Raw genomic sequence first — 71,998 nt, 5'->3', positions numbered from 1 at the left:
AGACCTCAAACCCTAACCATGTATTTATATAAACCCAAACGGGTTCGACCCGATCCGGTCCAATATTTAATTAATCCATTTAATTAAACTCGGTTCGTGAATTAATTAATCCAATTAATTAATTCGGGAATATAAATAACAAATTCAATTATCCAATTGATTAATTCGGGAATATAAATAACAAATCCAATTAATTAATTTATCCAACGATTGTTAAATTAACCAATTGGCAATTTGCAATCTTACAATTCTCTTTTGTGTGTGACCCATTAGGTTCCCGACCACGATACCTAACGACGTGAAATATTATTTTGATCTAATCAAAATTGATAAATTAAAACACCCTTTTAATTTATCGTCAATTCACACTCGCCGTCCCTGATTGATATCTAGTAATGTGTCAAGACAATACATATGACGGAAAATGTCATGTGGGTGTGACAAAATCAAACTCGTTTGTTTATCGTGAAACTATAATCCCTTCGTCAATATGATCCAATCAATTACAAGATATGGAAGTGTGTTTAATTAATTCGGGAATATAAATAACAAATCCAATTAATTAATTTATCCAACGATTGTTAAATTAACCAATTGGCAATTTGCAATCTTACAATTCTCTTTTGTGTGTGACCCATTAGGTTCCCGACCACGATACCTAACGACGTGAAATATTATTTTGATCTAATCAAAATTGATAAATTAAAACACCCTTTTAATTTATCGTCAATTCACACTCGCCGTCCCTGATTGATATCTAGTAATGTGTCAAGACAATACATATGACGGAAAATGTCATGTGGGTGTGACAAAATCAAACTCGTTTGTTTATCGTGAAACTATAATCCCTTCGTCAATATGATCCGATCAATTACAAGATATGGAAGTGTGTCAATCTCGATCATCGATCATATCTTTCACTTCACTATTAAGTCAATATAAGTCGAAAACTCCTTTTCGACTTATGAGTACACTTTGGCCAAAGATTTCGTCATCGACTTAATTGAACGAAACGCAAATCATAATCTCCTACTATCTAAGAGTGACGAATCATTTATTGATCAATCAAAACCTTCATACGATTCTTGACGTACCCGAACGATGTCGTATTAGCGGCCCTTTGCAGAGCAACATCCAACACCATCAAAGTATGACTACCTCATATAAGGTACCATGACGACCTCAAGTCAAAGGACCAATTCCACTACCGAACGTTAGAGATTAACCACTGACACTCAGATAGTTAGCCATGTGGAATCTCTCGGCGGGTCTCCAATATTTTTTTCTATAACAAAACATCCACATGTTCATTTAAGTGTCACCACACTTTAGCGTGTGAGATCAGCTACTTACTTCACAAGTAAGAAATGTCACACGTGATGGTCTATCCGTAATAACGATATCCGTATCTCGTTATTACTTACAACCACGGATGATTTTAGATTTAATCAGATGTAATTTGTTTCTGACAATCACAATTCCTTTTGATTAACAAATTACGAAGATTTGAATCTTTTGACTCTATTATTTATTTAATTGTATATTAATTAAATAATAGATCAGCCATTAAATTGTATTAAATATATATCAAAAGAATTTATATCCAAAATTGATTAGACCTAGGGCATAATACTAAAAAACTCCCACTTGCACTAGATCCAATCACTTATGTATCCAATATCATCCGTCTACATGACGATCATGTTTATGCTACGACAACTCTTTGTCAGTGGATCTGCAATATTGTTAAATGTGAGAATTTGTTCTTCTCTTTACGTCATTTCTATGTATTATCTCTCTGATGAGATTATATCACCTTAATACATGTTTGGATCATTGATGAGACCTTAGTTCCTTTGCTTTCGCAATGGCTCTATTGTTATCACAATATAATGGTATGTGATCAAAAATATCAGGAACTACTCCAAGTTCATTTATGAATATCATGATCCAGATTGCAACTCTTTGCTACTTCTGAAGTAACCATGTATTAGGTTTCTACTATTGAATCAACGATTGCTTCACGTTTGGAACCTTTCCAACATACCGCTTAAGAGTAAACCAGTTTCTCCATATGAAATCTTTTCAAGATTTCATCCATGTAAATTGGGATGAGTTAAGCAATCTTCTAGATCTACCTGTATAGATCAAGTTGCTTATCCCATATTGTTCATGAATAAATCCTTTAACAATCATTATTTCAACGATTGAAATATAGGGATATCATTTTCTATAATATTAGGAATACAACAATGCTCTTACTATCTTCTTGTAAACACATAATTCGTCTTCAAATTTGATAAAATCAAATACTTTGACTTTTTCCATCAAATCGAAGATTTCAGCTCCATAGAGACTTATCTTGACCTTTAGTTATGATATGCAACTACTGCAAATAAAACCCGAATGGACTTCAGCAAGGCCACAGGAGAAAGGTTTCACCAAGGTCAACAGTTAACCTTTGCTTCTAGCCTTGCTTTGTATATATGAATATTCACATCCACATTGACCCTTCCCTTGTAAACTATTTACAAAACCTGCGTTTTATCCCATCAGGAGGCTCGACCAAGGTCCAAACCTTGTTCACATAGCAAATTCATCTCTAGTATCATGGCCTCTTGCTGTCTCTTTTAAGTCAACATTTGACTTTATTTTTGTTGCAACTAGCAGGTTTATTATCCTAGATCACTAATACCTGATTAATCATCATGGATTCGCACCTTCTTGAAGGTCGAATGATTCTACTAGATTCACATAGAGCTATCATGTCCTCAGGAGTCTTTACTTCCTGATCCAAAGTATGTCTCATATCAAATATGGGATCAAACTCGAATTTATCTACTTGGTTAACTATATCTGTGGATTCTTGAACTCTTTCAAATTCTATTTTACTCCCACTGTCCTCTCTTAGAGTAAACATTTTCGATAAGAAGACGACATGTCGTGAGACGAAGACTTTCTTCATGATAATAGAATTAATATTCAAATGTCTGCTTTGAATATCCCCACAAATACGTATTTATCAGATTTAGCATCAAACTTATCCGATTCAAGGCGCTTCAAATAAGCGTAATGGCCCCAAGCTTTTACATAAGATAAATTGGGACTATTGTCTTTCCATAACTCGTATAGAGTCTGTTAACCAATTTAAATGGGACATGATTTAGTGTGTTGCACACTGCAATCAATGCATGACTCCAAAACAATTTTGGGAGATCTACATGGCTTGTTATTAATCGCATTATACCTATAATTTTGGTATAAAGCGACGTTTCTTTAATTCCAATACTAAACCAAAAGGCAATGGCAAGAAGTATATTCATACAGGCAATGCAGCAACATTTGCTCATCTCCAACATGTATGTCAACTTCTCCCTTTCGCAGTGGTCTACTTCTTTTTAGTTTCTCCATATTTGTATAAATATGAGATTTACATCTGGTATCAAATACCTAAGAAACTAATGAAGTCGACGTAAGCCACGCAATATTCCTTCCAATGACCTTTCATTCTATAATGAAACCAATAGTCATTAGAATTTCATCTAAATGACAAAGTCTGTCATGCCAGATTTTGGTAATAATTAGATTATCGCATTTATGCCTTTTAATTTCTATACTTATTATAGAATCCTTAGTATTAAAGAATATAAATGTCGTTTTGTAATTTACCATAGTCATTAGGATCTTTATCAAGATAAACAAAAACAAATAACTATATTGGACGCTTTCACAATACCCCTTTAGACTTCCTCTTATATCTTTAGAGGAATCAATGGCTTGCCCACTACTAACTTTGATGTTGGGTTTAATAGTTTTTGCTTGTTAAGCAACTCAATAATTGTGCATTCGAGCTTATTCACGTTAAATTCACAATTAGTTGTGAATAGTTTTCTCTGACGGGGATTGCAAAACCAAGTCACTACTTAGTTCATGGTTTATGATTGAACTTAATTGAGACATTTCTCAACGTCAATCATCGTCAGTGTCTACGCATCGATTGAAGATTACTCTGTCATTTTGCACCGGTATAGTTGTTTGGAAGTCTCATATCCTTCCACACATGATTATTTTCATACAACTCTTTGTAATGAAGAATTATGTGTTAACATCTATACTCTCAAGTTGTTTTTGTAACTCGGTGACATAGTTGCAAGTATCACATACGTTGCAATACTATTGTCATCACGCATTTATTATAGCAGTCACTTCTTCCTTAATCGAGTCATCACCAGGTGTCTCTGAAAAATGTCTACTTAAGGACAACCAACTTTCTCATGCTTGAGAACAATTCTCAAATTGCAATGCCAATCAAAAGATTTAATTTGGTTGTTGGCATTCAGTATGTCATTCAAAACATATGGTTACTCATGATTCAATAAATATAAACGACGAAAAGAAAAAGAATAATATATAAAAATATATCAATTAATTTAACATGGACTTTTATTAAATTAATTATGCTCCCACTGTTTAAATAAAATTTATGACCCTCTCACATAAATTTATGGAGTCCATATTCGACTCCCAGTAGGCTGGGATCCCATCTGTTATACTAAGATCTTGAGTGTACTCAACAAGCCTTAATATAATATTTGGGTAGATACTACTATCAATTGTATCTTCATACAACTCACAGATCATTAAACTGACAACTCTTTCTCTTCACACATCTTATGTGTTATCTTAACATGCCTCTAAAATTGTATCTCCTTAAGTGTACTCAACAAAAGATAAATTTTAGTTAAGTAGAATCCATCATTCAGAAATATCTAATATTTCATAGTGTCAAACATATCTCTAATAGACCAGCGTTGCGTGTACTCAACAAGCTGAAACGATTTGGGACTCTGATTTTTCACTATAATGATGGAAGGCAATTATAAATGTGACTTAATATTTTGTGGAAGGATTTTGCATTCAAAAATCTCATCAAAACAATAATATATATATATATAATATAATAGTGTGGACGATTATGGACTTTACTATCTAGTCTTCCCGAATCATAAGGAATACTAGTCGGTCAATTCCTAGGGGATATTACATTGATCAGTATTAATGCACTATCTCCATGATCTCCTCCTCTTCTTGTTTCTTCAATTAGTCTAATTGCAACATGCATCCTATACTAGTTGGCTCGCATGCCTAAATGAATTGGACTCGCGGGCCCATAGCAACAATAATAATAATAATAATGGACTCGCAGGTCCAAAATGATCAAGAGCTCGCAGGCCCAAAATAATAACAATAATAACGGGCTCGCAGGCCCAAAACAATTAAGAGCTCGCAGCCCAGAAAAATGACAAGAATAAAATTAACCATTCAATAGATCCATATGGTCGAGTCCATGATCGCCCACTAATAATACATTCATCACATAAATGTATATCTATATAATATCTAATATTATATGCAAATTAGTTTCAAGTTTCTAGCAATTAAGTCGTCTAAACTCTTTTAGACAAATGGATCGGAATAATTAATTAATTAATTAATCACATTAATTGATTATTTAATTAGCAGCATGTTTAATTAAAATCAAATTTTAATTAAATACCGTAATAGAGTCCAACTCTAAGTCAACAATTATAGGGCAGGATAATTTAATTAAAATCAAATTTTAATTAAATATTAAATTAGAATCCAATTTCATAACTTAAGGCGGTTGAATTTAATTAAAATCAAATTTTAATTAAATAGTAGAATTAGAGTCCAACTCTAAATCTAAGATTTTTAGGAAAATCAAATTTTAATCAAACACCAAATTAGAGTTTAACTCTAATCTAAAGAAAAGTTTAGGGCGAAACAATTTAATTAAAATCAAATTTTAATTAAATGTCAAATTAAACGTCAAATTAGAATCCAATTTTAATTTCTAAAATATCTTTGGGTGAAAAATTAATTAAATCGAATTTTAATTAAGTCCTAAATTAGAGTCCAACTCTAATTCAAATTGAATCAATATTTTAAATTAGGATAACTCTCCTAATAAAATAAAATTCAATTGGGGTCAAAGTTTAATATTTAAGTTAAAATCCAATTTTAACGAAAATATAAAATGTCGTCAAATTTAAATAAAATCTTTAATTTGGGTCAAAATTAAAATTATGAGTCAAACCCATTTGAAAATCAAATGTAAAACACCTTCAAATTTAAAATTCTGAAAATTCAAAATTTGACCCATTTTAAAAATACCAAAAAGGCCCTCCGATCTCTGAAATTATGAAAAAGGCCCTTATTTCAATATTTACACATTTACCACCAAAGTGAAATTACAAGGGTCCTCAATATCAAATAATGCAAAACTATTTCTTACTTAAATAACTTACAAATTGACCCCAAAATGGATATTGCAAATGGGGGCTTGCAATTTTATAAATTGCCTCAGAAGCCCCCGCCTCCAATGCATCTCACCCGAAACCGACTGAAACCCTAACAGTTTTTTTTTCTTTTACTTCTTCTGGCGGTGCCACAGCCCACAGCAGGAGCCGCTTGGCGCGACGGCTCCTGCAGCATCAGCAGTGCAAAAGAGCTGCTATAGAAGCAACGCTTTCGAGCTGCTATAGCAGCGGCAGACGCCGCTGCCACATCGACACCCAGCAGCCGCGTTGCCGTCACCAGGAGCAACTGTTGCTATCGGCATCCCACCCCCTTTTTTTGTTTCGATTATATATATTCCAATCCAAAAATATTATTTTCTTTCTCAAAACCAATTTTGAATAGGAAAATTAATTTTCTTAATTGCTAGAAACATGAAAAACAATAACAATCAAAGATCAATTCCTAACAAATACAAAGTAGGCTCTGATACCACTGTTGGGAATCTACTTATACATGCACAGCGAAAAATTAAAATCATTTCGATTCCACCGAGAATCCCTTTGTGTTTAGATAGAAATCGTGATAAAAATTGTACCTTTGACGAATTCTGCAAACCTTTTGCTTTTCTTTTCGTTCCAGCAATCTTGATTCTCCATCCATAACTGTTCAATTGTCCAGCCTCCAACGGTGATCCACACAGAGAATAAGATTATAGCTACCAGGGTTTTTCCTCTTGTGCCAGCAAGAATAATGAAAACCATATGGATCTCAAACCCTAACCATGTATTTATATAAACCCAAACGGGCTCGACCCGATCCGGTCCATATTTAATTAATCCATTTAATTAAACCCGGTCCGTAAATTAATTCATCCAATTAATTAATTCGGGAATATAAATAACAAATCCAATTAATTAATTTATCCAACGATTGTTAAATTAACCAATTGGCAATTTGAAATCTTCCAATTCTCTTTTGTGTGTGACCCATTAGGTTCCCGACCACGATACCTAACAACGTGAAATATTATTTTGATCTAATCAAAATTGATAAATTAAAACACCCTTTTAATTTATCGTCAATTCACACTCGCCGTCCCTGATTGACATCTAACAATGTGTTAGGGCAATACATGTGACGGGAAATGTCATGTGGTGTGACAAAACCAAACTCGTTTGTTTACCGTGAAACTATAATCCCTTCGTCAATATGATCCGATCAATTATGAGATATGGAAGTGTGTCAATTTCGATCATCGATCATAGCTTTCACTCCACTATTAAGTCAATATAAGTCGAAAATTCCTTTTCGACTTATAAGTACACCTTGGCCAAGGATTTCATCATCGACTTAATTGAATGAAACGCAAATCATAATCTCCTACTATCTAAGAGTGACGAATCATTTATTGATCAATCACAACCTTCATACGATTCTTGACGTACCCGAACGATGTCGTATTAGCGGCCCTTTGCAAAGCAACATCCAACACCGTCAAAGTATGACTATCCTCATATAAGGTACCATGACGACCTCAAGTCAAAGGACCAATTCCACTATCAAACGTTAGAGATTAACCACTGACACTCAGATAGCTATCCATGGAGAATCTCTCGACGGGTATCCAATGTTTTGTTCTATAACAAAACATCCACATGTTCATTTAAGTGTCACCACACTTTAACTTGTGAGATCAGCTACTTACTTTACGAGTAAGAAATGCCACACGTGATGGTCTATCCATAACAACGATATCCGTATCTAGTTATCACTTACGACCACGGACGATTTAAGATTTAATCAGATGTAATTTGTATCTGACAATCACAACTCCTTGTGATTAACAAATTACGAAAATTTGAATTTTCGGACTCTATTATTTATATAATTGTCTATTAATTAAATAATAGATCTGTCATTAAATTGCATTAAATATATATCAATAGTATTTATGTCCAAAATTGATTGGACCTAGTACATAATATTTACACTAGCCACTTCAAAGAACCATTGTACAGATGTTATATTTACGAAACTTCTCACATCACGAAGTCTAAGTTTTTCAGTGATTTGAATCCTGAAATATTCCTTGACGACTTTCCCGCATCCCAATCATGTAATAAACTAGGAATACCACTCTAGTCACACCAATCACTTTCGAAGTCTAGTTGTATTAATCATCCTCTTTAAGAAGAAAATGAAGTTTTTTATTGTTGAACATATTGACAATTCTGATGGCGAGAATGAGAGTTTTGAGACTTATCTCCTATCCTTTCTCACATCAATTTGGGACATAATTGACAATGATACAGTTGTGGAATTTCCTATAACATTGCCACCTCAGCCAAACATTCCATGCATCCTCAATCCCATGTCAAATGTGTTATCGCCTACCCCTTTACGTGACTTTAAGGTTGACTTGGTTGTGGCTTTACCTCAAACGATTGATACTCTTCGGCTTACCATATTTTTTTGCAATTATCCGCTTACACACTCTTTCTATTGATATTCGGATGTTGCCTACTAATTATTGACATATTTGTTAGCTCTTCTCTTTGTTGTCAACATTCCTAAGTTTCATGCCAAGATAAAAGGTCAACTTGTTTTCAATCATTAAACTTTCGAACATACTTTTGATGTCCAATATAGGCTTGAAGACTTTGATGGTAATTATTATATTTTATTACATTTCTCCATGACCTAGTTTCCTAAATATGTTAAGAAAAAGTCTTTAGATCATTAGTATAAAGATAATCTCTATTTAACTAGCCATCACTCTTGAATGAAATTTATATTTTTAATACAATATAATTGTTTCCTTATTCGAGTCCATTTGAGCCTTAATTTTGCAATCATTTATTTTTGGAGGCTACTCTATAGCTATCCCCTGTTCTCCTCATTGTATGCTCCCAATTGAAGTTTTTGTGGATGAAGTATATAAGTTTTTGCTTTTTGGTCTTCCCTTTCACTATTCGGTTAGAAGGAGAGGTCGTCCCCTTGGTGAGATTATATTTTTTGGGATGATTAACAGTTTTATTGTTACTAAAAATTGTTCATTTCATTATCTGGTTTATAAGAAAGATCGTCTCCTTTGAAGTATGAAGTTCTTATCTAACTCACCGGAGTCAAGTTCTATCAGTTGGAGAAAAATAATATAGATACAAAATTATAATTTATATGTGATTTTAAAATAGTGTTTGTTTCGAATTACAAATAATTATATTATTTTTGATATTTTGATAAAATTCTAATTTATGAGAAGTTCTTTTGATTTTAACTTAATTAATTTATATGCAGACACTTGGTTAAGACAACTGATCTTCCTTATTGGAATATGAAGTTCTAGTCCATCTTGTAGGAGTTGACTTCTCTCAATTGGAGAGAAATGATGGAGATAGAGATATAATTTAGATATGATTTTAAAATAGAGTTTATTTTAAATTATGAATAATTAAATTAATTTGTGTATCATGATAAGGTTCTAACTTATTACTTCTTTTAATTTTAGCTTAGTTACTTTATATATAAAGACTTGATCATAGTAAGCTTAAAAAGGTGGTTAAAGGGTAGCTTTCCATCTTGACAATGACTACCTACCTTCCATTTGGGATTTCATTTAACTTCTTGACTTTTCTACTTCACGCTCTACTTTAGACTCTTCTTGAAGAGAGCTCTAACCAACCAATGAGATTGGAGTGCAAATTGTTCAAAGTCATTTTCACCTTTTATTTTCATTTTCCAAATAAATTGATTAGGGATATTTGTGTCATTTGTGCTATATATTCTATAATACAATGAATTTTTATTATCATCATCATCATCATCATCATCATCATCATCATCATCTACATTTAAAATAAATTTTACATGTAAAGAATAAAAATTAATGAATTAATTAAAATAAGAATACAAAAAAATTAAAATATAACAAACACGATTATTTAAAGGTAACATGAAATATATTAAACAATAAGATACATACATTAATCTAATTTTAGTTTTTATTAAAAAAAATGATTCATAAAAACAAGTGCATAGTTTAGTATTCTGGAAGATCATTTCCAGATTCTCTGATATCCTCAAAACAATTTCCAAACAAATCAGATGAATTTTCAGATCCTTTATTTTGTTGTTGAGCTCTCTTTTTTAAAATTCTTGCTTGCTCATTTTGAAAGAACAAACATAGGTTTAGATTTGTTATTGAACTCAAATAGTTCAACAAAAATTTGATTCTCCTCACAATATTTTGTCATTGCCAATTTCCCTTTTTTGATTTCATAATTCTGATAATCGCATTTGAGGCTGGATAAAACTCCCAAATCAAATTGAACCGAGCGTTTCTTCTTAAGTTAAATACTCGAACGGATATTTGAATCGAAAACCGACGAGTTTGATTCGATTCTCGATTCTAGATCACATACCAAATAACCGAATCTCCCTAATTTTTTAATTAATTTATTTTAAGTAAGCCAAATTATTTTATTTTTTTCTAAATAAATTTGCTAACTAATTAATTTAGCTCAAACCCAAAAATATGATTTTCTCATTTCTAATTTTCAATTTAAAGACAACTTAATCAGATTGATCTAAGTTTTATCTAAATTTATTACTCTACCGTAGTGCCGTTTCTATCATTATGGCAAAATCAATTTGAAGCTTGACAACACTTCTCTTACTTATTTTGAACTCCATATTTCCTCTTCCTGTGATTTTAACAATCAAATCTACGAAAAACTCAGCAAAGAGAAACGCAAAACATATAAGATTGAATTTTTGTAAGAGCTAAGATTTAACATATCATTAGTTGAATTAATATAATTTTGTAAATATTAAAAAATTTAATTATAACACGGAACTTGGGAATCGAATGGAATCGAATCCGAACGGTTCCATAATTAAATTTGGATCCAACGGTTCCACCTACTAAATACTTGAAAATTTCGAGTCCGGTTCGAGTCTTGTTAGAATCAAATCGAATCGGACCATGTCCAATCCTAATCGCATTGTTGTCTTAGAGCATGAATTATCTATACTAAGAAATACATGGATCTGAATTAAGGGAAAAAAATGATTCTATCAGTACTTCAAACTCTTCAGCCAATATACACAATACAAAGAACAAGAATAGGGTGATGTCAAAAGCTTATAGCCTGTTAGTAAAATACATGATCCTAAGCATGTTGTTATGCACACACTCCCTGCAGGTGATAAAGAGGGATTATGCCCATGTTTGGTTCCGCTAAAAATCTAAACCAAACTGGGGCTACAAAATGATCATTCGACTAGTGTTGCTGCCCTCATACTTTGTGGCTTCATGTGATAATAAGAAGGTTATTTGCATAGCCATTATTGTGGACGATGGGACGTAGATAATCAACTTTCCATATGCCATCAACAATAAACTTGATCTGTCAAATATTATAGGAGGCATTTAAAAGTACATAATTCAATGGACACGTGCAAAATATTGTTGGTGTTTGGAAATCAACTTACCTCGTATCTACCTGGATAGAGCTTGAGGCACACTGAGAAGATGCCTGTCCTTGATTTCTCCATCTTTCTCTGCAATTTAAAGAAGCATATCGCACTACTAATCAAGAATAGTTATAATCAAATCATGGTTATGAAAGAAATCGATTTGTTGGCAAAATTTTACGTGGTTAGTTTAGCTGAATTGAAATGTCTCAATAATCAGAACAGGGTAAAAATGCAATTTTTGGTCACTACAGCATGCTTGGGAATTGTTTATAAACCATTTAGATTATATATATAATGAGTGGTGGATAAATGGGTAATACTTGTACGTCACTCTAAATCTGTGGACAAAAAGTGTCTTGAATGTTTATAAATAGTTTATAAACATGAGCCAAACATAGGCTGCCCATCATACAAAATCAAAGAACAAGCTACGCCTGGTTCCCAATAAATACAAGTTGCTGCATGAATCCTTTCCTGCACTTCTTTAAACCTAACACTAATGTATAGATAGAATGCGACCTTCCAAAATACGTCCATAATATTGGTAAAGATTCGAGCAAGTGATGTGCGTGCAAGCACAAGGATTACTTTTGAAATTCTATTGCATTAAATAAAAATAAAAATATAGAAAATAATAAAGAGGAGAAACAGGGACAAAGAAAGCTGGAACAACCTAAAGCACAGCTAGGACTTGATCAAACAGTTCAATTAAATATGGAAACAAATTTGAATTCAGATGTTTGCATAACAATTTGCTAAAATGTTCGCTCAGACAAATTCAAGATATTGGCTACAAGTTATGCTGAAATATACTGTTGTACCAAAAAGTGCAAGAAATAACATGATATTCAATCTGTTTCATTATTGGACAATATTGGAAAAATTTGCAGATAATTTACATTAAGTTGTCCCCACCTCATCCATCAAATGTTATTTTTTCAGGAGGAATGTCATAACATCTAAATTTAAATTGGGAGGCAACTCAATGGTGGCCTGATCTTTTTAGGCGTACCCCCGACATGCCATCATTCACTTATTTTGCCCCTGTTTGATTTTCATTAAATTACATTACATTACATTCTATTTTTCTCTCTCCTATTTTCAACCACACAATTTTCCATAAAATAATATTATACGTAAATCGAAAATTTTTCTTTCTTTTTTAACCACTCATTTTTCAAAAAACACTATTCTATACATTAAATTTTCCCCGTAATGGGGGCCAAACAGGGGCTTTATCCTATCTTATAAATTCTACTATCCTTATTTCCTCTACATTCATTTTATGCATATTGTCATTTAACGACTCAATCACTCAAGTCTCATTAAAACACAGCAGGTCTTATAACCGCTTCATATAGCCTTTTGACCTTATAAGTGTTTTCCGATCACATAATATGCCGGTCTTGTAACCACTAAATACATAGAGCTTGCCTTTCGAAGTATTTTCATATCACTGCTCAATATGCATGAACCTTAGCATTTCAACTTGTGAAGACTTGATAATCAAACCTAAATACCTAAAACATCCATCGGACAACGTGATTCTCTATAAGGACTCTACTATCATTGTTATTTCTTTTCTTACTACATGGCAATCCATGTACTCCGTCTTGGTTCTACTTGACCGAAGACCTTCAGATTCTAAAGTTCAAAATTCGGATTTACACCTTTCCCAGTATCTTCCACTAAACTATGTTATCAACAAATAATATGCACCAAGAAACCTTATCTTTGATGTGTCTTGTAAACTCATCTATGATTATCGCAAAAAGATAAGGTTTTAGGTATCTCTTGGCACAAGCCTACAGTTATAGAACCACCAACTCTTACATCATACATAGCCTTAATGACGTTGTCCAGTTGAAATTCTTTCTCACTTAGCACCTGCTACACATCTAATTGAAAGTTATCATAGTTTTTTTTTTTTTTTGCAAATCATTTCTTTTATCAATATTCTCCATCAATTCAAGTCGGAAAATGACTTCAATGGCACATCTCCTGGTCATTTAACCAAATTGTTTAAACCGAAGACCTTTGATGTTCACCTTAATCTATGTCCAATCACTCTCTCCCATAATTCCATAGTATGAACTGTGAGCTTTGAACCTCCATAATTCAAATCTCGAATATCTCCTTTATTCTTAAAAACAAGCTCTGCAGTTTTTTTGCCATTTTATCAGGGAATTTTAACGAGTTCATATCCAATCACCCATGAAAGCATCTAATGAAGGAAAACCTAAGCTTCCGTTTGGATACTAATTTATAAATGGTTTATAAATTCAGTCAAAGTCAAACATTAATTTCAACCACACATTCATAACTACTACTCATTATTATCCACACATTTATTGGGAAGACCCACAATTATTCCTCTTTAGAAACCATTTATAAATTTGCCCAACAAAGGCTTAATTAATATCACATACAGTAAGTATAATAAAAGAGAAAGATAACTTCCTATCTCCCACTAAACATTGTAGAAGAAGCTATGACCTGACTTGTCCAACCATCAAAAGAACCCGCTAAGAGAACCTCTGAAGCTGAATTAGGCCAAACTATGTAGGCAGTACGAAGAAGTTGCAATGCTTTATGTGCAACATCAATACTCTTCTGCTTCTCTTCCACAATCCTCTGTGCATCACTGCAGAATTGTGTCAGGGATGTGATAAGAGCCAATTATAAAAACTAGGAACTAGAAATCAACTGAATTAGATAAGTACATTATTGCTAATGCCATTTTCCCCTCTAATACAGCAAGCTTCGCTCGGATCGATCGCAATCTCTGCTGGGCATTCATGTACTCATTCTCTTTGAGCTCCCATGCATCAGAAAGCATTTGCAAATCACTGGAGGAGCTTCCACAAACCTGATTAAGTCATCAGTTATTGATTGAACAACGGCCCACATAAACATTTTCCAGATGCATGAAAGAAGGTCATAGGAATGAATAAGGTAACCATTCTTGTTTAATTGTAAAATGCATGTTACCATGTATAACAGTTTATCTTCTTCCAGGTGAAATATGTAAACTCACCCTACCGCAATTAGCTCAACATTCATTTCATTTTTTATTCTAGATCAAATATAATAATTTACGACTCGTACACAACAAGCTTTGTCTGTAGTATTTTTATTTGTTCCCACTGATTGTAATGTATGTATAAAACCTATGGAATCCACTGCAACAGGGTAAAAAGAATTATGCATGAATAATATGCATACCTCGTCAAATATGCACTCTCTTTTAGACCTCAAGGAGTGAAGAGCTGTGTTAAGCTCACATTCCAGGTGCCGAAGACGAGTTCGTATCTGATTGTGATTGATCACATATCCATCCAGAGCTTCAGGGTTATTCTCAGTACTCGCAGTTATTCCAGTTTTCACAGCTTCTTTATTTTGTTCCACCTGATTTTTGCTGTATGAAATCTCAGCGGCTGCACATTTCGGGGACTTGAAGATGTTGGCAAAACCAGAGTAAAGCACTGTAAAACCTCCTATAAAACTAAAATATAAATCAGGTACCTTCAAATTCGGTATATTGGAAGCCTTCCCGCTGAATGCTCCAAGTTCTCCATGTTTCTGGCTGAATATTGGGGGTAATCTTGCCTCCTGAGTTATGAACTACACCTTTGGTGGGAATACTTGACGTGAATCTGGTGCTTTCCCCAGCATCAGTGCTGTCTTTTATGATTATAGTAAACATTACGTCTCAAGCTTTAATATGCAGGAATACAAACTAAATCAAGATCATTTGATCTTCAACATCAACAATAACAGTGACACTTGTAAATGTATAAGCATGTAAAATATGTCCTCTTTTTTGAGGTAGAAAAGCCACATGGTCCAATTAGCAAACAAAATATACAATAAATTCATTACCAATTCATCAAACCAACTTACCTTCATCTATAGGTATTCGGAAATACCAATCATTCCTTTCATCTGTACTTGAGGATTGAGTTTGATATCCATATTTGCCTAAATTAATTCCAAAATCTGTATTCCTCTGCTTCTCCAATCTACTCAATATTCCCTTAATTCCAGTATCTTCCTCTGCCCCAATTTCTCTGAGCCAAAAAAATAAAAATTCTCAATAAGCAGGCTTCCCAAAACAGTCACCTAGTGTTTCACTACGATTTCAAATAGGACCAAAAAAGGGCTAAGCACCAAATAGTGGTGGCGTCAAGATTCAAAAGACGGGTTTTAGCCCCCGTTTGATCCCTATTAAATTCAATTACATTACATTTCATTTTTCTTTCTCCTATTTTCAACCACACAATCTTTCATAAAATAATATTACACGTAAATCGAAAATTTTTCCTTCTTTTTCAAAAATGAAAATGGGGGTCAAACAGGGGCTTAATATAGTAAAAAAATAATCAAAGGACAACAGAAGTCAAATCAACAACTGGAAACACACAAAGATAAGTCAAGAACCTAGTGTTTCACTAAGATTTCAAATAGGACTTGTTTTCAAGCTTTCCCAGCTCGTACTTGAGACAGCCCGAGTCAGAGGGAAATCATAAATGAAGCATACTTCAAGAAAGTTTGAAGGCGAAAAATCTCACAGTGATCTACCCGATGATGAAGTCAGCTGCAAAGAATTTGGATTTCCAGAAGATAATCTCTCTTCGTTTTCGACCAAAGAATCCCCAGAAAAAGAATTAACATCATTTTCTCCCACAGCAGCAATCTCTTTACAACTCTCAACTCTCTTATGAAACTCTCCAACGTCAAAATCTATATCCTCTTCTACATTCTCCCCCACATTTTTCTCATTATCATCCTCCCAACCAAGTGAATACCACCCACCTCTCTTCTTTATAGCCTCCATCAAATCCACTCTTCCGGCTCTTACCAAATCTTTCTTTGTCGGAAACATCGTTGGCTTCTCAGATTTCTCCATAAACTCCATTATTTCAGCCTCCAATTCTGCGTCACTTTCAATCTGTTTACACCAAGAGCTACAATTACCGTCCTCGAAGTTCCTCGTCCTTTTCATTTCAAGAAACCCATAAGAACGGCTAAAGATTGCAAAGTTTTTATTACTTCGAGTCCCTTTTTTGGCATTAAGTACAAAAATCAGAGAAGGGATCATTCGATTATTCAAATGCAATAAAGGGTTGTAGAATTTGGTTATGTTAGTTTGGGTTGTAATGAGAATAACCATCGTTCAGGCATTTCGTCGAACACTTGGAGGTGGGTTTTCTGCACTTAATTATTTTTTGGGCATTATATGGCCGTTAAAGATGAACACACAGGTGCACGAAAGGGGAGGAGGGAACTGAAAATTGAAGCAACGAACAATACGGTACAGAAAAGTGTAGCCAGCATTTAAAATAGGCTTGTTTTGTGCAATTATTTTGCTTAAACTGTACTACTTACGAGGTTTCCAAGAGTACGGATTAGGAAACTGGACAAAGCTTAAAAGGTACTTTATGTCCGTAGAATCGAGGATAAAACGAAATTAGTCTGCATTTGACAAGAAGCCATTAGTCCAAGTACATAAAAGATTCTACCAATACCTACGCTACGGGCCTTAAAGTTTTGTGGGCAAGGCAAGAAACTAAATTTTTTTTTTTTTTTTTTTATATTCAGGTATCCCAGTTTACACTAGACTAAATTCTGGACCCCCAAAATCTTTGCCCCTAGAACCTTAGAGGAGGTAAATCGCGAGTTATGCTTCAACTGGATCATAGGTTCCCCTCACCACCTGTACACTTATGCGCACAAGAAATCCTCCTCCAAAGTGATTGCTCCATACTAAATAAATCTGGCCGTAGGTTCCCACCAGGAATCGAACCTCCACCCTACCGCTAGAAACAAAATAAATATTGATTGATCCACCAGTTGAGCTGTGTCCCGAGGGGCAAGAAACTAAATTTTGTTGAGAGGCAAGTATAGGGTGGGCTCAAACTAGAGATGCTAGTAAGAAATTTCTCACATATCAAACCATTAAATGTCGTTTTATAGTTATAAGTGCAATTAATCGAAAGTCAACATTTAATTGAGATGAGATTACTTCAAAATCTATTAAAAATAATAATACGAATAATAATAATAATAATAATAATAATAATAATAATAATAATAATAATAACAGAGATCAATGACTCGAAATCCAAAATAATTGTCAATAAGAAATAAGAAAAGATTGCTAAAGCATTGATCGCCTATTGGTAAAAAGACTTTCTTATAATGGGCAAACACGTGTTGAATTGGTTCTCGTCCTACAATACAAGGAGACAAATCCCCCTTCATGCCCATCAATAAGATAAGCTCCAATATTTTTGAGAGATTTTTCTATTTGGCTTATCACTATTCCTTTTTGTTGAAAGATCTATATTACCTTTAATGAAATGATTCTTTCTATATTGTAATATATATTCTAATTTTTTAAACATTTTATCTTCTACTTTGAATATTTGAATATAAATCCATTGTATGATCTAATAAATCTGTAACATATATTTCATATTTTCTAAAAAATGCTATATTCTTCAAATGGTAAATTTATATTTTCTAATTGAGAGATAATATTCTTTATCTTTTCTAACATTTTTTCTAATAAATTATCTAATCATTCAATTGTATATCCCGGCATTATCATAATCATCAATTAATCTTTACGATTCTTTAAGATCTTAAAAAGGTTCATTTTAATTTTAGCAAAAATTTAATAGTTTTACCTTAGGTTTGATCTGGACTTTTATTCATAGAACCAAGTGACCTTCGAGCTTTGAAAATGTAAACTGATTCCTTTAACGGCTTCTTGCCTTCACGAAATTGTTACTATTTCAGCTATTTGCTCTCACTGTATCAACTTCTAAAAAATAAAATTCTAGATTTCTGTTAAAGAAAAACTTTCTTTTTATTAAAATAAGAATGAAACTTTTTATCAAATCTTTCAAGAATTTATGGGAATAAAGATTTAGAAACTCGTATTCATATCAAAATATTGGAGTTTTATTTCTATCAGAATTTATACAAGACTTCTATTTGGTACAAAGAGATTTTCAGAAAAACTGATTTTTTAAACTGGGAATAGTTTTTTGAATAACTATTACTTACAACTCGAGATTTCAATAGCAGATGATCTTTCTCTATGGCAATGTCTCTATTTATACAAGTTTATGAGACTCTATTACATCATTGAGTACATTAACAAGGCACACTTGCCTCTCTATTATTTTCCTTCTTGGGCCTACATCTTCACATGTTGTTTCAACTTTTTATCCAAATAGCATATTTTTCTATTATTGCTCTTTATCTTCAATGTCTTCACATGCAGCTGTATTATTGTTTTTCATACATCTTTGTCAAAGGTGCTCTATTATTGTCCTCTTCCTTCATTTCTTCACATGCAGTTGGGGCACTCCCTTAACTGGTAGGATTCTTTTATAGTGGTAGGATATCCTGGAAATTTATGTATATCAAATCTTGTAATATAGTCTTCTAAAATTTCTGATTTTTCATATCCTCCATTGGATACCAACATCCAATTTTCATATTGGCACAAGTATGAGAATTTTTTATCAAACAAATTTTTGGCAATGTTATAAATGGCTTTAATTCCAAGTGCTCTTCTATGTTTGATCCATGATTTGGTCACCATCGGAACTTCTCTATTATTTTCTGTAACATCAATTTGAAAATTGGATGCAACATATCTAATTGAGATTATGTGTTCAACTGGATAATAAACAACTCCATCATATTATAGACTGATTGAATATAATTTCAAATATATTTTCCTTCTCTTGACAAATCTGGATACTTCTTTAATGAATATGTCATCAAATTTCGAAATTCAATCAAATCTTTTCCTAGATGTATCAGATTCATGAATCCATAGTCTGCCATAATTTTTATAAATGAAGGGTCTCCTCCTTCCATGACTGTTATTATGGGATAACCATTATTTCCTGAAAAAATAAAATATGAATCACTTATTTTTATTTCATAAGTAATTTTGACTATTTCATCATACTTTTCTTCTTTTGGATCTAAAGGGATTTTATCTTCTTGGTCTATGATGCTGATTATTTTGATATTTCTTTTATCTCCATGTATCATAACTTTTTTGGTTGAAATGGAATCTCCTTTATTATCAGTTGGTATGTTTTCACGTCTAGGTTCACTGCTGCTTCCAACTGTCTCTGTTTGGTATTGATTTGAAAAACTCATTTCTGAGCTATTTGGTATATCTGTCTCAAACGGTATATCTTTTAGCTGTGCTGCAATAGCGTCAACTTGATCTTTGAGTTCTATGGCATATTTATGATGCTCAATAGTGATATTCAACAGTATTTTTATATTTGAGTTGAACATCTCTGAGATCTGGGTTGCTCCAGAGTTTATATCTTTGAATTCTTCTTTAAGAAAATCTGTCTTTTTTTGTATAGGATAGATTGGTATAATGTCATGGCCTTGGCTTTATCCATAAGCAAATTCTATATTTTTGTTGAGAAAATCTGCAAGAAAATTATTAACTCCTTTAATATGGACTATATCGAAATTATAAAATGCTAAATAAGCTTGCCATTTATTGAGCATTCTGTATTGAGGTTCTGATGGTAATTTATTCCTAACTAATCCTGCAACTTGAGAATTATCAGTTATGACAATAAATTTTTTGGACAATAAAAATAATGAGAACTTTTTTATTCCTCTAATAATTGCTACTAATTCTTTCTTATGAGTAGTATAATTTATTTCTACTTGGTTGAAGATTTCACTTGAATATCTACAAATTTCACTTAGATCTGCTTTTAATATTGCTGTCTAATATTTATCCGAGGCATCAGTATTAATATCTTTTTCATCCGATAATCTTAATTTTGGTAAATTTTTACATTTTTCTTTTAACGATTTAACTATTTCTGTATGTTCTTCATTCTATCCTTTAGTATTTGTTTTTTTAAGTAAAACTTTGATTTTTATGTCTTTTCTTAGAAAGATTTTTAATAAATCCTTCTACATAGTTTAAACATTCTAAAAAATTTTGAATTTATTCTTTGGATTCTAATTTATCTGAAAAAATTTCTATTTTTTTGGATATATGAGCCTGTAATTTTATCCATCTCTTATCTATTGATAATCCAAGAAAGTTTATCTCTTATTTTTCTATTATATATTTCTTTTTAGATAGTACAATTCCTTCTTTTTTACATTCTTTAATAAATTGGATTAAATGATTTCTATGTTCTTATTTACTATTAGAACATATTAATTTATCATCTATATAAACAATTAGAAATTCATTAAACTTTTTAAATATATTGTCCATCTTTCTTTGATATATTTGTGGTGCATTTTTTAGGCTGAATGACATAACTAACCATTCATATTTTCCTTGAGGTGTGCTAAAATGCAGTATATTGTATACTATCTTCTTCCATCTTTATCTGCCAAAATCCTGATTTACAATCAAATTTAAAATAATATTGTTTTTCTCTTACAAGATTTATTAACACTTCTTCATTTGGTAGAAAGTAACCATCAAATTTAGTATATTTGTTTAAGAATATTTCAAATCTAGCTTTTCTTCTAACTTGTTCAGAATATTTAATAACATAAAGGTTGGACTACTATGAGATCCACTACTAGGTCTAATAAGTTTTTGTTCTAACAATTCCTTTATTTGATTTTTTAAATACATGTGTATCTTCTATAATATATATCATTGGTCTAACTTTTATTATAACATTTTCTGTTAATTCTATTTTGGCTTTTGAGTAATATGGTTTCCAAAATAATAATGAATTTTCTCCACAAACTTTTTCTAGTTGTTCGATAATTTTTTCTATATTTATTTCTATTCCTATTTTTAGGACATTTTTATATAATATTATTTTTATTTTTTTATTTCATTAAATATAATTGATTTTTTCTCCCATTTATTATCACACTGGGCTGGCTGAACTCTATAAGGTTTAAATTCTCTATGAATTTTTAATAAGTGTACACAAGGTGTTTGTAGCATTATCATATAATTATTTTGCTTATAATATTGAAATTGTTGTATGAAATCATTTCATAATAATATATCACATTCTAATTTATAATATTTATAAATTTTATTTATTGTTACTTGTTTATTGCCAAGAATTATATTAACTTTATCAACACTATTAATTATTTGAGTACTTTCTCCTATAACTCTAATTATTTTTATATTACTATTATTATTCCATGATTTTATTAAAAAAACTTTTAAATATTGTTATATTTCTTCCTGTATCTATTAAAGCACAAGTTGTTATATTTGTTTTTACAATAGTAATTTGTATATACACAACTAATGGAAAACTTATTTGATTATTCATCTAATTTTTTTTACATAATGTAGTTTGTCCATTATGAACAATATATAATCATTTTCTTTTTATACTATAATCTTCTAATCCATTTAGAAAACTCATTCCTAAAAGTATATGGAGATTTATATCCATACTCTTATCTATGTAATATGGTACTAAAAGATCTATTCCTCATATTTTTATTGGTACCTTAATTCCTAAATCTGTAATATGAACTTGTCCATCAAAATTTACATAAGACATTTATTTCTAATCGAAACTATATGACATTCACTAACTCATGTATCTATTAATATATTTGGTTCATTTATACTTTCTCTTCCATTATAATATTCGCTTTTTATTTTCATATTTTCAGCATTCCTATATAGTTTTACTTCTTTTATTTTGTTGATTTCTTCTAGCTGGTTTTTATTAGGCATTTTAAAATTTTTTGATCTTCTAATTAATTTTTTATCCTTAAATATAATATTATTAGAACATTCCCCTTCATTTAATTATGTTATTTCAGGTTTATTTTTTGTTATACTAAATTCATAATTTTCTCAAATTAAACTTATTTGTTTATTTGGTTATATTATTTTACTAATATCTTTACATTCTTTATGAACTTCAATATATGGTTTATTGAAATAAATATTCTCATAATTAGAATTAGAAAAAGTATATAAAACTCTATATTCTATAGTCATAATTTGATCACCTGGTTGCATGATATCATCTCTATGAAATTTAAAATGTAGTCTTACTTCATGAAAATTTATATCTTTTAATGATACACAATATTTTGGATAACATGTAAATATAATTTTTTGATATGCTAAATTTCCTTCTATCGTTCCTAAATGACTATCTTTTAAATTTATTATTCTTCCATCATGTAAAGTTATAGTTAAGGGTGAATCTATCTATTCTCTAAATAGTGATTTAAACATTATTTGTATTCTAGCTAAATAAACATGTTGAATTTTTTTTCACTTTGTTTTTTACTAATCTTTGTTAATAGTTCTTCAACTGTATTTTTTGTTAAAAGATTTAATTTATATTGTCAATAAGTTGTTCTTACATCTATGATTTTTTCTATTTTGTGATATTCATTTATTGCTATTTTTTTTCTTTTCCAAATTTTATCAAAAGTTTCCAATTTTCCTATTTCTAAGTCTAACGATAATTTTTACAATTTTCTAAACTCGTTGTTATCAAAAGTGACTTTTAATACACATTCTTCTATTCGTTCATATTCTTGTATATTTATGTTATTACTTTCAATTTCTTCAATTTCTCTATTCAGGTCTTGACCCATCTTCTGTTTTACTTATATATACTTCTTGATTATAGTATTTTTTAATATATGATATTTCACGTAATTCATCTTTTGTTTCTAAATATTCTATTTGTAATATTCTAACTTTCTTTTTATCACAATCAGGGTTTATATGACCTATTTCTCCACAATTTCAACATTTTCATTGGCTTTTATTTTTCTTTTTATTATTCTGTTGATTATATGGGTTATTTTTCATTTTGTAATATCTTCTTCTAAGTTTTATATATTTGTTATTAAAATTCCCCAATTTTTTAAACTTTTTATTTTTATATTTTTTTATTAATTCTTTTTTTAGGATTACATCCCTATTGTACAGGGATTTCCATATCTTCATAACATATTTTAGTTAATTTTTCTAATTTTTTTCATTAATTGTCTTTGGTGACATATATATACAAGTGTTTCAAATAAAAATTTTATTCTTGAATTTAAAGTCCTAGGTATTCCAGTATTATCTCTAATTCTATTTTAAAATATATTCTCCATAAATCTGATAACTTATTATAGTACATGTCTTGGTATACTTCTTGATTTGCATTACTATAAAATTGAACATAATAGTAATTTTTAAATTCACACGTATATTCTTTAATTTTACACATCACATATTGTTAAATTTATTAATTTTATTCTAGCATTATCTTTTTCTCTTATTGATTCTCCTTTAGCATTTATTATCCAATTCATCTGAAATATATTCTACTAATTTTTCTATACCTTGTCTATCTGACTTTATTATTTCTGTTTGTACATTTCTTTTTATTAATATTTTTGTATTATAACTTATTCCTTCTCACCAATTTCTAACATCTCCTTCAAAGGATGATATTAAAAAATCTATTCTTCTTTTAGGATTTTCTCATGTGTCATCTTTATTATATAAAAAGTATAATATTATTAAATCTGCCCAAGTCAATAAGGCTTTTTTAGTATCTATTTTACAATCCAAATCTAGTTTGTTTCTCCATGATTAATTGGTTTATCATAATTATCATTTAATTCAAACTTATATTTATATTTATTTCATTTAGGTGAGTGTCTATCTCTTACTTTATAATAGAATTGTCTATATGATTTATTAAATATATGTGTATAACTTTCATCTGTATTATGTGATTCCTGTCTAGAGGTTCCTGCTAGATTAGATTCTCCTCTAGTGTTCATTAAAACTTGATATTCACTCATATCAATTAAGCTTAATTGATCAAAATTTTCTATTAGTAAATCTAATTCTTCACTTATCTTATTTTTCTTCTACTTTTAATTTTTCTAATGATTTTTATCTAGATTTTTCTTCCTCATCTAATATTTTTGGTAATATATTTTTTCTAAATTCATCATCCATACTTCCTGTTTCTATTACTATATTCTATTTTTCTATATGTTTCTTTCCTGATCGAGTCATTTCTTTTTGTATAGTTTTTTTTCTTTATCTTTATTATTTTCTTTTAATTCTCCAATTTTAATTTTTAATATATTTATATCATTTCTTATTTCTTTTACTTCATTTCTCAAATCTTGTACATTATTTATTAATATTTTTATTAATGACTTTAATTCTTCCATATATTCACTTATTGACATCTTCATTTTTCCTTATTTCTAACTCATAGGTTAATTTGCATATTTTATCTTCCCTTTTAACTATTATTTTTTCAAATCTTCTCTCAACTGTATCTGGATCTACTAATTTTTCTTTTATTATAGTAAAATATTTGCTTTCAAGTTTTAATTTTTCACATCTTAATTTTATTAATTGTCTATTATTTGATATTCTCATTCCTTCTGGTATTAACATTATATTTTGTATTTCCTCTTGTATTTTTTTTCATTTTTATAAGTAATTTATTTAATTTTAAATGTGTATTATTACTTGTACTCATACTTTTCTTTATAATATAAATTATTTTCTTCATCTTCATATATATTAATAATTTTTTTATATGTATATATATCTTCTATTTTTTCTATTATTAATTTTTCAAATATTTATTCCTTTATTTCTTTAGGCAATTCTTTAATTATTGTTAGTATCATTATTTTTAATTTATTATGAATATGTTTTAAAAATATATAACAACCTCTTTCTTCTTCTAAACGCCAATAATTATTATTTTAATTTTCATGATCTATATGGTTCTGATACCAATAAATGGGGTGCTACTTAGAGGGAACAAAAATCAAATAAATTGGTAATCAATTAAAATTCAAGCACTATTTAATTTTTTAAGGACTAAAATGAAATATTTCTATATTTTATTAACTTGTTATGTAATATTATAAAGGGGATATTTTGGGTATCAAAATTAGTCAAAGGCTATTTTGAAAAAATGGCCTCTTTATCTGGGTCATTTTCATGTATTTCCCAATATTTTTGGCTCATGATATGGGAGGTCATGGGTCGTGTATGCTTGTCACCAATTATAACATGGGATGCACAATCGCAACCAAAGCATTTATTAAGTATTTCTATAAGTTTAATACTTTTTGAGTATCAGAAACACGATTGCAACTAAAGCATTTATTGAGTTACTTTTAGTACGTATTTGTATAAAATACTTTTGAGCATCAAAAACTTCCTTAGGGATAAGACTCTTGTTCCGTTTTTTTCGTTTGGTTGAAACAAAATAATTTTCTCGAACACCATATAGTAATATTATAATTTTATGAACAACATCAAAATTAAACATGTCTTTACAATTTCATGAATGGTGTTTATTGTGTGATAGTTTAGAGTGTACAATGTCAATTAAACATGTAGTAAAGTCAACCTATGGAATTCAAACTAATTATTGAAGACTCCAATTTGAATAAAGTCAACGTTGGTGACAATGTTTTGATTAAAATGAACACTAACACACACCATTAAAAGCAATTAAGATCCCGTTTGGTACGGATTAAAATCTAATTTTAATCTAAATTAAGGTAAAACAATCAATTTTAATCACGTCTTTTATTGATCCCACAACTTTTCAATCACATATTTCAAATTTTTTTTTATCACAATTTACTAAATAATTTAATTTTAATTCCTATCAAATACCCTCTAAATAAAAAGTGTTTTCTATGGATCGAGAATAAACTATTCAAATATAATTGTTTAAGTGCTGCGATTCCTGATTTGAGCATAGTTACCCCTTTAATTATTCATTTCAAGTTCAATCCCTTAAAGTTGCACTCGATCGAATTCAATAATTAAATCAATTTATCCAAATTGATCATAAATAAGCCTCGATTAAATGTAATAATCGTCTAGAAATTTAATCAATAAAAAAAATGTGTATCTCTACATTTTACCCAATTGTTGGATTTTACATATCACAAAACATGAATTAGTCCCCCCAAACTTTGTAACTCTTGTTTTTCTGTCCTTCATTGGTCGGTTTTCACTTATTTTTCGTTAAAAACCTTCACACTTTAGTTTATCCTACGATAGATAATTAAGCAAATTAAATAATAATCTTATCAAATTGAACCTAAATATTCACTTTGATGGATGGAATGCACGTAAAAATCACACCTATTATCTAGCTCCTATATGATGACCGTGGATGCGAGTATTAAATACACTTTATTGAATCGTTTTATTTTATTTTTAGTAAATATTTCAATTAGGAGTCATTTTGCTTTTTCGTCATTAGGGGTTTCTCTTACGATTTTGTTATTTAAGTTTGTTTTTGGGTTTCATTGTAACTTGCTTGATTTTTTAGTTTTAATATCAATAAAAACATTGAAGAATTTCTTTAATTCTCAATTTTAATCGGTATTCATGCGCGAATCAATATTTAGTGATCACGTGTTATTGTTTTGCTCGTTTTCTGTCTGTGTTACCTTTGTAAATGGAGAATAGAGTGAAAGGGATGAAAAAATATTATTGAGTGTTGAGCTCTCCCTTAAATTAAAATCTTCACAAGTCAATACGATCATTTTAATATGAGTTATTTTCTACAAAAAGCGTTGGATTGGATAAATGTAATTGCCGTCTTGTATAATTTGACGCATCAAATATGTTTTTTATTCTAACTTAGACTTATATCGAATGTAGCAAACATCTTCATGGTGTAACTCGATTTATATTGAATTTGAAATTCACTTGCAATTTATAACTTTATATGGTTGCAACTAGCACCTCATCGTACCCAAATTTGTAAATGGGTGCAAGGTTCATTGTGGTAATGGATGCTATTTGTAAATAGAACGAGGTGCTATGATTTGTGGGGATTAGTGGAACAGGACAATGAAAACAGATTTTTAGTTGGCTTCAAATGTGCCACCACTNGAACGAGGTGCTATGATTTGTGGGGATTAGTGGAACAGGACAATGAAAACAGATTTTTAGTTGGCTTCAAATGTGCCACCACTTCGAAGATGTATATAAGGTCCTTTTGGCCACATTTTTTATACCACATTTAATTACATTTAAAGTTCTCAATCTTTATTCACTATAACGTTTAAGTTCCTAATGATTTCTCATTGCATTCTTATCCTCAAACTTTTCATTATTTAGTACATTTTATATTTGATAGTAGGGTCGTTTTCGGGGAGAACCTAAAGGAAGTTCGATTTCCATTCCCAAAACTGTTAAAAAAAGTGCCAGTTTATGTCCAAAATATCATATTTTAAAAACAAATAAATAAATACAAAAATAAAAAAAATAAATTTTTTTTTCCTTATTTTAAAGTATGAAAACAAAATATTTTGATATAAATCACCATCATGAACGATATAGACTAATTAATAAAATGTTGACAAGAATTTGATGAAAAAAATTAAGAAATACTTGTTACAATGAGTAAAGATGCAAAAACTTAACTGGAATTGAATTATGATATGACAAATAAAAATTGTTGTACTAATAATAACCACCTTAATTGGTGCCCAAACAGATCAATGGGCCTAATCACTGTGCTATAACACAGATGACAACGTGAAATTACTAAAATCTCCCTCAAATCACGTGTATATATGCTGCGCAACTGCAAGCCCGACGTTTCGTACTCGGTGGCTCGTACAAACTACACACGGTGACTAGGAAATGGACTCACCACCACCATTTTCATCATCAGTATCGCCAGTGCAGCTGGCGGTTGCGGCGTTGTTTGGCGCTTCAGTAATGGCAATCTCCGCCTTCTACATCCACAAGCGCAGCGTCGACCAAGTCCTCGATCGCCTCCTCAATCTCCGCCGCCACCAATACGTTTCCGATTCTGATGCTGAGGATTCTGATTGTGCGGAGCGAAAGATGAACGTAAATATCTGGAGGCGTAAAAATAAATTATTAAATTCATTTGATAAAAATGATTGTGATAATAATGAAGAGGAAGATGTGGGGAATTATACAGTGTCATGTTCGATGCCTAATGTGATGGTTACGAAGAATGAGTTGAATAATGAGGATTCTTTTGATAAAATTGATTTGATTCCATCTAATCTACCACCACTTCAGACTGATCGAAGGGATGGTACGTTTTTCTTCTTCGAAAATCTCAATTATTAATATGCGTTATTGTCATGAAATACTCGATTGGATTGCAGTTAATTAAATTTCACTTAACGAGGCTAATATATGGGCATCTGTTACCTTTAGGGCTTTGAGAAGTGTCACTGTGTTGAATTTATCTAAGAAAAGAATAAAAAATAATGAATTTCGAGAATATGGACATAATAAGAAGATTCAAGTTGCGATAGAATTGGTTGGAAAAGCATGGAGTGGTCTTCGTTTTTTGCTATTCTTACTAAAATTTGTGATTTTGAAGGTTTACTTGAAATTTCTCATGGTTGTAGTTTTGATGGGCTGTTACAAAACGTGGAGATACTTGGTACAAATAATCTGTATTTTGTCTCGTTTATTTTACAGGTGAAGATCGATACATGAGCAGTGGTGATCCAAAAATGCGAGTTGGATCGGCTGGTAGGCTAGTGACTCCTCACTCCTCAAGAGGTTATGCGTTTGAGAGTGCAGGAGATTCTGATGAGGAAGAGGTTAAGCTTGCAACTGAAGAGGACGGTGTTACATCCTACGAAAATGTAAAAATGATCTTCTAGTTCTTTTCTATTTTTATTCCTAGCTCCCGGTTTTGCTTGCTTGTACTTTTCTAAAGCTTTCTTATTTTTATATTGTGGTAAATTTTTATGGCATTCTCTTTTGGGCTTAATTGCTATATAAACATGCTTGTGCCACCATGATGTATCCTTATTAGTGCTCTAATACCCTTAAACTCTCCTAATACCTTATACATCCTCTGGTGGGTTTCGAATGCAATTATCTATCTAATTCGACATCATGTTACTATATTTCTATTTCCTTGTTTCATGAATTAAAAACTTTATCCTGCAAAGCCATTTGTTTTTCATCCTGCATGTTGTACCACCTTGTTCAATGAATTTGAAACTCTTTGGAGTTCTTTCTCATTTCTTGATAATCAGATCAAGAATCATCAACCTGAAGTCCTATCTGCGTCTACATGACATTGTCTTGGAATGTGATGTCTATTTCAGTATATGTCACCGGTTCCTTGGAGACCGACTACACATGGTTTTAATTTTTAATTTTTAAGCTATCAAATTTCGAGCTTTGATGCCATTGTATTTCTCAACTTGGGAAAATGAATTAAATGTCTTCCACTTGTAAGCTAAGAGATATGTATTGGTTTTCTTAGTTTCTTTTCTTTCTTTTGGTCTTTCATTTATCAGCCTCTTACGCCGTTAATGTATTGTCCTTTCGAACAATATAGAAAATATTATTAGAAATAATCGCATTTGGATTAACTATTGCTGTTTTGTAACTTCGCAGGACATGAAATCAACAATTCAAATTCTACCGATCATTCCAACAACAGCAGAAAGTGAGAATTATGTTCAAATTCAGCAACCTGAAGTAAAGCCTAATGTAGATCAAGATGTCAGAAAGGTACATACGGCTTCTGTGCGCACTGTGGGAAATGATCCCATTTTTGCCAACAACATTTTGCCGCTGCCAACTGTGCTACATGGTATTCTTACCTTCCTGATCCTAAAGAATTTTGCTAGATATGTTTGTCTGACTTTGCTTCTACAATTTTCTACTTTTGCCTCCTTCCACTCAAATCATAAATTTGATGGCATATAGATGACCTTCCCTATTAACACCACAACATTAATTATGAGAACTACAAAATCAATTTTGAATTTGATCTGTAAGGGCTTTCCTTGTCTGCTGCTGATATGGTATGTAAATCTACTTTCCCTCTCTAATAATTGTCAAAAATTTTGAACTCAGACTCAATGAATGTTGAAGAACAAGAAGTCCTGAAGATGATTTGTGAATGTTTAGATTTGAGGGAAAAGTATGTTTTCAGGGAAAACGTTGCACCATGGACTAAAAGCGTGGGAGAATCTAGCAAATCAAATGTTGCTGATGATCCATTTCGCTTTGTCCCTGTTGAAGCATCTTCTGTGAGTTGTCCTTTCTCATTTAACTGCCTAGAGAAGTTGTCAAGCCATTTATTTTTTCATAGGCAGTCTTATCTAATATCATTTACATGAGCTGCAAGCAGCACAATTTCAGAATGGAAGACGGCGTGGTGCGTGTTTATGCAAGTGAAAAAGGTAAGCAGTGAGGAGCAGTAGCATTACATGCATTACCATTTTCAATGTATCTTTTTCATTCATGACAATAATGAAGAATAGATGAATTGATTTTTCCTTAAAATTCTAGACACTGAAGAACTTTTTCCCGTTGCGAGTTCAACAAGATTTTTTACTGATATGCATCATCTTCTGAAAGTTATGTCCATTGGAAATGTTCGTTCTGCTTGCCACAACCGATTACGATTTCTTGAGGAGGTACCGTTCTTTTGTGCCCCCTCCATGTGGTCATTTATTGTCTCTTCATTTATGTAGTCCAGTTATAACTTATATGTGATTACTATGCAGAAGTTCCGCCTTCATTTGCTGGTGAATGCAGATAGGGAGTTTGTGGCTCAAAAGAGCGCACCCCATCGTGATTTTTATAATATTCGGAAAGTTGACACTCATGTCCATCATTCGGCTTGCATGAAGCAAAAGCATCTTCTCAAGTTCATCAAGTCAAAATTAAGAAAAGAACCTGATGAGGTATTCAGCATGATACTTATACTTTAATTCAAAGCATTCCACTCTCTTTGATTGCAGCATATATCTCTAGGTCACAGTTACCGTATTTTTAGTAAGCCTATGTTTGGCCCTATTTTTTCAAAAACTCGTCTTTTCAATACTCATTTTCAACCACACATTCTCTCATAAAAATAATATTAAACGCAAACCGAAAACTTTTCTTTATTTTTTAACCACACATTCTCTAAAAAATAACTATTCCAAAACTCATTTTCCCCCCAAATTTTCATTAAAATGGAGCCCAAACGAGGGCTAGTCTCTTCTTACTGATTTTATGGAATTATGCGATGCTCATTATGCTGCAGGTTGTTATATACCGTGATGGCCAGTATCTTACGCTGAAAGAAGTCTTTGACAGTTTAGACTTAACTGGGTTTGCACTGATTATCAACTTTTGTATTTTTCACTGAGGGTCACTCCATTTTTCATACTTCTTAAAAAAGCATATTAGTAAATATTTCTATTGCAGGTATGATCTTAACGTGGATTTGTTGGATGTGCATGCTGATAAGAGTACCTTCCATCGATTTGACAAATTCAATCTCAAGTATAATCCTTGTGGACAGAGTAGGCTTAGAGAGATCTTTCTAAAGCAAGATAACCTCATCCAAGGTCTGTTTACAGGGAAGGAACACGTACACACAGACATTTAATTGCTTATCTTGCGAGCGAGTGCTTGATGGCATCAGGAACTATCCAAAACCATATTAAATTTACTAATACGGACTAAAAACTCCAAGACCCCTCCGGTCCTGCCCGTTCCACTAAAAGTTACCTCTTTACTAACAGAACCTATACTCCTGGAAAGTAAGTTGTAATCTAGCAAAATCTTATCTTACTTTCTATGAAAATAATTTTTAAGCTTAGCTAAACATTAATAAGCTTAGCTGAACATTAAGGATAATGTTTTATTTGCTTGTTTAGCTTGGATGATTTTTGTGGGAGGGAGAACTGCATGATCCTTGCTAATTCCATTAAGATTTCTCATTCTGAAATTCTTAAGCAGTATCAGATGATTTACTTAACATTGAGAAATAGGATTCGGTTCAAATGAACAGCTGAAAGTTTGTTCTGCATAGTTGTTGAATTTATCATCTAGATGGTCTTTCAAAGCTTTCCCTTTATATGTATCTAACATCTTTATGCTAGAGAATAGTTGCAGCCCAACTTCAATGAAATAAGAGAATTAAGCTTCTATAACATTCAACAAGAATTTGGCTACTAGCAATTTGAAATCAAAATCATACAATTGTTTTTTGTCCTTTTTGTATTCTGCTCAGCTATAAGCATCATGTGCATTTACTTATTTGTCACAAGTTCATCTTCCTATCAACTAGGTCGTAGAATATGTATCTTATTCTCATTGTAACTTTTTATTAATTTAGGACGTTTCCTAGCTGAAGTGACTAAGCAGGTTCTGTCAGATCTTGAAGCAAGTAAATACCAGGTTTGCCATGTTTTTATGAGACTTGTATTCCTTTAGGCTTTTCCTATATTTGAAGTTTCACTCAATTTTTGGTTTCTTTGGGAATCATAATACGTTACTAGTTATTTTATACTTTCAAATGATCTCCAACTGACGATATTAACCAAAATAGATGTTCCATCCTTAAAGCTTTGTAGGCACGAAGTTTTCTTTTACACTAGGTGCTTATACCTCTTTGAAGCCTTTGGTTGGTCCATCCGGAGAAGATATTTGTTCTATACGGTTAAGTGACAAATTATCACCATTTTTTGTGGACTAGAAGATGAAGACTTCTCTTTGTTTTCTACACCAAGTTGAACCCTGAAAATGAATGAGAGTAATTTGCTTCATGGTAACTCATATCTGAATATAACAATTTATCTCCACATATATGTCATCCTAAAATTGAAAAAATTATAGTTAAGTTTCTTTCCTTCGGATGTTTGCTGTTCAAATTATCACCGAATTCGTTCTCTATCTGAACCATTTATTCCTCAACGACAGAGCACACGGCTTCCCGCTCTAGAGAGAGACTGTTTTAAAATGAAATATGTGAATTAGCCTGACGTTGGACCATGATATCATTTTTAGGGAATGTATTATCTTATCAACAAGTTGGACTGGCTTAATATTCACCACAACAACAACAACAACGGAAAAACAAAGCCTTGATACACAGTCCAGACTTGGGAAATTTCTAATCAATATTCTGAGTCAGGGGAACGACTTTTCATATTTACTCTTGAGAAGCTTCAAGACCATGTGCGTGGGAGCAAATGTTGGTAATAAATAGATGTGCAGATGAAGCCATCAGTGTTCTGAAATCATATAATTAATACTCTCTGGAATTATGTATTAGGCAATCAGCTGCTGAGGACTTGTAGTCCTCACAATATTTGGGAATATCTGGAAAAGTTATTCTCCAACCTTTTGATTACAACTCTGTTTTTAATATTCATCTGATGTAGTCTTTGTTTATATACTGATATTAAGCATAATGATTTTAGTCGACTACAACATTACCGTATAATGAAGTAATAATTCATCGTTACTTCAACCTTGTGCCTCTGAAATTAGTCTAAGAAGAATATGCAAAATGTCCACAACATGATGGAAGAATCATAATGATATCATACTGGACATCACTAATTTCAGTCTGACTGAAATTATTGTGCTGCTAAGCTTAGGAGCTCTCCTGATAGAAACCTACATAAAATGGACTTTTTCAATGCAATTGCTTTCGGGTCTGAAACGACTAATATGTTTTTATGCTTCAGAACCTGGTATATTCGGCTTTTATGTTGCTATACATTAAAAAGTAAAGATTTTGTCATGTTGATGATAACTGTACTTCATTTGCAATGGCAATTTGCCAGAAATTCTGATTTCATCATGCTTCTTTCAGATGGCTGAGTATAGGATTTCAGTTTATGGAAGAAAACAGAGTGAATGGGATCAACTGGCAAGTTGGTTCATAAACAATGCAATTTATAGTGAAAATGCTGTTTGGTTGATTCAGGTAACTTGGAATGATACTCTTGGTCTGTAGTTGTTCCTGATGTCTGCTAGTTTAATATGCTTTTTTTCCTTCCCTTTTGTACTTTTATGTGAATACCCATTACTATTGACTCAATGTCAGACCAGATGTGAACATTAGAATCATCTGTGGTTGCTAACCATTTTACTGCATTTATTTGATGACGAAGATTTCTTTATTGGGAGCCATGTATTGTGCAGTAGACAGGCAAATGAAGCCATGTATTTTGTAGTTGTCCTATCCATTTCTTGAATAGGCTTCCTGAGAATGTTGCTTGCAAAATATTTTGAGGCTTCTTGGAGGAGAGGTGAGAAGTTATACACTGGAAAGTGACGTCTTTGTGAAATTGCCCAACGAAATAACACTCATCATGCAGTTTCACTGTCTGAGGTCTCTTAAGTTCTCATGCATTCTTGATTCAAATGGTTAGAATTGTCATGGAAACTCCTGCCTAATATCCTTATAGTGGTTTCAGTAAGATTCTCATATAATAGACATTATGGAAATGCATAAGAGTATCTCATCCTTGTGGTTCCTTCTATTTTCTTATGGAACTCTATAACTGTATCTGATAAAATTGTGTCCATTGTGAAATGTGGTTGTAAGAAGTCGTCCAATGTTGATTGAATAAGGTTCTGTTGTTGTTTGGCCTTATGGAGTGGGTCATGGATAGGATGAGACTTTGGCATCGTGTATTTGATGGTTGAGTTTGCAACACATTGCACATTGGTGGAGTGGGAATTACTCAAGTGGTTTTAAGTACGTAGGATGTAATTAATACTCGACAATATGAGCTTCAGCATTTTGAGCCAGCTCGTTAATTCCCATTTATGTTGCCAAGGTTGGTGTTTTTGTTGGGTGCTTACGAAGTAGTTTTCTATTATATTTTTATTTGCAGCTTCATTCTCTTCTCTCCATTGTTCATAAGAGCTGTTTGAGGCTTATGTCTTGAGTCTGCCTCACATGATTTTTTCATTAAACGCATGGTAACTTTTAGAGCCATTTGCCAAGGCTTACGCCTCAACTTACTATGTCCACTAAATTATCTTAAATTTTTGTGTTAAATTTTCTTTTTCTACCTCAACACGGAAAGAGAAAGGGAGAGGGAAAGGGGAAGAAGAAGGCATCATTGCAAATAGTGAATTATTATAAAGAATGAGAAGAAAGTGTTGGCGACAAGGAGCATGATAGTAAATTCTAAAATGCATTGATTATTTTCTGAAAGATCAGCTTAATAGTAGTGAGGATATGTGAGTAGATTACATGTTAGCTATGTGATCACTAATTAAAGAACTTATTATATTCTTTTTATGTTTCACAAGTTAGACATTTAATTTTGTTAATTTGTTTTATTATATATTTTTCAAAGTAAATGATTTATAATGAACGATTTTCACTTTATAGGTTTGTCTCGAGGCTTATGCCTTGCCATGTGGAGGAAAAATATGTGCAAATGCGCTTTGAGCCTTTTTAAACATTTCTAATTTCACTGTGACTAAAGTGTCACCATGTTCCTAGCATATACCTTACTGACTTGAATGAAAAAAATTGTTGATTGTAAACTCTGCTGAAAACCTAGATTGTGAATTGGGATCTTAAAAGGGAGCACATAAATGATGCCTGGTTGCAATGGTGCTCATTTCTAAAGTTTTCCCTACAGTTCTATGCTCTATGCCTTATTCATTATTTTCGTTTCTTCATGGAGTCAAAAGGATAATAACTAACTCCACAGTGGTCTCAATTCATTTGTCAATGAATAGAGATTGCAACATATTGGTTCTGGTGGAGCAGTCATTTTGTGATTCGCGAGTCTGTCTGTACTCCGAAGCATGTTTAAATAGATCCTTGTATCACAGTGCTGAATATGCAAGTCCATCCAATTTGTGAGTGATAAGAGAACAGGTCTGCTTTAGTTGCACGACTCCTACATTTTATTCTCTGATCAGTTATAACTGCTGCTAAGTTGTTCTATGGTTTGCAGTCTCATCCATTGTTTTATAAGTTATTCATCTTAAGAACTACGTGTGGGTCTCATAATTTTGTTCATTATTTGCAAATGAAAATGATTTTGGCTTCTTTAGACATTTGATAAATTTTCTTATTTTGGAATTTGCAGCTGCCAAGGTTATACAATGTCTACAGCAGTATGGGAACCGCCACATCTTTTCAAAATATATTAGATAATGTGTTCATTCCACTTTTTGAAGTCACCGTGGATCCGAATTCTCACCCTCAATTACACCTATTTCTATTGCAGGTCTATTTTAAACCTTGATTCTATGTATCTTTTCACTCTTTCTGCATAGGAGTATGCTAAGACACTTCTATTTTTTTGCCCTATTTGGAGTTATTGAAATTAACTTAGTGTTTCTTTTGGGTTTTTTCCGACATGAATCCAATGTAGGAAATTGTATGGCTATGCTTGGTGCATTGGATTGGGCCGTATAAAAATTTAATATAAAATTATAGCAGATAGTACTCGATAGATGGTATTATGGTGGATAACATTCTTTAATTTTTTATTCGAAAGATAGTCAGTTGTACAATCAATCATATAACATACTACGGAGGTTTGGAGGTGGATTTAGGTCAAATAAAAATATAGACAGTAAGTGACATTGTTTCAAATGAAATTCAAAGATTGTTATCCACATTTATCCACCATAATACCCTCCAATATTTATTGTAATTTATACTAAATTTATTATCCAGTCTAATCCGGTGCACCAAATGTGACCTTTATTTTTTGATAGTTGCTATGCACTTATCAGTAAAATATTTGAGGTATATGTTGGGAGAACTCAAAGATATTTTTAGTATGTCATCTAAGATAACAGGTCAAACTTGACATAATTCTGTCAAATCTATCCAGAGTAAGATTTATTAGGTGACCTTTAACTTTTATGCTAGCTCTTCTTCCTTTATAAATGTTAGATGAAGGTAAATCCCCTCTTCAGCTAAGATCAAATAACGATATAAATTTGATGCAGATTTTTGTATTTATTTAACAAGAAATGTGCTTGATTTTACTTCTATTTCCATTTGAATATAGTTCTCTTTCTTTTACTTCCTGTTTTGACGGAAGGATCCCATTTTACTGCTACTCTTTGCGTGCCCAATGAATTTTATGTATAGAGTTCCTTTCATTGGATGCCTAATGTAGTATTTTCAATACAGGTTGTAGGTTTTGACATTGTAGATGATGAAAGTAAACCAGAGAGGCGACCTACGAAGCACATGCCCAATCCATCTGAATGGACAAATGAATTTAATCCTGCTTTTTCATACTATGCTTACTACTGTTATGCCAACTTGTATACGCTCAATAAGGTCGGTACATTCTTAACTCAAATTAAAAGTGCATGAGTATATTTGCTAAGACAAACATTGAAGCATGATTGCCTTGGTGATTACTGAAAATCCTTTCTGGAGGAAGTTATCTAACACTGGGTATGCTGGTAAATGCATCTAGATAAGTGCAGTTCTAAGATGGGCAATAACCTTTTATCTTTATATTTCGGCATTTTCAGAACTGTTTTTGAAATACTTGTCAAGTTGAAATCTATCTCTCATGTTCTTCTTCATTTTCTTCTCAGCTTCGTGAATCCAAAGGATTGCCAACAATCAGATTTCGTCCTCATTGTGGGGAGGTAATTTTCTGAAATCTTTGTCCCACATCTGGATTCCTTTTGTTTTTCATAATATATTCAAAATATTTTTATCTTAATCCAGGCTGGCGATATTGATCATTTGGCTGCTGGGTTTCTTCTGTGTCATAATATATCACATGGGATAAATTTGCGGAAATCCCCAGTCCTGCAATATCTGTACTACCTTGCTCAGGTCCTTTACTTGACTCGATATTGATCTCTACCTGGCTGACAATATTACCACTTTAACAGTGTGCATACGGGTTGAAACAATGGGCAACTTGTTACAATTACTATCTGTTTTAATTTAGTGATGCCAAATAATAGATAAGTTCAGCTTGCAAAACGGTTCATCAGTTCATGTTTGTTGTAAACGTGTGTTAAATCAATTTACTTGTAAAGTGAACTTGAAACTTATTTATTAGCAATTTATCGCAATTATGTCATGAAACTGTGTCAACAAGGTTCATTCCAATTGCGTGACCTAATATCATTCTGTCTTCTAATCCCTAATCAATCATAATCATTTTCATGCCTTTATCTTTTGCTTCCTATATTTTAAGATGTGGCTGACGACTTATATTAATTTTCAGATTGGTTTGGCAATGTCTCCACTGAGCAACAACTCGCTTTTCTTGGATTATCATCGCAACCCTTTTCTAATGTTCTTCCAGCGTGGCTTGAATGTGTCGCTCTCAACTGATGATCCCCTGCAAATTCATTTCACAAAAGAGCCTCTTGTGGAAGAATACAGTGTAGCAGCCAAGGTTTGTCTGTTCCCCTTCTACCTCATATGTCATGGCCTTTGTATGTATCTTACAGAATTATTTCACCTCAGGTTTGGAAGCTTAGTTCGTGTGACCTTTGTGAGATAGCGAGATATTCTGTTTATCAGTCTGGATTCTCACATGCTGCCAAGGTAATAGCATTTCTTGTATTAACTGCTATCATGATAGTTGAAATTCCTGCAAACTTTTCTGATTCAAATGCATACTTCTGCCCACACATTGATACTTCAAACAGATGAAAGGATGCCATTTGGTGTAATCTGCACTAGTAGCAAGACGGATGTACCACGTTGGTAGCCTATTTGAAAGTTTGTGTGAAACTTGAGCTCGTGTAATGGGCTAAAGTTACTTATATCACAAAGACCAAGTTGCCTTGTTCCCCAGTTGTAAGATAGTTGGATATTCTACATGCCATTTTCTTTGTCCTCCCTTTCAATATATCTATTTTTTAGGCAACTACTCGTTGGGGTTCTTGATTTTTCATTTTTTGCGTTGGGTGGGGGGATTTTTTCATTTTTTATGGGGGCGGTGGTGATCTGTCTCGTCCTTTCGGCTAGGCATGTGCACAGCTTTGTTAGATGTGTCATTAGAACTTTGGTCATTTTCTGACGGATCAATTCACTAATTGAAAAGGACTGCTATACTACACGCACAAACATTACTATGGTCTACCAAAAAATCCATCTGAGAACCTATACATGCAATATAGGAACTTCAGAACATCAAAAGAAAGAAACTTCTTCCTCTTTAAGTTATTATTTCTATTGTCATCAACAATCTCGATTATATTATTTCAATTAGTCTTAAGGAGATCATGGAATACCCAGTACTCAATTTATTCTGCCATACCATTTTGAAGTGCTAGATAAAATAATATGTTAGAGATCTTGAATTGATAATTATATTAGATGCACTTTCGTTAACATTCATTTTATTTGCATGATAGTAGGAAATTGCTTAAATGAATATGGTTTCATATACATAGGTTATGACTAGATATACGTAGGTAGAGATATTTGTTGAGTGATTTTATCAGTAGTAGATTTGATTGGGATATTGTTGCAGTTGCACTGGCTTGGAGATGAATATTTCAAGCGGGGTCCCAAAGGAAACGATATACACAAGACCAATGTACCCAATGTGCGTATCACCTTTAGACATGAGGTAGCTCTCCTATGCTGCTGCTTTTTCCCTTATAGCTTTGGTGATAATAAATGAACGAACCTGCTCAATACAAGCCATAATTAGATAAATAGAAGTTCGTAAACTCTATATGAGCCATCAATATATAATGTAAGTTCACGAAAATGATTCTCTCTTCTGCAGACATGGAAGGCAGAGATGCAGTATGTCTATGCTGGAAAACTCGAGCTTCCTGAAATGGTAGACTATTAAGGTGAATATGGCCACAAGACAGAAAGTCCCTGCGTTTATGGTTCTTGTGAACTTGCCTGATGTTGAACTGATATATCATAGTTCGTTTCTTCTACTGCAAACTTCGCTTGGTCTTGAAGTTTGTCAAAACTCGTTCTCCAATTCAGCGAACAGAGGAAATCACAAGATGCAACCCTCTCTTACTTGGATTTTTTTTTGTTTTTGTTTTTTAATTCGCTCTTGGACAAAAAGGTTGTATTAGTCTAGTTTCTTTTTGTTCTATGGTTAGAAGCTAGGTTGGAGGTTTAGAAATTTTGGACCCCAAATGTGGACGAGGTTGACAATTTTCTTTTACTATCAACAATTTATTTATGCGTTTGTTTGACAATCATTCTATCACATTATTTTTTCTACAGTACTCATTTTCAATCACACATTCCTCATTAAAATAATATTACACATAAAATAAATAAAATTCTTTCTTTTTTAACCATACATTTCAACATCAATCATTATTTCATAATACACTTTTTGAAATTAAAGGGACACAAACAGTATATATTTGCATAAAAATTCTAGCAGAGTTCATTAAGCTTATCATTTCAAGCTTATCATTTCACGTTAAAAATGATTTCCAAAATCAAGTGGATTTAGCCCTTGTATGATTTTTATTATTTTCAAAATACATTTTTTTCTCTTCTTTTCAACCATACATTTCTCAATAACTCAAAATCTTTCCTTATTTTTTAATGATACATTCCCTATCAATCTACTTTTTTAAAATACATTCTTACAATAAAATTGGGTTCAAAGAGGCTCTAAGAGGAAAATTTGTGCAAATGGTCCCTAATGTATGGCCCTTATGCACAAATGGTCCTTAACGTTTCATTTTTGGTGTTGACCTCCTCAACCTAGTGATTTTGTGTACAAAAAGTCTTCCACCCATTCTTGACGTTAAATCATATATATTTTAATAAAAAGGATAATCTGTACAAAACTTCTTAATTCTTATATTTCTTAGCAATCATAGTCAAAACTAAACATATCAAAGAGACAGGAAATACTGGGAGAAAGAAAGAAAAATAAATATTAATGGCTGGTTTTCATCAATTTTTGCTTGTTACGACGGTAATTGGTAGCATTAGTACCATTATTCTACTTTTATTGCTCGTGTCGTTATAAGTCATTTTTAATTGTGACAATTCGTTTACTTTTATTATAATTGTATAATTTCTTTATAATTGGACTTAAAAAAGAATTAGTACCAAGTTCAACATAGAATAACACTACAAACAAAAAGACGTCAAGATGATTATCTTTAGACTAACTCTACGAAAAATAATTCATTCATATTTAAGTGAGCACTATAGAAAGGAGAAAATTGTATACTTAAATAGAATATTTATTTATATATTTTTTGACATTATCTTGATTTTTTTTTCTTTTTATATTATGCCCACTCTTAAAATCTATATTTTTTTATTTTTATTTTTTGAATGCTCACTCTTATCCTCACAAAGAAGGCTTGAACCTAGGTTAATGATTTCACTCTTAGTACTTGAACGGTTGAGTTAGACTTTGGCATTACCCGACTTATGCTATTTTTATTTTATATTTTACAAATTGAAATAAAATTTTGATTTTACTTAATGATTATGGATGCTCACATGTAATCTATTCCAAGTTGTCAAATTCGATTCCCTAGTGTTTACAAAAGTATTTCAAATTTAATGTGACTCTCACGTTTTATTTTAACATTAATATTGACGGTCATAACGTGAGAACTTAGATTGACGAATTCAAATAGGTCAGGGACTCAGATGCTTACTTTTCAAGGTTGAGGGGTCAAAACCATACTAATTAGCCTAATTTCCCTTACTTTATAATACATTTCCACTTAACCCCTTGGATTCCACCATAAACCTCACCCTCTATTCTTACTCAAATCCGTCCGTACCATCTTTTTCTCTCTGCAAAACCCTTGTACGCCGTTCGCGGCGCAAAATTCACCATCTCCGCTTTTTCCTTCATTTGGACCTCCTCCCCAACCACGACAATGGCGGTGAAAGCAGCATCATCTTGCTCATCATCTGAGTTGACAACTGACGGACCAGTCCTCAGTCTCATCAACAGACGTCACCGTGCCCTCCGCAAGAAGCTGAATCATATACTCCAGATGGAAGACTCCCTCTCCCAGGGAAGAACCCTAAACAAGGATCAAGAAGAAACCCTTAAATCCAAACCCTTCGTCGTTGCTGGTATCGACGAGCTTGAAAAGCTCCGTCAGCCCCTCGCCGACGCTGTGGCTCAGGAAATCTCCATCGCTTATCATAAACTGGAATCTGAAGCCCCAATCAAACCAACCCCAGATGAGGAAACCCGAAAACCTGAGGAGCCGGTAGTGGTGAAGGAAGAGGAGTCGAGTTCTGAGGGCGTTTCTGTAATTTCTGATCTGATGAATCTGCTATATTTTGGGAGCGTGTTTGATGTGAAGACCCTGATGAGGGCTCACGATAATATGCTCACGAGGACTCATGAAAGGCACTGTTGCTTGACTTATGATTACGTTACGGATGATGATGCCACGGATCCCTTGAAAGAGCAGGATTTGGACCTGATCTCGATGCTCGGGGTTATGTTGCTATCACGGCCTGTGGACTCCAGCTTGTCCCACAAGAATGCGCTTCAGAAGTGTGTGGAGCATGCCAAGCTATGGCTTGCCAACTCGGATCAGCCCATTGAGTCCAACTCCAGTGTCACTTGTAAGAACACATTTCACTGAATTGCTAAATTGCCTCTAAAATGTGTCTTTATATTTTATGCAAATTGCTCATTTATTTGTACGATACTTGGGGGATTATCATAGTTCTTTCTTAGAGTTGATTTTTGTTTTATGTACATATATTGAGCCATTAGCTTGCATATATGAAGCAGCCACTTCAATGTTAATTGTACTTATACTCTCTATATGGCATAAAAGTTTCAGTATGCATGATTTTGTGTTTAGATTATGTACCTGAATGTTATATTCATATAAACGTTTGTCTCAATACGCATGCATTTGTGTGATATACATTTTGAATGTTATTGTTTAGGGTTGCGAACATGTGTCTTTGTCATAGTAGCTTTTACTTGATATTAATATGTTGTGGGACTATACGTACTAACCCCTGTTTGATTCCCTTTAATTTAATTTAATTTAATTTATTTCTCATACTTATTTTCAATCACACGTTCATACAATGAAATATTCTACATGTAAACCCAAAACTTTTCTTACTTTTTAACCATGCATTTTCCAAAAAGAATACTATTCAAAACTATGTTTTTTTAAAGTGTAAGACCATCAAAGAGGGGCTAAGGAGTTAAATTTTTTGCTTCCTAAGTTTTGTAATTTCAATGTAGTATGTATCCTTACCAAAAAGTTCTATGCCCATATGTAATTCTATCTGTGTTTTTGTGTGTGTGTGTGTGTGTGTGTGTGTGTGTGTTATCTATATTAATGTGAGTTTATATATTAGTGATAATTGGGTATTATATAGTAGATTACGTTACAGGCCATTGAAACCAAATCCCATCGATACTTGTACAGCTACTTTGTACCTTTCTTTGAGTATCACAAAGCTGTGCACACCTTGATTGGCACAAAAATATTTACCTTGTTTTCATGAATGTGGAGATAGTATTGGTGATTTTATTACTTTTGTGGTAGTCGTAGTATGCATCTGTGGGAGGAAATCGAATCCTCTTTGACCTGTCTGACCTTTATTGAACTTATATGATGTTTTGTTTGGAGCATAGACACTTCAAGTAGAGTAGTGTGTGCGTGTTCGACACGTGTCGGATACTGACTATCCTCGGACACTCTGTCATGGTCATTTTTTCTTTTATAAAAAAATTATATACTTTTAACTCAAAGTTATTTTTAAATAACGAATAGGTACACATATTTAAAAGATTTTGACAAGAAAAATTAATAAACAGTATAAAACTAAATTTATATTATATAAATAAAGAATTTAATTCACATGTCGACGATGTATCTTGTCAGTACTTTTTTAAAAGGTTACATGTCGGCATCCGTGTCGGTGCTTCATAGCTGGTTTTTGTTGTGGCTAGCGTATGTTGATTTTTTAGTTGTTATCACAAAATTTCGTTGGTGATATCTTTATATTGCTTGTTTTTGAATGAGGAATTATAATCGTAATTTATTATGATATATATATTTTTTTAACCTCTTTTTTATATGTGACTTTTTATGGAGTTGTTTTCTAGATTCTGGGTTGAGGGAGAAGTTGAATAAAATTATGGCTTCAGACTACTTCACAACAACGCCAGAAATGAAAGGTCCCGTTGAAGTTGCAGCAGCTGCTGGGAACTATACATCTTTTCAGGTGCCAGTGCATGGGTCTGTGGTGCCAGTCCAAGTAGAAGGTTTGGCTGCAGCGTATGAGCAAGAGGTAATGTTTGATAATTTGCAATACCTTCACATTAGTTAGTATTTGATTTAGTTATGTACGATGAATTGAGGGTACCGTCTTGTCATTGCTTCTATGATATGACATATTCTGCTTCTACATGCTGTTTTGGGAATAATGCGGACTTAGCTCTTTATATAGCTCTTATGAAACTTATAATTTTCTGATGTCATGCACTATTCATGCCACTAGGTATGTTCTTGTAATTTTATTTGTGCTTAACTTTGCAGGTGAAATTGATTTTAATCCGTAATAACATTAACTGTTTTGGATGTCAAAGTATTCATTCTTCACCCCTTAGGGCTTTACTGGCTCTTTTTATCAGTTTAATATGCCATTGGATGCCCGAAATTGCACCTTCTTTCTTTTTCTTCTCATTCACATGGCTGATATACTTATCTAAGCATGAGATCTAAATTAAAAGAGAGCAACAATAGCACATTGCAAAACTAGCATGCATGTGTTACTTGCAACAATCACAAAGGAACAGGATAATGTTACTGCTGGTGCCTTGTATAAAATTTGTTGCATTTTGGCTTTTCTCTTTCCAACCACAGAATCTTCTAAGCTCATGATAAACAACCTAATTCTCTTTCTTAACCCTACGAAGTATTGTCATAGTTTGCTGGCCATGTGAATGCATTGTCGAATTTGTTATTTGGTGGTGAACAATAGCTTCTTGATCAGCAAAAACCATTTTAAAGGAAGGAAAATTGTAGATGGTGGCATTTGTGCCCTCCCTCCCTCTCTTTCACACACACACTATGGACTTCTTTCTTCTCTATGTAGCACGGACAATCTAACTAGGGCAACATGTTCGTGTCCGACACGTGTTGATATTGATACTCTTCGAAAACTCTATAATAATCATTTTTCTTTCTTAATATAGCTATTATATATTTTTAACTCAAAGTTATTAGTAAATAACAAATAAATATTCATATTTAAAAGATTTCAACAAAATATAAAAAAAAAAATCAATAATAAGTATAAAACTAAATTTAAACTATATAAATGAAGAATTTTAGAGAATTTAATGAACGTGTCGACGATGTGTCGTATCGGTACTTTTTTGAAAAATCACGAATTGACGTATTCGACACATATCGTGTTGGACACACGTGTCGGTCTCGGTGTCGGTGCATCATAGTTTCTTCTATTATCTCTTAATCTACACAAAAAATCCTATGGAGATATAGGGACGGAAAAAGAGACAAACAAGCATATATGGATTGAATTTCATTTTTATTCTTGTTTTGAGGATTTGAACCTAGCTTGGGCTTGAGGAAAATTTCTATTCACCTGTTATCGTGTTCTAGAATCATTGAAGTAACTAAAATTCATAGAAGTCAAAAACTGCAATTTTTTGTTGATAGCATCTTTGAATCTATCCATCTTTCGTTCTAGATTCTAGATCGAGGTTGATAATTTTGCAAATTTTCCGTTTTCAATCGTCGTGGCAATAATGCATGCCACCACCACCATAAGTGGATATCAGTCAAGGGTAAAACCTTATTCTACATGCTGCGGGACAGCGTGTGAAGAATGGTTAGGAGTTTGCTATAAACGACAATGATATGATTCAATTATTCAACTGAATGAATCTCTGATTAGGGCGTTTGTTGGGTTTTGCAAACTTGCTACTTGAAATGAAAAACTTACAAAGGCAAATTCAATTCTAAAGTTCGGTAATCATGGTTCCAATTCAAAAACCAACACATGCCAGAAGTGATCCTGTTAGGTCTGACTCTGATTGCTCGTCTTTACCAACTTATTGGAAATAATTCCTGGAAAAATAATTATGAGATAGGTGGGACTTGTGTTGGCTCGACTTAGTGACTAAACTATACTCGACTCCATTATGGAAGCCTGTTGTTTAGATAGTTTTAATGTGCAAGAAAGATGATTTATACGCAGCGAAAGGGAAGGGGGCGCGCGCGCTTGTTAAGTAGGTATATATACATTGGAATTAGATGCTTCAGTCTTCAAACTGTTCACTCTCACCTAATGAGGGTCCTTCTATCTGTAGCATTATCAAGTCATATTTCAGAATACTCAATTCCGATTTGTGTTTGATTGTGTCTGTCAAATATTCTTTTTTGAGTTTTCTTGTCTAATGGGATCATGTAATCTGTCTAGATCTAATCTAATTTTCTTCCTCTATTCTTTGGAGAGGGCTCTTTTTTTTTTTTTTTTGGTTTTTTTTCTGTTCTCACTTTTTTCTTGTTTTCAAATGTTCTATACAGGAAGTAGAATCACCCAGTGTACAAGCGCATGGAAATGAAGTTTATGATGATCAATCTGATCATGTTGAGGAACATCATTTGGTATTATATTGATTCTCCTAATAGATGATTTTATTTTTTAAAAATTAAGCCCCTGTTTGAATCTCATTCTGTAAAAGCTCATTTTTATCCCAAATCATTTTTAACTACGCATTCTTCGAATAAAATAATTTTTCTTGAACCCTAAAATTTTTCCCACTCTTTAGTCACACTTCCAAAAATTATTGTACTCATTTTTCACAGAAAAGGAGGGGCTAAAAATAGACTAAATAAATTAAACCTTTTAAAATTTTCATTATTAATTTATTCTTTCGGTTGCAGGGAGTGGAGTCAGAAGCAGGAAACACTGCTGAAATCAAGCCTGAAATGGAGCCTCTGAACCCTGATACAGAAGAGCAAATTTCTTGGGGCATCGAGTCAAAGGATCAGCATGTTCCTCGACGGTCATATCAGAATTATAGAGGTGGACGACGTGGGAATGGGGGTGGCCATAGAGGAGGATATCCTAATGGTCGTGGAGGTCGAGGCAGCGGAAGGGGAGGCTATCAGAATGGCCGCAGCCAATTTCATGACCAGCCGGGCAATTATTACCACCGAAACAATCATTTCAGAGGAAGGGGTGGCCGGGGTTTTAGTGGGAATTTCGGTTACCATGCCGGTGAAGCTGCACATGTTAAAGCAGATTCATAAACCTTGTAATCCATTCCCCTACTTTTGATATGTGAAGTGTTGGACTGGATTGGATATTAGATTAGACAGATTTTAGCTTCTTTTTACTCTTTAATGCTATCGATTATGGTCCAGTCTTCTTTACTAAACGAGTCGTTTACTTGTTATAGGTTTCCTTCTGTAGCTTTTTTGGTGGGTGGATCAAAACTTTTTGAGTGCAGGTGTATGCGTCGTACTCGATTTGTCTTGGTAGAAACGAAATAGCGGTATCTTCTTGAACTGCAATGCTTATATGCTGTGTTATTTCATGTTGAGTTTTGTTATTTGTACCCGGAGTTACCTCATGTGAGTGAGGGGGTCGGGCTCCACACATTTATTGGTGTGGGGCCTCCGACCTCCATATGAGTAGCAGGTAATCCAGAGTGTCAAACTTCGGGTACCTCAGTACCTGTAACAAAACTCATTGGACATTTTATGTTCTTGTATAAGCTCTCCAAGTTGGATCTTTCATGTTTTGCGTGAAATATTGTATGAAAATTACTTAATACACAAAATAAGGAGAATAATAATTGATGACATTTAGTTGTGCTTAAATTAATATTGTAATTGGTAACATTTTGTTACACGTACAGAAGATGATTGATAGAATTTATACAGATGAGACACAATTTTTCAAGGGGGGGGGGGGTGTTGCTTTTTTTATCAAACCCATTTCTGTACAAATGTGTTCTCTCTTTTCTATAGGTAAGCTATATACATACACCAATGAACGGAACTCCTTTACGATCATCTGCTCATTCTGAGGTAGGGGACATTTTATACCTTGAGATTGAAAACAGTAAATTTTAGCTTTTATCAATTTTAACTACACATTTCATTAACTTTTATTAAAGTATATTAATTTTAACTACACCAAACAAGGACTGGATGTTGAAACATTATTCTGAAATGCCAATAGCAAAGTTTTCTGCTTTTTTTTTACATATGTGCTTCACCTAGATTCTTTTAAACTCGTAAAAGCTTGGAACTTGACCTTGTTGTCTAGCAACATTTTAAGCCTTTTAAAACACTACTGAAAGTGACAAACTTGCACTAGAGATGTAAATGAGTCGAGCAAAAGTTCGCGGCTTGGGCAAAAATGAATTGAGCTTTTTTAAGCTCGAGTCGAGTCGATTGAAAAAATGGGGCTTGGCTCAGGTTTTCGGCTTGAGCCTTCAGAGCCAAGCTGTCTCTCTCTCTCTTTTTTTTTCCCCCCTCCCCTAAACTTCTTATTTTTTTAAAAATATTTTTAAGGGCATCAAAAAGTCATTTGTACAGCTACCATTTCAATTCAAAGACAACCGTAGTTGCTTTATTTCCAAAACACGGGCTCGGGTCAACACTTGAAAATGAGACTCAATTTCAATGAACCACGAGTCGAGTTGGCTCAACTTTTCCTAAGCTGAGCCCTGTGTTGCTCGAGTCAACAAACCGGATTAACCTCCCTAATTTGGACCAGGGTTGGACCTAAGGGGGTCACGTGACACCCCAACATTTTTATTTTATTTATTATTATTATTATTATTTTGGCATTGATTGAAAGCTAAATTTTATTTTAAATTAAAGCTAATAATTAATTCTAATAACATATTTCATGGAATCCTTAACTTTTTAACATTTATCAAAATTTACTATAAATATGATTTTAACCCCCAACAAAAAGGGGCAAACTTACAATACATTTGATTTTTTTTTTCTTTTCTCTTACTCTCTCCCTCACACCCTTTACCAAAACTTTAGTCCTTCTATTTTTTTAAAATTTATTTATAATTTTTCTGCAAATTATCACATCTATGATAAATTTTCACATTTCAATCAAATTTAATTAGAACATAAATTTGCATTTTCTCCTATCATATTTGTGTGCATAGAATGTGGATGAGTTGATCATATCCAATTTAACTTATATTTAATGAATTGTATTTATTTGATTGAATAGTGGTAATATCTTTTTTCTTTTGATCACTTGAATTGATTGTTTGTATTAATTATATTATAAATTTTTTAAATGTAAATATAAATTTTGTTGTAATGAGCAAAATATTAATAAAATAATTGTTCGAAATCAAATGGATAAAAATGATGAGCAGAATATTAATCAAGAATTGTTTTTAAATGTAAATCTTCATTTTTTCGGATCAATTATAAATTATTCAAAAATTAATAACAAAGTATTCGATTTGTATAGAGTTTGATCGTATCATCTAACTAAAAATTTCTGTGTCCGTCCCTGTGGGCCAAAGGAGAAACATGTTAATAATTATTTTGTTGGGGGATAATTCACAGATAGACTAAGGTTAATTTGGAATTGTCGAGTATTTTAAGAAAATAAGCTGTAGCTTTGCATAAAAAGGACCCGCCAAGGGGAGAATCAAACAAGTTGATTTGATAAACTTTTATTTCAAAAATTGCTTTATGTTTCAAAGTCAACATTTGAGTGTTTAGTATATATGTGATTTAGTGCTAGCATACGTCAATTACTAAAAAGGATGTTGATTTTAATTATATTCTTTTGTTTATCATCATCATCATTAGTATTACAAAATTTATTTTTACTTTTATAAGTATTATCAAATATTTTTCTAAGACAATGCAATCGCTGTTACCATTTTAAATTAAAAACATAACATCTACTAATCTGAAAATTTATAAAATTACAAAAAAGAAAAATATTCAAATAAAAATGATCTTTTATGCTTTAGACATAATGCAACTATGTTTCTCAATTTCAACATTTTTCATATGGTAAGAGAAAATGTTAATTTTATCGTTGGCGGAAACTATGGAATAGAAGATACTTTATTAGGAGAAAGCTATTCAACCAGATTGATTCCTCCAGATTTTTTACAGATTACTCATAATGGGATGGGTTCCACCCAATTAAAAAAATAGCACAAATAATACCACACTCACTTACCTGTACAAAACTTGTTCAAATGAATCTGGTACTATAGCATCTCTCACTTTGCTATTGGAATACTAGTAAACCTAGGCCATAAAATCAATTGCTTCAATTAATTTAATTTAAAAATTGGTATATTAATAAGGGAAAAATTCAAAAATCAGGTGTCAACTATGACACAATTCAATTTTCAAGTTTCAAAATGCAAAATTCAGGTATTAACTATTTAATTAAAAATATTTATTAATTAAATATAATAATGTCACAATTATATGATTAATGGTCACATGTATATAATTATAAGTCATAACTTATTTATTGGTCACGGATTATTTTGAGGATACAAATTAAAAATTTTATAAGTTAGTTTATTTTGAGATCACGGATAAAAAATTAGGTCATAGTTTATCTATCGGTCACATATTCTCAAATTTGTTGGTCACAAATTATTTTTTAGTCGCAAATTATTGAATATTTAGGCCACAGTTTAATAGTTGATCACAAAGAATCAAATAGTTGGTCGCATACACCAAATAGTGGGTCACATACCACTAACACCACCGACACCACCACCACTTCCACGACGTCATCACCACCAGATCCACCACCAACCCCGTCATCGCTAACAACATAGGCATCACCACACCATCTAAAAAATAAAAAATAAAAAAATCCCAAACCCACCACTGCCTCCTTCCTCATCATCGCCATCATCAACATCCACCACAAAAATAGTCACAAACCACCACCACCACCATAACAAGCTACACCTCCCAAAAAACAAAGAAAAAAATCATGTACAACCAACAAAAAATCAGTAGCCAACCCCATCGCCAAGGTCCTTAGAGCCCCTACCACCATCACGCTCCCCCTTATCACCGTCAAATCCACCATCGCTGCCAGCACCTCTATCTGTACAACCAACAAAAACCACAGAAAACCCTCAACAAACCTAAAACCATTCCAAAACACCATCGGTAGCAGCCACATTGAGAAAGTGCCAATCACTACACCATAGCAGCCATCTCCACCTACGCAAAAACCATTATCACCATCCACCAACAATTGCCCAATGATGTCCTCACACCACCTTGCAGCTATGCACCTACATCGTCTAAGATTGATGTCGAAAAAGCAATAAAGAGAGGGAAGAGTAACTTCAAGGAGTCACAGATCCAAGCGACGATGCTTATATCGTTACAGTAGGGTCATCACAGCAATGGCATCATCATCATCGAGCACCAAATCGCGTCCAATGGCCATCAATAACCCATACCACTGCCAATATTTTTCACCTCGCCGACAGCCACTCCATAGATCTATCGCGCTACTTCCATCCTCATCAAAGATCCTATAGCCCCAACCAGTCAACATCGTTCAATCAATCCTATCGATCGCCAATTCACTGACTTCCACAATCTCATTGCCAAAACCCGGACGAACTAAGATTGAAAATTTCTTCCCCAAACATAGTCACCATTTTTGTTTCTAGAGTTTGAAGTTACTCCTTCGAAAACAATCCGACAGAATCACTTGAATGTAAGAAATGATCAACAGGATCAACATGTAATTCGAGCCCACCAATAAGATTCAAAGCACAGAAAGTTTGCAATGAAAAAAGTGTAATTTTTCTGGCAGCGGGGCAGGCTATTTATAGACTTGTTCATGGCCATTCGAACACCCTTTAGAACAGTCGTCACTGTTCAGACAGCCTCCAAAACTCCAACAGACATGTTAGTTCAAAACTGCGTCTGTTAAGTTGGTTAACCATTGAATCGACTGTTTAACAGACCATCAAAAAAAAATTACCCAGAAATAAGTACCCAAGAATTTGATTGTATACAATTTGGTCCAAAAATTCAAATAAATTTTGTCCAAAAAATTAATATAGTGCAAGGGCGCACCCGCACCGAACCGGACTCGAACACGGGCACGTGCTCGTGCCGTGCCGAGCCGAGCCGACCGACGGTGACGGTGCGCGTGTGTGGGCTTATGACCGAACCCGATAGGATATAGGTCTTGCCCCTTCCAAAAACTATTGGTACCCCTTGGGGCCCAAACCCAATTCCCAAACTTGCACCATATAAACCACACCAAAGTTTCATAACTTTCCTATGTGGGATAAGTGTTTGGACAAATCAAATTCTTCACTAATTCATAGTTTCAAGTGGGTTACTTTGACATTAAATATTTCATTCAATTCTAAATGATTTTCGATAAATAAATATACCACGTTCATCACCTTGCGGAGTAGAGCGTGACTATGCTAGGTCCCGTATTAATTAAGATGTGGGTCCCACTAAAATTTGGGCTCAAAGTTGACCCATTTCAAAATCATTTTTTCAACAATCCCCCACATGAATGAAATATGTGGCCTTTCTCCAAACAATAACATCTGTTATGTTTCTCAAAGTAAAAATTGAAGAAAACTGCATCGGGATAAATAGTCGATGACTTTGAACTTTCCCTAGTAAAATCTATCGGATTTCCTTAGCCAATCAGTAGCAAGTTGCTTTAAACAGTCAGCCGTTCATGGAAACCTAAACAATAGAAGTCACACAGTTCTCTTCGAACACAGTTGGTTCTCACGTTTGTGTCCATTTTGTCCTTGGACACCTCCTGGTTCATGAGTGGTTTTTAGAGAATTCATCTTCACCTTATTCTCTTAGAAGTGGCCCCTTCTCACTCACATAGGTGATTTCCATAAAGAGTATTCTGCTATACTCCACTTAAACGAATCAAGATATAGAAATCATTAAAAACGTATCTTAACATATTTCGTGGCAGCTAGGCACTGGCTCATCATAGGAATGGGTAAGAGTAAAAATCTTCCCAGTGCATACTAAGTTTTTCATAGTTCGGTTGTCCCATTGAACCTAGATCTTGGGATCTCCAGTCAACTAGGTTGGGTTGCGACCATGGAAATTTTTGATTATTTTATTAGTTTTAATCACATCCCTTTCGATGAACTTTCGACTTGCTCTCTTGTTAAACTTTTAGTTAGAGGATCCGCAATATTCTCTTTTGATTTCACATATTCTATAGAGATAATGTCAATAGAGAGCAATTGTCTAACAGTATTGTGTCTACGATGTATATGTTGAGATTTACCGTTGTACGCCTACCAATTGCTAATTGACTATCATAATGGATAAATATAGCAGGCACAGGTTTTGTCCAACATGGAATATCTTCTACAAAGTTTCGTAGCCATTCGGCTTCTTCTCCAGCTTTGTCTAATGCAATGAATTCAGATTCCATTGTTGATTTAGCTATACACGTCTGTTTTGAAGATTTTCATGATACTGCAGCACCTCCAAGTGTAAAGACATATCCACTTATTGATTTGGAGTCTTTAGTATCTGATATCCAATTTGCATCATAGTATCCTTCAAGTACTGCTGGATATCTCGAATAGTTCAATCCAAAATTTTGGGTATGTTTTAAATACCCTAAAACTCTAACAATAGTCTTCCAATGACATTAAATATTTCATTCAATTCTAAATGGTTTTCGATAAATAAATATACCACGTTATCACCTTGCGGAGTAGAGCGTGAATATACTAGGTCCAGTAATTATTAAGATGCGGGTCCCACTGAAATTTGGGCTCAAAGTTGACCCATTTCATAACCATTTTTCCAACAACCATCTCTTCACCGATTCCACCACCATTTTCACCTTCAGTGCCACTAACTCCATTGGCTACTTCATTGCCGATATTGCAATATCATCAGTACATTCCACTACAACATACCTCTATTTCTTCTCGTCGAACTGCACCGTAGAGAGCGAGAGAGAGAGAGCCAGTTGTCGGTGATGTGCCTATCGTCTCGCACAATGGTTGCCGATCGCCAGTTTGGGTTGGTGACGGGTGTGGGGAGAAATGGCACAAAGATGAATAGGGGGAGAAAAATGATTTTTGGTTAGTATGGAATTAAGCCCCCGTTTGGCCCCCATTATTTCTCATTAAATTAAATTAATTTTTTTTCTCTTTTATTTTTAATCACACAATTTTCAATAAAATAATATTACACGTAAACCAAAAAAATTTCTTTTCTTTTCAACCACTCATTTTTCAAAAAAACACTATTCAAAACATTATAATCTCCAAATAATGGGGCTCAAACGGGGGCTAAATAAGGTGTGTAATATTTAATTATTATTACAATACCTGAATTTTGAATTAAAAATCTTTATAGTTGATTTTTGCACAATGAATTTGAAATACCTGTGTTTGTGTAATTTTGCCTATTAATAATAGACTAGATTGCACATGGCTTTATGATAATGTTATATATATATTTTTTTCTTTTCCCCTTTTTTAATGTTTCCAAATGTTCAAAAAATAATAGGAAGTAACATTCTTGTGTGTATTGATGTTGTGAGAGTGATGATGTTCAAGATGAATGTTTAGATTTGCAGAGTGAAAAGTATAGTGCTTAAATAAGTTCAAAAATTCTACTTAATTTGGGGTGGATTATTGATGTTGGAGTTCACCTCAAGATTAAATAATTATGATTTACATATTCGTTACTTTAAAAAAGCTACAATATTAGGGAAGTGTAAATTATATTATATTATGACATTTGCTGCAAAAACGGAATACGAATAAGAACCTGAAAGAGTGAACAGAACTATTTTCCAAAGTCGAGAGGGCGCCTTCTTAAAAATTATGAAATCACAAGAAAATTTCCTAATAATGGAGCCAACGAACTGTGAATTACGAAGACAAATACTGGAGGTTAGAGCATACCAGCAAACGACTGACATGTTAGAGTAACAACTTTCAGCATTTTCTTTTGCCGAATGAGGAAAGTATTCACAAGTTGTTTTTAAGAAGGCAGTAAACTTCTACTCTCGAAATTGTGATGATCAAAATGATCAACATATTCATCCCAAACTCTACAATGCTCACCAACACCATGAACCATAATTTACTCTTACAATAACTGCACCATTCATCTGGTAATTATGTGGTGTGATGATTAAGAGAAGAAGAAACTATTGAGTTTTATTATGAATCATATAGGATAATAATGGTGTAATTTGGAATTAAAGGGGACGTTAGTTACCGTTAAATTACCAAAAATAAGGTTTACTATAAGCCCTTTTTATTGGGAAAAAATTCACCAATAAATATGAAGTTTGAGTTACAAAACTTAATGTTCTTACTAGAAAAACAAGAGCAATATTGGCATAAGCAAATAATATTAGGGTGAAAGTGTCGCACCCCTCATTTCTAGTTAAAGTCAAGAGTTGAATTTTCAAAGTCAAAATCAAATAGGAACGTAAATGAAATATATAATTTTATTGGGACTTAATTGACCAAATTATCTTATTGGGGTTTATTTTATAAATTGACAATATTTTAAGGTTTAAGATGGATAAAAATTAATTTTGGAGATTTACTTATATATTATTGAAAGTAAAGTGGTTAGATTTTATATCCAATGGAAGTTAAGGATTTAATGTGATGTTATATGGAAGTGGAGGACTTAAATGCAAATGAGGGCATTAGTGGATTCCAAGTGGCAAATGATCAACTATTTAATCATTTTCAATTGATATATACAGACATAGATCTGAAAACAGGGCAGAGAAGCTGGAAGAATCGAGAAGAAAGAAAGAAAGAAAAGATAAAAGAAAGATAGAAAGAACAAAAGATAGAAAGCAAAAAGGAGAAGGAAAAAAAAGACAGGAAAAGAGGTAGGGTTGGCTATCTCAATTTCATCTTCAATTTGACAAATTTCTTAGTATGTTTTATGCTTAATTTTTTTGGGTTGTGATTTATTGGTTTAATTTTTAGATTGAAGGAAGGAATATGTTTGCAAACCAATATTTTTGAATTGGGAAGGTTACTTACACTAAGGTAAGAAATACCAATTCTGGAGAAAACCTAAAATTTTTATTTGGATTTTTGAATGAGTATAGTTAACCGGAATAATTGTAGAATGGAATACTCATTTGAAGGCATGAATTTATGGATCAAGATGGAAAATTAAATTGGTTAAATTATAATTATTAGTTTTACTAGTTTGGAAGAAGGAATTATTTTTATGTTGAAGTGGAGATTATTTTGATGAATTAGATTTTGGTGAAAGGACTAGAAGGTAGATTTAGTTCCAATTGTGAACGAAATTAAAGAATATATCCAAGTGTCGAGAAGTCAAGTTCTAGTATTTCGTAGTTAAAAGTTAAGGATATTTGATAGAGTGGTTGTTAAATTGATTATCTTGTATCATATTTCAGGAGATGACGAGAAGATTGAAATAATTATCAGTCTATAAGTTAGTGAGTGGATATCAAACTCATTTTTCAGAAATTAATATTTATTAGATTTATGTTAGAATAAAAAATTTGTTATTTCATACAGTTGATTTGACAACATGATTTTTAGAATAAAGTGGATTTATAATCAGTTGTTTTTAAAGTTAAATTTAGTTCAATTAAATCATTTGATTAGCAAGTTATATGAAAATTAAATATTTCAGCATATTTAAAGTTATTTGTAAAATCACCAAAAAGTGCCTAGATGATTTTACCCTAGTCTGCACTTGTGTGAATATGTTTACATAGTGTATGGCCAGTTATGGTTATTTTACCCTAGTCTGTACTGGTGTAAGTGTGTTTCCACAGTGTATGACTAGTTATGGTGATTTTACCCGCTTTGCAATATTGTGAATGTATTTCCATAGTGTATGACCAGATTATCAGAGATCTTTGTGTAATGATCCGGATCTCTTTACCCAAATCGTTAGCTTACGTACTGTCCGCTTTGGATGGGCCTTGCACCCACTTACCCCTCACGACTTTCTGTCGCGTCCCCCAGGATTCAAACTCATAACTTTTTCCTTAAGTAATGCTTAAATTGAATCCTGGTACCAATTGGGCAAGTGAAGTCTTACTTAAGGGAATGTTATGAGTTCGCATCCTGAAGACGCGATAGAAAGCCGTGAGGGTAAGTGAGCGCAAGGCCCACCCAAAGAGAACAGTACGTAAACTAACGGCTTGGATAAAGAGACCCAGGTCGTTACACATTGGGACCTACTCTCGTACACGCATAGGCTTTGGACTGTGTACTAGGGTGATTATCCTTGGGGCAGTACTGCATACGTATTACCAGATTATCAGATGTGAATGGCTTTACCTTGTATATCGAGATTACTTTGTTTAAGAGTAAGGCTATTCATTGAGCACCTTTTTGGTGTGATTTTCAGTATTATACAATTTATCAAATTTCAGACTACAGAATTTAGCTTATTTAGTTTGTAGAGTAATGATTTCAGCTTATAGTATTGTGAAATGATATTTTCACTTATATTTACTGATATCAGATTATTTATATTTGTTATACTTTATAGCTGTTTATCTAGAATTAAGAACAAAGAATTTTATGATGCAATCATATTTAGTTTTAAAAGAGTTACTAGATTTTAGAATTTCTTAAAGTTTTAATAGAGTAAGAATTTAAAGAAAATATTCATAAACGAGAAAAGTATACTTATTTGCAAACCATCCACTCACTGTGTTACAAGCTCATGTTTTGTCACCCTCTTTCTAAGCAGATAGTAGCAGAGTTGAGTAGCCTTGGAGCCTGTCGATCCATCGAATTGAGCCACACACATTGCCATTATTTGTATGACTCATTTTGTCAATCTATGGAATTTATATATTTTTTCTTTGGCACACATGTTTGTTTGTCAGAAAAATTAATTAGCAAGTCATGTGTCCATATCTTGGGCTCACTACAAATTTGGTATCCTTAATATTTTTGGTGTCTTTTGTTTGTAAAGCATAGTAAATATCAACTTGCCAGTATTCTATTTTGAATAGTTTGTATTTTAAGGGACTAGTGTGTCCTATTTTAAATTATATGAACGGATTTGAGAAAATTGATTCTTGTTTAGATGGTTTTACTTCATATTCCAAGGAAACTCTGCCAAAATTCTGTTAAAAATATTTTTCAGTCAAGCAAGTCAGAGTTGCCTTGGTGGTGGATTCGTCTCTTAGGTGGTATCTACCATCGACACACGACACGTGTTGGTTCATTAAGGTGATTCAGGATGGGTTGTGTCAATTGGTATCAGAGCATGGTTTATAAAGTTTTGAAAGTCTTCATTGTTCATGCATTGGTATGTCATGCATATTCAGTGTGTGTGGTCACATGTCGTGGTGCTAGAAATCACAGTCTCTCAAGTTCTTGCTTCTAGATTGTTTGGAACTTAAGTGAGGGAAATATTTTTAACAGATTCAGAAATGACTAGTATGTAAGTATATCAGTTGCAATGACGTAATGGTTGACAATATTATAAGTTGTTGGATTTGTACAGTGGTGTATGTAACATATTACTCAATAAGGGTGCAATTGGGAACAAATATCAGTTTGGAATTAGAGTTTTAATGATTTTGTAGGTTATCTATCAATATACATTCGAAGGAATGGAGTACACAGTTGCCTAAGTATCGAATTATATGGTTTTTTTAACATAAATATAGGAAAATCTCTAGTTATAATTAGCACGATAAATAAAAAGGAATGATATTATGTGTAATTGATGACAATCGTATGAGTAATCTTAATGATTTTGGGAAACTAAATGATCATTAGTATCATTAGAGATTGTGGTAATTTGTAGCCACTCATATGAGAGAATGATAGAAATTATGGTGGTGTGTATCTGTATATCTATGATAAGAATCTCGTGACGGATTAATAATGTTATTATATTGAATATTGATCGATAGCGAATAATGTGTTATTATTTATGTTATTCATTGAGCAAAATGACATTTATGTGACTCCGATCATTTTGATTATTTACGGGTTGTTTGATTATAAGAGATGTGAAAAAGATATTGATAGATTTCATAAGGACTACTTATTATGGGGGTAAATTGTTGTTTAAGAAAGAAAATATTGAATCGGTGTATCTATGTTAATTGCGTAAAAGGTATGAAAGGAAGGAGTTGAATAAATGCACATGGATTGTCATTCTTGAATTATAGTAAAGTAATCATATGTTGAAGTAAAGAATGGCATAGTTGAAAATTATGGTGATTGAAAATTTTGCATATGGAATCTTGATGGTATATTAATGTGTGAAATGTTGCTTGATAGTTATAAAGAGCACTATTTTTGTGATCCTAAGGAAATAGGTATAATCAAATGTTTGAAGTTATACGATGTGACCATAAATGACAAGGTTACATGATACGATGAATAGCAAGTGAAGAAATGTTATGGTCGTCCTATAGTCAAATAATGTGATGAGATATTCGGGTTATTAATTAACTTTGTCAAGGCCATTTGTGGATTATTATATTTATTAAATACAATCTAGAAACTTCGAGCTAAATTTGGAAGTTAATGTGAATTTAATGAATTTTTAGTAATGTATAGTTTGGGAGATTTTCGATTGTATTTTTGGATCCATCGAATAAAGTATTACATTCTTATCGACCTTGCAATCTTGCTATGCTTTACATCTTTTTAGAATCTTGCTTTTAAATAACTTAATTTACAAAACATAATTTCCAAAATTACTTATTTTATAAGTAAAATTTACTTTCTCATCTTTTACATGCTCTTTAGAAAATACAATATTATAAGGTATACCAAGAAGCTAAAATTGATCTATTGTAGTGCCCAATCTAATTATTACTTACGGAAAATCTAAAAAATAATTAATTATTCATGCATACTCATCTTTTGAACCTTTGGTGTAAATTAACCTTGCATTTAAAGTCTCTTTAATCAATTGACGCAAAATGCTTGACAGCCAGAGCTTTGATTCATTATTTTTGTAGATTTGGATTTTGTTGTCTGCTAATTTGATGCTTAATGAGATATATAATATCATACGGAAAATCATAAGGCACTAATTAGGAATCAATTTTACTTCTATTGAAATATTCTTTTAAAAAGATAGAAATGTCAAAATAAGTGGGTGATGTAAGAGCTACTTGGCAATTATTTTATTTTATTTTTGTCAAATACAATATCTAATGGGGTTATTGGAGTCCTACTTTATGGCTGCTTTTATTACATTTTTTTAACTAACTAATTATATATATATATACAATCTGTTTAGGAGTGATTTTTTTCTTTAAAAAATTGATTTTTTGATCGTTATTTCATTATTTCAATCGTTATATTTGACTTTTTCTCCCACATATGGATCCCACTTTTCTTCTAATGATCAAAAAATCAATTCTCAAAATCACTTACAAACAGATTCATATATATATATAAGACTTTCTCTGGCGCACTCTAGCTCCTTCTCTAATAGTAAATCCTTTAGATTTAAAGTCAAATCATATTTTAATATCAAATTATTATGCTGTACAAAAAGTTAAACGAACTTTATAATGTTACAAAGAATTTCATGACGTTATAATTATTCTTGAATTAGACAAATTATCTTAAGAACATCGTTGCACTGTACAGGGTGGAAAGGTTCAACTGGGAATACACGTTGGGTATTAAAAAGCATCTTCCCCCACCATTTACCCTACTTTTAATAGAAGTTTCCTAAATGAATGAATGAATGAATTGAAATACATGTTTTAACTAGTGTGTGTCGTTTACAAGTTGCCTGAACATGCATGTCTACTCTTCAATTAAATTTAAGACAATTACTTCAACATATATAGGCCCATTTGGCAGTATTTTTTTCTTTTAAAGTTAAAAGATTCTTCTAAAACTAAGAAACTAATTGCTTTTGAATAGTTTTTTGAAAGTATTTTGCTTGGTTAAAAAAAGTTTATTAAGATACGTAATTTCCTCGCGGAAACCCTTCTCGTAGAAGCTGAAGCCAAAAATGAGCCCATAAAAGACGTCAGAGAAATTTTTGTTAGAAAATCGAGTAGCGATCGTTAAAAGTCACGTTCACAATTTCTTAAAAATCAAGCTGATCATTTCTATGACGTCGTGTCCTGCGTTAAATTGTTGCAAGTTGTCAGCAAATGTAAAATGAATCAATTCCTGGGACGAATATGTTCATGCGAAAATATGTTGCTCCCAATCGAATGTCATGGAAGCGAAACGTATTGGTGGATAGGAAATGCTCCGCAGCCATTGCCGACGTCTAATTACGGCTAACCAACCACAAACTTCTGTATGGAATATTTTCCTGAACACCAATGAAATCTATGTGTCGATATATCAGCGGTTTTTGGCGCATCGTAATTTATTCTTTTGATTTTCCTAAGATTTTGTCAACTATCTCTTTGTCCAGCAAACATTTAGTGGGTCTTTGTAATTTTGTGAAACTGACGCAAACAAAGCGTGTGGATTCATACATGGGGTATTTAGTATTAATCGAATCCTCAAATTGCCAGAGTACAATTTGTAGGGACCATTCTTATTTGATATGCAAAAACAATTGACTACCATAGTTTAAATAAAAACAAATGAGACAAAAACCTTGTGATTGTTATAACGATCAAAATACCCCATAGCTTATGTAATTTAACATGTTCGTAGATAGGGGTGCTTTCTTCTTCTTTATAATCCCGTAACACTAAAAAAGCCTTCCCGAAAAAAGTGAATGTAGAAAAGAGTATCTCTGGTGGTCGACTTAAACTACTGCCATAGGTCCCTCTCAATAGACAAAATTGAAATGGAAATTAAATGAAATAAAAGAGCATGATCCGCTGAGCTCTTATCCAGAGTACCAAGCCATTTCTCTAAGCATACAGACTTCTTCCAGAAGAAGCTGTCTCAACTAAAAGCTTGGATCTTTAGTATTATAATACACAGCAACCTTAAACTATAAGGGAAGAAATTTTTTCCTTTCCGCGACTAAATATCATATCTAAAAAGAACCGTCTTATCTAAAAGTTTTAAACATTCCACCTCGCCTTAAAGCTCGGATCTTTAGTATTATATTATTTATTACCTTGTTAGTTAGGCACAACAAGATACAAGTTGTTCTATTGAATTTGAGTCACTAGGATACTCTCAAAGCTGAGAGCAGTGACCTCGCGCGCGCGCACAACCTTAAACACGGGGAAGAAAAAATTATCTTAGTATATATGCTATACTCAACGGGACTAAATATCAGTTTTCTAGTACATGCCGTCCAATTTAATGTACAAATCAAAAAAATATTCGGCAATCCATTCCTGTGGTATTTGGCGCATCCAGCTTATGTATTAAAATGAGCAGATTATGGATGTCCCGAAGAAAGCGAATACTTTTCGAAGCCACAACGCCACTCGTTTTGCAGAAACTTTTATTAGGCCTACTAACATTGGAATTTGCAGAGCTCATAGCACTAAATCTTTTCATTATTTAACTCGGACGATCCATATTATCAGGGGCCCCAACGAGAACATATTCTTAAGCACAGGGAAAGGAAAAAAGTGCAATATCAACTAGTATAAAAAGCCTCCTGGCTAGTCATTTGTCTAGTATAAAGAAGCTTTTCGACTCTAAATCACTTCGAATTAGCGCAAACTTCAAGCATCAGAAATACATCGGATTTGTAAAGAAAGATGGGGGCTAATTTTTCTACTGAATATGAAGCCACTGGACCAGCAATGAACAAGGGCCTGATTGTTCCATCCAGTGGATCATCAGCGAACACCGGTCGGGGCATTGTATCCGATGGATCATCAGCAAACACTAGTCGGGATATTGTATCGAATGAATCATCAGTAAACAAGGGTCGGGTTATTGCATACCACTCCTCCTCGAAATGGAAGATCCATTTTGAAGCCTCAAAGCTGACTTCAAATCTAGTAATTGTTTAAGCTTTTAGATGAACTGGTTTAATATGCTATCAGAACAAAACAAAGGACTAAGTTCAAATATTCCATTTATGAAAATTGTTTACGTGATAACTAATAAAACGCGTCTGCTGTTAACAACTCAAGCTTTTAAATGAATCCGAATACTACGATTAGCTGATACTAATGATTTTAATTTCCGGTTTTAGATGGTCATTGACTTCACGGCTTCATGGTGTGGACCTTGCCGATACATGGAACCTGCCATGAATGAATTTGCTACTAAATATACAGATGTTGAGTTCATCAAGATTGACATTGATGAGTTGGAAGTACGGTCTTTTTGTTTTCGCTTTGAAATTTTAACTTTTCCCATTTTATTTAACTTATATACTTATGATTAAAATGGATAAATGCAAACAGGATGTGGCTCAGGAATTTGAAGTTCATGTTTTGCCAACTTTCTTGCTGATAAAGAAAGGAAAAGAAGTTGATAAGCTTGTTGGAGCCAACAAAGAAGAACTTGGGAAGAAGATCGAGAAACACAGGGTCTGATATGACCCCCACCCTACACCACACTCCACCCCAAAGTCTTGTCAAGGGGTTTTCCAACAACTCCATTAGGGTTGATGATTGGTCATTAGTTCATGTATTAGGGTTTGGTATTTGAAAATAAAGATGAATGAATATTGCTAAATTTTAATGTAGGAGAATGTAATAATAATTTCTGAATCCAATGACTTCCTTGGAAATCATGGCACGCGTATTTTTAAATACGTTAAGTGCTATTTCAGCATAAACTGATTGCAAGAGTGAGTTGTATTGTAATTATACCATAAGACCAAAAATTCATTGCTTAAGGATAGGCTTCATCATCTGGATTGACCAAAAACAGCAAAATTTATAAACTGTTTTTATCTGGAAAATAATCTCTCTCCCTATTTTATAAAGAAACCGTTGACATATCCTTGACAAGGCAATTATAATTCAAACACCCCAAATTAAAGAAAAAATAAAATAAAGCACACGAATTCCAATTTTTCAATACTAAGAGATTCTATTTTTAAAGATCATATATTTTACAATTTTTAGAGAGCATCTATAAATCTTAAAAATAAAAACTTTTAAGTTCTTTAATAAACTCTTTATATTTAATACTTAATTTTACTACTTCCAAAAAATGATTTTTAATTTTTTCTCTCTTTATTTTCATTAGCTTCTGTCTAAATTATAATATTATTTTCTCCATTGAAAATTGAAATATTTTGAATGTATTTAATTGTAGAGAGTATATTTGATCCTCTAAATTTAAAGAGTCAAACTCATCATCTATTTTAAAATACTAACTTAAAGAATCTATTAGAGTATCATTTTTAAAGTTAACTCTTTAAAATTGAAAATATTTTATATTTTAAGATGCTTTAAGGGGTTATTGGATTATAAAGGTTGTACCCTTAGACAGGGCCAGAGCCATGTATGGTTGAGTGCACTCAACTTTGGGAGAAGAAAAGTTGGCCATTCGAGTTGGATATATTCTATGTTGGATATCCATGCACATTGACTATAAAAATTGGAAAACCTGCACTTTGGGAGGAAAATTGAAAAAAATATTTGTCTTAATAAAAAATTTATGTCCTGAAAAAATTTCTGGCTCCCTTAGAGGTGGGGGGCCTGCTGCCTAGCATGAATATAAATTCTTTTGGTTTATTTTATAATTTTCTTACGCCTAAAACATTACGTACTAAGCATTTATGGATATGTGGCGATGAGTGGCTCACAACTTGTTTACGATATCAATGGGAGTAAAACGTCAATGAAATTAATAACTCCTATAAATTCCAATAATGACTATATTTGTACAATAGACCCATTTCATCTACAAATTTAAATAATAAAAAAATCAAATTTATTTTAGTAAATTTTTTCTTCAATATGTGCCATCACTTACATATCAAATTCAACAATTATTTATTTATTTATTTTTATTTTTTATCATGCATAGTTTTCATGGATAATTGGAAGCAAGTATCGAACTCAAAATGTTTGCAACTATTAGAAATTAAAAAATATATACATTTATTTAAATTTTAGTTTCCAATACATTCCCATCCTCAGCAAGAGCTCGCCTATACTTTGACAACTCTTCAATCATATTCCCAGAGGCTATCAAATTCAACAACGATTTTTAATCTCTTTCAGTCATATTTAAGTCAACGTGCTAAAAATGTCTTAGGTTCTCTATTTCATGTGGCATGACTAGTTTTAATATGAGTAGCGGTGGTGGATATTTGTTGGAAAAAAAAAAAATCCCTGCAAAATCAAGTGGAAAGAGAACACAAAAATGGGGCAATTTTTAAAATGGCTGGATAATTGATCCAATTTTCCACAATGGCCTTTTCTATAAGAAATATTATTTTACCCTTACTATAATTATTTGCAAGATATATCTTATATCTTTAAGGATTTATTAATCAGGACCTATATCTATATTTTTCAATCTTTCAAACACTTTTAAATATTCTTTGTATTTTAGTAGTTCTTCAAAGATCCTAGGTTGACCTTTTTTGGTTATATATCCTCGAACTAATTCTTCTGAAATTTCTTCTTGTATATCTCTGTGTTTAGTTATAATATCCTCTATCTTTCTTATCTCTTTACTAGTTCCTACAAAATTAAATCCTATATTATTTTTACAATTATAATCTATATCTCTATATATTTCTTCAATTTTTTCTTTGCCAACAGGAAATATATCTTCAGACTTTTCAGCTAATTTAAATAAAAACGAAACATCTTTTTCATCTAAAAATAATATGAGATTATTTTCATTATTAGAAATGGATGTGGATGCTTGTGAATTGTTCATCAGAATAATTAAAGCATAAGCATGTAAGAATAAGTAAATAACTTACAGTAATCAAATGGAAGTAAACATGCTTTCCCTTCAGTATGCTTTTATAGATGCTTTGCATGTACTTAATCAATCTTCTAAATCAAGTAAAGATTAAAATGTTTTTTGAAATCATTTGGGTCCACAACTGCTTCCGCAAAAGATTTTTCAATTAAGGTTGCATTTCTCATTCTAGAGAACTAGTCGTGTTTCCACAGACGCTATCTCACAGTATCCAGAGTCTCTATTTTCACCTCTATCCAAACTCTTTTCAGAATCAAGTTCCTACTTGGAACGAAATTTTAAAAGATAACTCACACATAAGGTGCTACAATTTTGTTAGAAATTTACCTTTTTCCCCTAAACCATTCTTCAAAGACGGGTACTTTAGCATGGCTAACATCCATTCAAATTCAATGTTTTGAAATCTTTTAAAATCTCTATCTGTACTGCCGAAGAATCATGAGAAATTTAACGAAATCCTTTTATGAAAACTTTGTTGAACATAACAAACTTTACTTTGATATTCATAAACTGAAATAGTACATACTTACAATCTATATTTACATACCTTTGGTACTCACCTTATGAAATTTAGAACTCCATAAGTGATTACCTTATTACACGCTTTACTATCTTCAAGCTATTTAATATTTTTCTGAATACAAGTGGTGTATATAGATTACAAAAGATATCTCTCTAAGATGTGTTTCCTCCGAGTGTTTAAGAGATAAGTTATTTCGATATGTCTTCCTTCTTCCTCATTGCCTCCTTTTATAGAAGCCTTTGTGAATCTTATCTTGACAGGTGTTTTTCCCCTTTCTTTGTTGGGTAGCTAGGCCATCTTATCTCCACCGAATTTTCCATTATCTTCTTGCTAAGTGGACCTCTCCTTTTGAAATTATATGTCTTATCTTTTGAGTTTGTCTGTCACTTGTGACAAATGGTGGGGAGTAGTCACAATTATGGAGACTTTTCTTGCACTATCTTCTGTTTTTTAGTAGCCACAATTTTTCTTTAATAAATTTTTTTATTAAAGTAGTGATAAATGGCTACTTTTGTCACCATCACTTTTTCATTTTCGAATCAAAGAATTCTGCAGGGAATTCTTCACTATTAAGAGATGCTTGACTCATATCTTCAACAACACAATATTCACAATGGTGATTACTGTAGTTCCAGAGTAATTTGCATAGTTATTTAACCATATCTTCTGATTCATACACTTGGTTAGAAATAATTGTAGATAATAAATGATTGAAATAACAAATATCTTCTTCCTTGGTGGCCATTTTTGCATTGGAATAGATAATATGATCTTCAAATGGATAAATCCATATTTTTTCTTTCTCAGTAATTATCTGAGTTATATGTTCAAATATCTCTTTGTACCATTTTGCTCTTCTGTAGGGCATCATATTTACAATATCTTGATATCCATTTTTAACAACCTTTTGATTGGTTGGTAAAAAATGTTGATTTGTAAGTCCCATTTTTATCACATGGAACGATGGATGCATATATTCAAGAACGGGATCCCATTCCATGGTTGCTGAATGGAATCTGATATATATATATTTGTTGTCTTGACGACTTCAGTATATCTTTTAACAACTTTCCTGACGTTGGCTGGAAGCTGAGCTATCTCTTTAAGATCTTTGCTAGGATATATACAAAGTATATTTCCTATCTCAAAACAATTTCGTACCCAGTTGGCTGGTGCTCCTGAATAAAAATTTATCTTGTTGTATTTTGAATAGTGGAGAGTCTTCATCCACTTTCCAATCTCCAGATACCAATCTGATAAAATATTGAAAATAACAATAAAGAGTGTTGCTTCTTCATGGTTATCTTTTCTGGGAATTTTTGTTTCATGGCATATCTTGACAATATCTTTTGGATCTATCCTTTCAATAGAAAGTTTGGATTGAGTTTGGCTCTGTGAAGAGCTACCTTCTCTTTTGATATCTTGAATATCTTTATTACCAGTAATAGGTTCAAGTTTTCCTTGTGAAGGGGTTCCTATTACCTTCTTTTCTTTCCTATTACTCAATTATTCATTTTAATTAAATATAATTTAGTATTACAAAAATTAGCACGGAAATTTCCCTATAAATGAACCAATGGTCTATAAAGAAGAAAAAAAAAGCAAGAAGAAGTGAAAGCATAGAAAACAATAACGAAGTGCTGAAGAAATTTCAAAGTCGAAGGAAGAGAAAAAATCCTCTCGAATCCAAATTCAATGAACCTCAAGAAGATCAAAATATTATTCGAATCAAACAGGTTCACGCAAAGTTCAAGAAGATTAAAGTCTTCAAATCAAATTCAAGTTCAAGTCCAAACCACAAAATCCAAGTACCAAACAAATCATGTCTCAACAAATTTTCGAAAACTATAATTCAAGCCACGTAGCCCTTGTCTCCAAACAATCAGATCATTAATTAGATGATTTTTGCAACTTTGCAATCAAAAGAAGTTCGCATCACTTGTATTTTTCAAAGATACAATTTATAACAATTTCTGTATGTTAATAGACGAAATTCGTCGTACAGGGAGCTTATATTTCTTCTAAATATTGTTGGGTTTTTTTTACCAAAATTAGGTTGGAATTTTAATAAAATAATTTTTCGTTTATTCCACGTGATTTCTAATCGTATTTCTATCTTTGTGGTATTTCTAGAGTTTGGCATGTATCCCTATAAATATTATATTCTTTCTAGAGTTTTGTATTATTGAAGAGGAGTGCATATTGGATACAGTTTATGCGTTTGACAAGTGTCCAAATTGGGATTTGTTTAAAATATATGAAACGGTGACGCAAGGTATCTTTGTTATGGGTAACAACAAATCTTGTTGGATAGCTGGTATTGATAAAGTCAGATTGAAGCTGGTGGATGAAACATCTAGAATACTTGATAACATTCAACATATTCTAAACTTGAAGAAGAATCTTATTTCCTTGAGTACTCTTAATTTAAAGAGGTACATGTTCTATGGAAGAGATGGAGTTTTAATGGTTTGGAAGGGTGCTTGTGTTGCAGTGGAGAGGCAGAAGAGGTCCCAACTATACATCTTGCAAGGTTGAGCAGAATTTGTGAAGAAAAGTCAGCATAAATTTAATTAGCATCGTGATGGAGATTCAGTTTGGTATTGTACCTTTGAGATTTGGTTCGAGATCCATGTTGAAGAATACTACTCAGTTAAGTTTGAAGGATATGGGTAATTCCTCTTTGTCATCATCATTTGTGGTTTCATCGTATTCAACTATTAGGAATAGACTCATTGGAGATAGGCACGTGGATGCTGATTTGGTTGCTCATACTTTTTGCATTTTTGAAGGTATTGAGACTAGCCAAGGGCCTTCTATGAAAGTATTGGAAGTTGATTCTACTACTAGATGTGTTTCGACACCGTTTGGTAATTTCAAATTCTTTATGAATTTTGGGGAACTCGATGTTTGAGTTCATATATTTGTGTTGGATGCCGTGGAAGAAGAGGAATATTTTTGTATTGGAGAAAGTTAGGCTCTTGTTGAAAAGTTCGAATTTTATGTTACAGTCGGATTTATTTTTCTAGGTAGAGAAATTTTGGACTTTCGTTCATTGTATCGAAATTTGTGTCAGGGTGGAGATTATTAGGTTTTTTAAACCTAAATTAGGTTGAATTTTTTTGAGAAAATATTTTTTTTTCTTTATTCTATGTTATTTTTTATCTTGTTTCCATTTTGTGGTATTTATAGGGTTTGGTATACCCTATATAAATACTACTTTTTTCGCAAGTTTTGTATCACTAAAATATAGAATAATTGAGTAAGCACGGTTATTGTATTTGTTTTCTCCATATTAGTCAATCGAATAATATACTACATTTATCTGCCAATTAATTATTTGATTTTTTATCTTGTTGTTTGTTTGTGATCATATACTTCATATCGTATCATATATATTACCTCGATCCTTTTTATTTTCCAACAAATATGAGGTCAGTAAATCAGCAATGAACAAGGGCCTAGTCATTCCATCTAGTGTATCGTTTGCAAACATTTGTTGGGGGTATTGTATCCATTGGATCATCACCAAACAAGTGCTGGGCTATTGCATTCCACTCTTCCTCGACATGGAAGATCCATTTTGAAGCCTTGAAATCACATCAAATCTGGTAATTCTATAAGCTTTTAGATGTAGAGCAAATGAAAACCTAACTTCAAATCGCCCAATCACTTAAATTGTACTTGTTAATAAATGTGTTGACTATCTAACAACTTAAACTTTTAGATAAAAATCTTCTCGACTACATGACTAGCTGATAATAATGTTCTCACTTCTGATTCAAGATGGTCATTGACTTCACAGCTTCGTGGTGTGTGATAACAATATAATCTATCTTAAACCAATATGTTTAATCAATCCAAAAAGAAGAAAAGAGAAGAGAAGAAGAAGAAGAATAAAGAGAGAACCAAAATCTATTGAGCCATGAGAAATTGGGGTTTACAATGAAAGTAAAAATGATTTTTATACTACTACAAGGAAACCTAAAAATAATAGGAAACCTAAAAAAAAGGAAATTACATATTATGCTAAAATAAATAAATATAACACGTTTTCATCCCCCCTCAAACTCACGATGCTAAAGCAAGAAGCAGCGAGAGTTTGTCACGCAAGAAGCGAAAATGATGAACCGGATGGGACTTAGTGAAGAAGTCAGCGAGCTGCAACGATGAAGAAATAAAGGGTAAGGAAATGGTGCCAGTCTGCAAATGATGACGAACTAGATGACAATCAATCTCAATATGCTTTGTGCGTTCATGGAACACAGAGTTGTGAGATATCTGAATGGCACTAGTATTATCACAATACATGGGAGTTGGGGAAGAATGAGAAACACCTATGTCTGCAAGTAACCATCGCAACCACACAATCTCATTGGTGGTGGATGCCATAGCTCGATACTCTGCTTCTATAGAGGAACGGAAAACAAAAGTCTGCTTCTTACTTTTCCAAGAGATAAGAGAATCACCCAAAAATACACAAAAACTAGTAGTGGACTTGTGATCAATGGGGTCGCTAGCCCAATCAACATCAGAGTAGGCACGGAGCACTAAGGATGAGGTTGATGAAAATAAAAGACTCTGAAAATATGTACCACGAAGATAACGCAAAATACGAACAATTGCTGCCCAATGAACTGTAGTAGGAGCTGAAACAAATTGACTAACAATGTGAACAACATAAGCAATATCGGGACGTGTGATAGTAAGATAAACTAGACATCCAACAATAGTGCGATACAGAGTGGGATCAGTCAATGGTACACCGTCAGATGATGAATATCGAGCATTGGACTCAAGAGGAGTATCAACAGTTTTAATATAAGTAAGACAAGCACGTCTAATAACATCCTTAGTGTACTTGGACTGAGAGATAAGATAACCTCTAGGAGAAGAAGCAACTTCGATTCCCAAAAAATAAGACAATGTGCCCAAGTCCTTCATTTCAAAACGACAAGCCGAAGAACAAAGCAAGTATAACCAAAGACTCTCAACGAGAAGTAATCCGGAAGATGCCCATACAATGTTTCAAAGGGTGATAAACCTAAATTGTGG

General features: G+C 32.5%; 4 protein-coding genes and 1 long non-coding RNA gene across 5 annotated transcripts; 4 read left to right on the top strand and 1 right to left on the bottom strand.

The window, feature by feature from the left end:
* Window positions 1-11,375: 11,375 nt before the first annotated feature.
* LOC111406395 (protein PTST homolog 2, chloroplastic-like) lies at window positions 11,376-17,346 on the bottom strand. The gene is made up of 8 exons (XM_023035823.1): window positions 16,371-17,346; window positions 15,703-15,869; window positions 15,325-15,483; window positions 15,025-15,236; window positions 14,523-14,668; window positions 14,296-14,443; window positions 11,815-11,883; window positions 11,376-11,729 (listed from the first exon to the last, which is right to left on the bottom strand). Exons 1-8 carry the CDS (start codon window positions 16,970-16,972, stop codon window positions 11,634-11,636), a joined length of 1,599 nt encoding a protein of 532 aa, XP_022891591.1. The 5' UTR covers window positions 16,973-17,346; the 3' UTR covers window positions 11,376-11,633.
* An 11,079-nt stretch (window positions 17,347-28,425) lies between these two features.
* LOC111406394 (probable AMP deaminase) lies at window positions 28,426-40,773 on the top strand. Its single transcript, XM_023035822.1, has 19 exons — window positions 28,426-28,913; window positions 29,309-29,478; window positions 30,245-30,443; window positions 30,710-30,885; window positions 30,987-31,038; window positions 31,148-31,275; window positions 31,366-31,545; window positions 31,890-31,957; window positions 32,054-32,196; window positions 32,970-33,031; window positions 34,455-34,568; window positions 36,703-36,843; window positions 37,764-37,916; window positions 38,183-38,236; window positions 38,319-38,429; window positions 38,830-39,003; window positions 39,075-39,155; window positions 40,090-40,188; window positions 40,351-40,773. The coding sequence occupies exons 1-19, from the start codon at window positions 28,487-28,489 to the stop codon at window positions 40,417-40,419; spliced, it is 2,601 nt and encodes an 866-aa protein (XP_022891590.1). The 5' UTR covers window positions 28,426-28,486; the 3' UTR covers window positions 40,420-40,773.
* Window positions 40,774-42,302: 1,529 nt separating this feature from the next.
* LOC111406392 lies at window positions 42,303-48,109 on the top strand. The gene is made up of 4 exons (XM_023035821.1): window positions 42,303-43,160; window positions 44,674-44,858; window positions 47,123-47,203; window positions 47,483-48,109. The coding sequence occupies exons 1-4, from the start codon at window positions 42,455-42,457 to the stop codon at window positions 47,849-47,851; spliced, it is 1,341 nt and encodes a 446-aa protein (XP_022891589.1). The 5' UTR covers window positions 42,303-42,454; the 3' UTR covers window positions 47,852-48,109.
* An 8,241-nt stretch (window positions 48,110-56,350) lies between these two features.
* LOC111406391 lies at window positions 56,351-58,646 on the top strand. Its single transcript, XR_002704998.1, has 3 exons — window positions 56,351-56,480; window positions 56,581-56,643; window positions 58,340-58,646. It is a non-coding gene; the product is annotated as an uncharacterized LOC111406391 (long non-coding RNA).
* A 4,534-nt stretch (window positions 58,647-63,180) lies between these two features.
* On the top strand, window positions 63,181-64,300 carry LOC111406390 (thioredoxin H2-like). The gene is made up of 3 exons (XM_023035820.1): window positions 63,181-63,518; window positions 63,716-63,838; window positions 63,930-64,300. Exons 1-3 carry the CDS (start codon window positions 63,273-63,275, stop codon window positions 64,059-64,061), a joined length of 501 nt encoding a protein of 166 aa, XP_022891588.1. The 5' UTR covers window positions 63,181-63,272; the 3' UTR covers window positions 64,062-64,300.
* The last annotated feature ends 7,698 nt before the right edge of the window (window positions 64,301-71,998 follow it).

Source organism: Olea europaea, chromosome 12 (genome assembly GCF_002742605.1).
Source record: "Olea europaea var. sylvestris chromosome 12, O_europaea_v1, whole genome shotgun sequence".
In the NCBI taxonomy this organism is placed as follows: Eukaryota; Viridiplantae; Streptophyta; class Magnoliopsida; order Lamiales; family Oleaceae; genus Olea; species Olea europaea.
Note: the sequence above shows the minus strand (reverse complement) of the source record. Positions and strands in the feature narration are given on the sequence as shown.

Bases quoted from the DNA above. Each gene is read 5' to 3' on its own strand.
- LOC111406395 (XM_023035823.1), bottom strand. From the start codon at position 16,972: ATGGTTATTCTCATTACAACCCAAACTAACATAACCAAATTCTACAAC. The intron at 15,870-16,370 runs GTGAGATTTTTC...TTTTTGGCTCAG, and splicing joins TCATCATCGGGTAGATCACT to AGAAATTGGGGCAGAGGAAG. The intron at 15,237-15,324 runs GTACCTGATTTA...CGAAATGTGCAG, and splicing joins CCAATATACCGAATTTGAAG to CCGCTGAGATTTCATACAGC.
- LOC111406394 (XM_023035822.1), top strand. From the start codon at position 28,487: ATGGACTCACCACCACCATTTTCATCATCAGTATCGCCAGTGCAGCTG. The intron at 29,479-30,244 runs GTAAAAATGATC...GTAACTTCGCAG, and splicing joins GTGTTACATCCTACGAAAAT to GACATGAAATCAACAATTCA. The intron at 38,237-38,318 runs GTAATTTTCTGA...ATCTTAATCCAG, and splicing joins TTCGTCCTCATTGTGGGGAG to GCTGGCGATATTGATCATTT.
- LOC111406392 (XM_023035821.1), top strand. From the start codon at position 42,455: ATGGCGGTGAAAGCAGCATCATCTTGCTCATCATCTGAGTTGACAACT. The intron at 44,859-47,122 runs GTAATGTTTGAT...TGTTCTATACAG, and splicing joins CTGCAGCGTATGAGCAAGAG to GAAGTAGAATCACCCAGTGT. The intron at 47,204-47,482 runs GTATTATATTGA...TTTCGGTTGCAG, and splicing joins ATGTTGAGGAACATCATTTG to GGAGTGGAGTCAGAAGCAGG.
- LOC111406390 (XM_023035820.1), top strand. From the start codon at position 63,273: ATGGGGGCTAATTTTTCTACTGAATATGAAGCCACTGGACCAGCAATG. The intron at 63,519-63,715 runs GTAATTGTTTAA...TTCCGGTTTTAG, and splicing joins CAAAGCTGACTTCAAATCTA to ATGGTCATTGACTTCACGGC. The intron at 63,839-63,929 runs GTACGGTCTTTT...AAATGCAAACAG, and splicing joins TTGACATTGATGAGTTGGAA to GATGTGGCTCAGGAATTTGA.